The following is a 72,089-nucleotide window of genomic DNA, read 5'->3' on the forward strand; positions in this document are numbered from 1 at the left end:
TGTGCTATAGAGAAAAATAGAGTATTTGACAAAAAACTACCACATTGTGGGTTACCGTCCCACAAAACTACCACATTGAAAAAAGTGACTGATAACTACCAAAAAATTCTAATTTTGTGACTAAAAACTACCACATTTGAAAAATGACCGGTTTAGACGATTTAAACACGTTTATGACATGCGGAACCCACCCGTCAGGGGTGACGTGGCGGCACGGTCAACCTTGTTTATTTTGACCGTTAAGTTGAGCGTTATGACAAGTGGGGCCCACACGGTATTCTTCTTCCTCCTCTCTGTATCTTCCATTGGCATTTTACCAAACACCTCCTGTGCATGGGAGGGAAGCGGGTCAACTCCGGTGATGCGCCCGCCGTGAAGCCGCCCCCGTCGCTCCTGAACGAGGAAGATGGTCCAGAGGACGCCACATCCTCGCGCGCCCAGGACGACAGCAAGGTGCGCGCCTCACCTGCCCGAGGTGCTTCGCCAAGGTGCTCGCACGTGCTGCAGGAGCTGCTCGTCGTGGTGCTCGCGCTGCTGGTGCTCGCGCTGTTGGAAATATGCCCTAGAGGCAATAATAAATGGTTATTATTATATTTCTTTGTTCATGGTAATTGTCTATTATTCATGCTATAATTGTATTGTCCGGAAATCGTAATACATGTGTGAATACATAGACTACAACGTGTCCCTAGTAAGCCTCTAGTTGACTAGCTCGTTGATCAACAGATAGTCAAGGTTTCCTGACTATGGACATTGGATGTCATTGATAACGGGATCACATCATTAGGAGAATGATGTGGTGGACAAGACCCAATCCTAAGCATAGCATAAAAGATCGTGTAGTTTCGTTTGCTAGAGCTTTTCCAATGTCAAGTATCTTTTCCTTAGACCATGAGATCGTGCAACTCCCGGATACCGTAGGAGTGCTTTGGGTGTGCCAAACGTCACAACGTAACTGGGTGACTATAAAGGTGCACTACGGGTATCTCCGAAAGTGTCTGTTGGGTTGGCACGGATCGAGACTGGGATCTGTCACTCCGTGTGACGGAGAGGTATCTCTGGGCCCACTCGGTAATGCATCATCATAATGAGCTCAATGTGACTAAGGCGTTAGTCACGGGATCATGCATTGCGGTACGAGTAAAGAGACTTGCCGGTAACGAGATTGAACAAGGTATTGGGATACCGACGATCGAATCTCGGGCAAGTAACATACCGATTGACAAAGGGAATTGCATACGGGATTGATTGAATCCTCGACACCGTGGTTCATCCGATGAGATCATCGTGGAACATGTGGCAGCCAACATGGGTATCCAGATCCCGCTGTTGGTTATTGACCGGAGAGGCGTCTCGGTCATGTCTGCATGTCTCCCGAACCCGTAGGGTCTACACACTTAAGGTTCGGTGACGCTAGGGTTGTAGAGATATGTGTATGCGGAAACCCGAAAGTTGTTCGGACTCCCGGATGAGATCCCGGACGTCACGAGAGGTTCCGGAATGGTCCGGAGGTGAAGAATTATATATAGGAAGTCAAGTTTCGGCCACCGGGAAAGTTTCGGGGGTTACCGGTATTGTACCGGGACCACCGGAAGGGTCCCGGGGGTCCACCGGGTGGGGCCACCTATCCCGGAGGGCCCCATGGGCTGAAGTGGGAAGGGAACCAGCCCCTAGTGGGCTGGGCGCCCCCCCATGGGCCTCCCCCCATGCGCCTAGGGTTGGGAACCCTAGGGTGGGGGGGTTTCCCACTTGCCTTGGGGGGCAAGGCACCCCTTTCCCCCCTTTGGCCGCCGCCCCCACCCTAGATGGGATCTGGCCGGCGCCCCCCCTCCCAGGGGGCCTATATAAAGGGGGGGAGGGAGGGCAGCAACCGACAGCCTTGGGCGCCTCCCTCCTCCCCTGTTACACCTCTCCGTCTCGCAGAAGCTCGGCGAAGCCCTGCCGAGACCCGCTACATCCACCACCACGCCGTCGTGCTGCTGGATCTCCATCAACCTCTCCTTCCCCCTTGCTGGATCAAGAAGGAGGAGACGTCGCTGCACCGTACGTGTGTTGAACGCGGAGGTGCCGTCCGTTCGGCACTCGGTCATCGGTGATTTGGATCACGGCGAGTACGACTCCGTCATCCACGTTCATTGGAACGCTTCCGCTCGCGATCTACAAGGGTATGTAGATGCACTCCTTTCCCCTCGTTGCTAGTATACTCCATAGATGCATCTTGGTGAGCGTAGGAAAATTTTAAAATTATGCTACGATTCCCAACAGTGGCATCATGAGCCAGGCCTATGCGTAGTTACTATGCACGAGTAGAACACAAAGCAGTTGTGGGCGTTGATGTTGCCAATTCTTCTTGCCGCTACTAGTCTTTTCTTGTTTCGGCGGCATTGTAGGATGAAGCGGCCCGGACCGACCTTACACGTACGCTTACGTGAGACAGGTTCCACTGATTGACATGCACTAGTTGTATAAGGTGGCTAGCGGGTGTCTGTCTCTCCTATTTTAGTCGGAACGGATTCGATGAAAAGGGTCCTTATGAAGGGTAAATAGAAATTGGCAAATCACGTTGTGGTCATATGTAGGTAAGAAAATGTTCTTGCTAGAAACCTACAAACCACGTAAAAACTTGCAACAACAATTAGAGGACGTCTAACTTGTTTTTGCAGCAAGTGCTATGTGATGTGATATGGCCAGAAGATGTGATGAATGATATATGTGATGTATGAGATTGATCATATTCTTGTAATAGGAATCACGACTTGCATGTCGATGAGTATGACAACCGGCAGGAGCCATAGGAGTTGTCTTTATTATTTTGTATGACCTGCGTGTCATTAAATAACGCCATGTAATTTACTTTACTTTGTTGCTAAACGCGTTAGCCATAGAAGTAGAAGTAATCGTTGGCGTGACGACTTCATGAAGACACAATGATGGAGATCATGATGATGGAGATCATGGTGTCATGCCGGTGACGAAGATGATCATGGTGCCCCGAAGATGGAGATCAAAGGAGCATAATGATATTGGCCATATCATGTCACTATTTGATTGCATGTGATGTTTATCATGTTTTTGCATCTTATTTGCTTAGAACGACGGTAGTAAGTAAGATGATCCCTTATAATAATTTCAAGAAAGTGTTCACCCTAACTATGCACCGTTGCGAAGGTTCGTTGTTTCGAAGCACCACGTGATGATCGGGTGTGATAGATTCTAACGTTCGAATACAACGGGTGTTGACGAGCCTAGCATGTACAGACATGGCCTCGGAACACACGCAATACACTTAGGTTGACTTGACGAGCCTAGCATGTACAGACATGGCCTCGGAACACGGAGGACCGAAAGGTCGAGCATGAGTCGTATAGAAGATACAATCAACATGGAGATGTTCACCGATCTTGACTAGTCCGTCTCACGTGATGATCGGACACGGCCTAGTTAAATTCGGATCATGTATCACTTAGATGACTAGAGGGATGTCTATCTGAGTGGGAGTTCATTAAATAATTTGATTAGATGAACTTAATTATCATGAACTTAGTCTAAAATCTTTACACTATGTCTTGTAGATCAAATGGCCAACGTTGTCCTCAATTTCAACGCGTTCCTAGAGAAAACCAAGCTGAAAGATGATGGCAGCAACTATACGGACTGGGTCCGGAACCTGAGGCTCATCCTCATAGTAGCCAAGAAAGATTATGTCTTAGAAGCACCGCTAGGTGATGCACCAATCCCAGAGAACCAAGACGTTATGAACGCTTGGCAATCACGTGCTGATGATTACTCCCTCGTTCAGTGCGGCATGCTTTACAGCTTAGAACCGGGTCTCCAAAAGCGTTTTGAGAAACATGGAGCATATGAGATGTTCGAGGAGCTGAAATTGGTTTTCCAAGCTCATGCCCGGGTCGAGAGATATGATGTCTCCGATAAGTTCTTTAGCTGTAAAATGGAGGAGAACAGTTCTGTTAGTGAGCACATACTCAGAATGTCTGGGTTGCATAACCGCTTGTCTCAGCTGGGAGTTAATCTTCCGGATGACGCGGTCATTGACAGAATCCTTCAGTCGCTTCCACCAAGCTTCAAGAGCTTTGTGATGAACTACAATATGCAGGGGATGGAAAAGACCATTCCTGAGGTATATTCGATGCTGAAATCAGCGGAGGTGGAAATCAGAAAAGAACATCAAGTGTTGATGGTGAATAAAACCACTAAGTTCAAGAAGGGCAAGGGTAAGAAGAACTTCAAGAAGGACGGCAAGGGAGTTGCCGCGCCCGGTAAACCAGTTACTGGGAAGAAGTCAAAGAATGGACCCAAGCCCGAGACTGAGTGCTTTTATTGCAAGGGAAGTGGTCACTGGAAGCGGTGCCCCAAATACTTAGCGGACAAGAAGAAGGCCGGCAACACCAAAGGTATATGTGATATAATGTAATTGATGTGTACCTTACCAGTACTCGTAGTAGCTCCTGGGTATTTGATACTGGTGCGGTTGCTCATATTTGTAACTCAAAACAGGAACTACGGAATAAACGGAGACTGGCGAAGGACGAGGTGACGATGCGCGTCGGGAATGGTTCCAAGGTCGATGTGATCGCCGTCGGCACGCTACCTCTGCATCTACCCACGAGATTAGTTTTAAACCTCAATAATTGTTATTTAGTGCCAGCTTTGAGCATGAACATTGTATCTGGATCTCGTTTAATTCGAGATGGCTACTCATTTAAATCCGAGAATAATGGTTGTTCTATTTATTTGAGAGATATGTTTTATGGTCATGCCCCGCTAGTCAATGGTTTGTTTTTGATGAATCTCGAACGTGATGTTACACATGTTCATAGTGTGAATACCAAAAGATGTAAAGTTGATAACGATAGTCCCACATACTTGTGACACTGCCGCCTTGGTCACATTGGTGTCAAGCGCATGAAGAAGCTCCATGCAGATGGACTTTTGGAGTCTCTTGATTACGAATCATTTGACACGTGCGAACCATGCCTCATGGGTAAGATGACCAAGACTCCGTTCTCCGGAACAATGGAGCGAGCAACCAACTTATTGGAAATCATACATACCGATGTGTGCGGTCCAATGAGTGTTGAGGCTCGCGGAGGATATCGTTATGTTCTCACTCTCACTGATGATTTAAGTAGATATGGGTATGTCTACCTAATGAAACACAAGTCTGAAACCTTTGAAAAGTTCAAGGAATTTCAGAGTGAGGTTGAGAATCAACGTGACAGGAGAATAAAATTCTTACGATCAGATCGTGGTGGAGAATATTTAAGTCATGAGTTTGGTGCACACTTAAGGAAATGTGGAATAGTTTCACAACTCACGCCGCCTGGAACACCTCAGAGAAATGGTGTGTCCGAACGTCGTGATCGCACTCTATTGGATATGGTGCGATCTATGATGTCTCTTACCGATTTACCGCTCTCATTTTGGGGCTATGCTTTAGAGACTGCCGCATTCACTTTAAATAGGGCTCCGTCGAAATCCGTTGAGACGACACCGTATGAATTATGGTTTGGGAAGAAACCTAAGCTGTCGTTTCTAAAAGTTTGGGGATGCGATGCTTATGTCAAGAAACTTCAACCTGAAAAGCTCGAACCCAAATCGGAAAAATGCGTCTTCATAGGATACCCTAAGGAAACTATTGGGTATACCTTCTACCTCAGATCCGAAGGCAAGATCTTCGTTGCCAAGAACGGGTCCTTTCTGGAGAGGGAGTTTCTCTCGAAAGAATTGAGTGGGAGGAAAGTGGAACTTGATGAGGTGATAGTCACCCCTTCCGAACCGGAAAGTAGCGCAGCGCGAGAAAATGTTCCTGTGGTGCCTACACCGACTGGGGAGGAAGTTAATGATGATGATCATGAAGCTTCAGATCAAGTTACTGAACTTCGTAGGTCCACAAGGACACGTTCCGCACCAGAGTGGTATGGCAACCCTGTCCTGGAAATCATGTTGTTAGACAACGGTGAACCTTCGAACTATGAAGAAGCGATGGCGGGCCCGGATTCCGACAAATGGCTAGAAGCCATGAAATCCGAGATAGAATCCATGTATGAAAACAAAGTATGGACTTTGACTGACTTGCTCGATGAGCGGCGAGCCATAGAAAACAAATGGATCTTTAAGAAGAAGACGGACGCAGATGGTAATGTGACCATCTACAAAGCTCGACTTGTCGCTAAGGGTTATCGACAAGTTCAAGGGCTTGACTACGATGAGACTTTCTCACCCGTAGCGAAGCTGAAGTCCGTCCGAATCATGTTAGCAATTGCCGCATACTATGATTATGAGATATGGCAGATGGACGTCAAAACGGCATTCCTTAATGGCTTCCTTAAGGAAGAGTTGTATATGATGCAGCCGGAAGGTTTTGTCGATCCTAAGAATGCTAACAAAGTATGCAAGCTCCAGCGCTCAATCTATGGGCTGGTGCAAGCATCTCGGAGTTGGAACATTCGCTTTGATGAGATGATCAAAGCGTTTGGGTTTACACAGACTTATGGAGAAGCCTGTGTTTACAAGAAAGTGAGTGGGAGCTCTGTAGCATTTCTCTTATTATATGTGGATGACATATTATTGATGGGAAATGATATAGAATTCTTGGAAAGTATAAAGGCCTATTTGAATAAGTGTTTTTCAATGAAGGACCTTGGAGAAGCTGCTTATATATTAGGCATCAAGATCTATAGAGGTAGATCAAAACGCCTCATTGGTCTTTCACAGAGTACATACCTTGACAAGATATTGAAGAAGTTCAGTATGGATCAATCCAAGAAGGGGTTCTTGCCTGTATTGCAAGGTGTGCAATTGAGCACGGCTCAATGCCCGACCACGGCAGAAGATATAGAAAAGATGAGTGTCATCCCCTATGCCTCGGCCATAGGGTCTATTATGTATGCCATGCTGTGTACCAGACCTGATGTGAACCTTGCCGTAAGTTTGGTAGGAAGGTACCAAAGTAATCCCGGCATGGAACACTGGACAGCGGTCAAGAATATCCTGAAGTACCTGAAAAGGACTAAGGATATGTTTCTCGTTTATGGAGGTGACGAAGAGCTCGTCGTAAAGGGTTACGTCGACGCTAGCTTCGACACAGATTTGGATGACTCGAAGTCACAAACCGGATACGTGTATATTTTGAATGGAGGAGCAGTAAGCTGGTGCAGTTGCAAGCAAAGCGTCGTGGCGGGATCTACATGTGAAGCGGAGTACATGGCAGCCTCGGAGGCAGCACAGGAAGCAGTCTGGATGAAGGAGTTCATTACCGACCTAGGGGTGATTCCCAATGCGTCGGGCCCGATGACTCTCTTCTGTGACAACACTGGAGCTATTGCCCTTGCGAAGGAGCCCAGGTTTCACAGGAAGACCAGGCATATCAAGCGTCGCTTCAACTCCATTCGTGAAAGTGTTCAAAATGGAGACATAGATATTTGTAAAGTACATACGGACCTGAATTTAGCAGATCTGTTGACTAAACCTCTCCCTAGAGCAAAACATGATCAACACCAGGACGCAATGGGTGTTCGATTCATCACAATGTAACTAGATTATTGACTCTAGTGCAAGTGGGAGACTGTTGGAAATATGCCCTAGAGGCAATAATAAATGGTTATTATTATATTTCTTTGTTCATGGTAATTGTCTATTATTCATGCTATAATTGTATTGTCCGGAAATCGTAATACATGTGTGAATACATAGACTACAACGTGTCCCTAGTAAGCCTCTAGTTGACTAGCTCGTTGATCAACAGATAGTCATGGTTTCCTGACTATGGACATTGGATGTCATTGATAACGGGATCACATCATTAGGAGAATGATGTGATGGACAAGACCAAATCCTAAGCATAGCATAAAAGATCGTGTAGTTTCGTTTGCTAGAGCTTTTCCAATATCAAGTATCTTTTCCTTAGACCATGAGATCGTGCAACTCCCGGATACCGTAGGAGTGCTTTGGGTGTGCCAAACGTCACAACATAACTGGGTGACTATAAAGGTGCACTACGGGTATCTCCGAAAGTGTCTGTTGGGTTGGCACGGATCGAGACTGGGATTTGTCACTCTGTGTGACGGAGAGGTATCTCTGGGCCCACTCGGTAATGCATCATCATAATGAGCTCAATGTGACTAAGGCGTTAGTCACGGGATCATGCATTGCGGTACGAGTAAAGAGACTTGCCGGTAACGAGATTGAACAAGGTATTGGGATACCGACGATCGAATCTCTGGCAAGTAACATACCGATTGACAAAGGGAATTGCATACGGGATTGATTGAATCCTCGACACCGTGGTTCATCCCATGAGATCATCGTGGAACATGTGGCAGCCAACATGGGTATCCAGATCCCGCTGTTGGTTATTGACCGGAGAGGCGTCTCGGTCATGTCTGCATGTCTCCCGAACCCGTAGGGTCTACACACTTAAGGTTCGGTGACGCTAGGGTTGTAGAGATATGTGTATGCGGAAACCCGAAAGTTGTTCGGAGTCCCGGATGAGATCCCGGACGTCACGAGAGGTTCCGGAATGGTCCAGAGGTGAAGAATTATATATAGGAAGTCAAGTTTCGGCCACCGGGAAAGTTTCGGGGGTTACCGGTATTGTACCGGGACCACCGGAAGGGTCCCGGGGGTCCACCGGGTGGGGCCACCTATCCCAGAGGGCCCCATGGGCTGAAGTGGGAAGGGAACCAGCCCCTAGTTGGCTGGGCGCCCCCCCATGGGCCTTCCCCCATGCGCCTAGGGTTGGGAACCCTAGGGTGGGGGGGTTTCCCACTTGCCTTGGGGGGCAAGGCACCCCTTTCCCCCCTTTGGCCGCCGCCCCCCACCCTAGATGGGATCTGGCCGGCGCCCCCCCCCCTCCCAGGGGCCTATATAAAGGGGGGAGGGCAGCAACCGACAGCCTTGGGCGCCTCCCTCCTCCCCTGTTACACCTCTCCGTCTCGCAGAAGCTCGGCGAAGCCCTGCCGAGACCCGCTACATCCACCACCACGCCGTCGTGCTGCTGGATCTCCATCAACCTCTCCTTCCCCCTTGCTGGATCAAGAAGGAGGAGACGTCTCTGCACCGTACGTGTGTTGAACGCGGAGGTGCCGTCCGTTCGGCACTCGGTCATCGGTGATTTGGATCACGGCGAGTACGACTCCGTCATCCACGTTCATTGGAACGCTTCCGCTCGCGATCTACAAGGGTATGTAGATGCACTCCTTTCCCCTCGTTGCTAGTATACTCCATAGATGCATCTTGGTGAGCGTAGGAAAATTTTAAAATTATGCTACGATTCCCAACACGCGCACTGTGGCCGAGCCTCGTGGAGGGCGGGAGCCTCAATGTCTCGTTCCAGCGGAAGGGGAGGAGGGTGTTCCGGAGCTCTGGCTCACCCGTGGTCATCACAGGAGGCGAGAGGAGGCCGGAGCTGTGGTGCTGCTGCTTGCGGCTGCTGCTACTGCTCCTATGCTGGAGGATGTTGCGGTGGTCTTTTTGGAGGTGGCAGCGAAGGACACGGCTTTGACGGCCGAAACACGGTAGTGGCCACGGCCTTGGCGAGCACCCCGGACACCTCGACCTCCGCCGCGTTGTTGGACGCGGAGGGCATGGGGAACTTGACCGTGGCGTGCACAGAGGCGGAGAGGTGGGCCAGGTCCTTCTCGGCGCGACGCAGGGACCGAACCGCGAATGCGAGCCTGTTGCCGCCTCGGCGCCGGAGTGCGGCCTGCGGCTCGGCGGCGAGGGGATGAGCAGGAGCTCGGCGTGCGCGTCGTGGCGAGCGAGGCCCGTGGTGCCGTTGCTTGCAGCCGCTGCTACTGCTCCTTGCCGCTGACCACGAGCTCCAGCTCGAAGGGAGGCCGGCGAGGGTGGCAGCAGCAGGGCCTAGAGCTCGCAGCACCTCGGCTTCGCGTGCGGCTACGCGGGCTTCTCCTCCGGCACCCTCTGGCATGGAAGGCCACCGGCGTGCAGGGCGGCAAAGGCCACCGGAGCATGAGGGGGCGACTGGGCGCCCACTGAAAGCAGCATAGGATAATGCAGAGGAGGTGTTTGGTAAAATGCCAAAGGAAGATACAGAGAGGAGGAAGAAGAACGGCTGTGGGCCCCACCTGTCATAACGGTCAACTTAACGGTCAAACTAAACAGAGTTGACCGTGCCGCCACGTCACCCCTGACGGGTGGGTCCTGCATATCATAAACGTGTTTAAATCGTCTAAACCGGTCATTTATCAAAAGTGGTAGTTTTTAGTCACAAAATTAGAAATTTTTGGTACTTATCAGTCACTTTTTTGAATGTGGTAGTTTTGTGGGACGGCAACCCCTAATGTGGTAGTTTTTTGTCAAATACTCAGAAAAATAACACTATGCTTATGTAGTTAGATATAGGATTTGCTGCCTAGGGGGTAGTTCTTCCCAAAGATACCCACTGTTCATGTCCCTTCATTTTTATTTACTCTGCATATTAGTTTTGATCCAAGTTAAACTTTATAAAGTTCGACCTAGTTTATAGAAAAAAATATAAACTTTTGCAATAACAATTTAGATGATGTGAAAATATATTCAATGATGATACTAACAGTATTGATTTGGTTTTGTGGGTATTAAACTATTAATAACTTTTTGTATAAACTTGGTCAAAATTTTCAAAGGTTGACTTGAAACAAAGCTAATATGCGGAGTAAACAAAAACGAAGGGAGTACTTATGTTGGGGTTTGTGTCTAACATGTTGTTTACTTTGCTTGCGACGTGTGTTAATTTGTCACCACTTCTTAAGACCAAGGATCGGTGTGAGGGTTCTGAATCTGAGAAGTGAATTTATGTCATAGATCCAACACTAATTATGTATCCTTGTTCAGCTTCTCCTACCTAACAAGAAACACCACCCATGTTTGGTCTCCCGTTTTGACACAACACACAAGTTAACGCTAACAAGGTCATAATGGATGTGTTCGCTAGCTAGGTAATAGGTAATCACAGATACGTATTCCAATCCATGGACAAAAGTCCAGGCGATGATGGAAGGGGAAGAGATGTGAAGCTTGTAAAATGTTGTCATTGCACGAGACAAAAAAAAGACTAAAGTCTCATCTATACTAGCCAGCCCCGTTGATGTTACAAGTGAATAGACAACATGGAATCAATCGTGCCATAAACAATTTGCTCTTTGTGTTTGTCTAGCCATATTAGTTGATACTGAAGTATATGAGACACCAAATAAGCAATAAGCACAAGTATCTGATTCAAACAACAATAAGGTTAGGGGCAGCTACCCCCCTAAGCAGAGATACTGTACTGTATTGATTTTTACTAGGCTAGTCCAAAGTCGGGGGATTAACTATGTAAAATAAACTAGTTTGTCATATACTTCATTGATGCATATACTTTTACTCTTAACACGCGATTTCTTCGATTCAAAGAAATTTCACAGAATTTCCGGAGGATTGGATTCTTAGGAATTATTTATATATAGGTTGTTTCGTTTGCAAATTGGAATCCCTAGCAAATTTCCAAAGGAATCTTTTGCACTCTACTTTGGAAGAAAATCCAACCCACTCAAACTTCTTGCCACAGTTCCATTATTTTCATGTGATCTCAAACAGTCTTTAAAGCAAATTTCCTACCGTTCTACAATCCTATAGTATTGAGTAGGACACAACACTATTATTTTTCTTTTTCTTGTTCTTGTGTTTCGAGAAGTCTATTAATCCAAGAGGCCCTGAATTATATATGATTGTCGCTTGATAGGCCCTCTTTGATTTAAATGATTTTTTGGAGGATTCTACATTAGTGATTTTTCCTACATGGGTTGTTTGATTAGTAGGATTACATATCGTAGGATTTTTCATCCTTAGGATTTATTTTTACTTGATTTCACAGGAACGTATACATGCTCTCCAACATCTTTGAAAGATCGCTATGCTTTTTCTTGCGCACAATCAAACATCATTTCAATCCATAGTACACAACATGGCATGACTCTCTATTTGTTTCTTTTCCTATTCATGCATTTTAACAACCCATGTGATCTGAACCAAAGACGCACAAAAAGCAAGTTCATTTCTCTAAAGTAAACTAAATACTTTATTAGTTGTCAAAAAAGTTTACGTTACTTATTCGCAAAAAAAATTGTCACTTTAACACTCATGTATGCATTTCATGTGAATTCAACATACATTTATTAGACATTCTAAGTTATAAAATCACCTATAATGAAAATGCCCACTTTGGATTCTAGAGATTTCATAGTTTATTTTTTTTACTATTCCCATCCTTAGGGAACTTCTTTTCTATACATGTCCTTTGGATCAAAGGAATGGTGCCACCCAAATTCTTATGGAATGGTTTTCTATGCCTCTATTCCATACATGTGGTAACCATACATGAGTGACAGACATGACTTTGCACCCGTCAGTGATAACAAAAATTACCACTGAAGGGCCTCCCTTGTTCATCAGTGGTAATGACATTCGAAAGCAAAAAAATATACCAATAGTCGGGCCCTGTCGAGCTGACTAGTAGGGTCACGAGGTCTGCCACATTCCTCTCCGTGTACTAACCTGTCACTATACCAATCATGGATATTATATTCAGGTAGTGGAATTTCATCATCTCCCGCACAATATACGTTTGCACACATATGTGTAGGATTCAGACTCTTTTTCTCTTCTTGTGTTCCATCTAGATGATCATTTCTACACTTTTCCTCTGTTTTGCACTTGCAAATATTCCTATGGTTTTTTTGCACCTATGTTCGTGATCCTGAGATCCAACGAGTCCCTAGAAGGGCCCGGAGGAAATAGTTTGGAGAATTATAGGATCTCTAGTCAACAAATTTCCTAATTAATTCTGCTAGAAATACATTTGCTATCATGTCATCGATTAGGCCTCTGTTGTTCAAGCTTGATTTGCTAAGCTACTCTCACTCACCATTTTATCCTTGTTACTTACTCCCTCCGTCCCATTATATATCACTTATTAGTTTTTTATATTTTCCCATGTGTAATGTGTATTCGAAATCGAAACGCAGTAAGCCAATGCATGTAGTAGCACTTATGACCAACAACACCATGAGCCAATGCATGAAGCCTTAATGACATCTCTCAAAACACACCCCCCCACCCATATGCTAGTTTGGAATAATACATTGTATATTGTGGGACAGAGGAAGTAATTCAAAGGCTCTTATATTATGGGACGGACTGACGGAAGGAGTACTATCTAAGCATTGTAGATGGCATGTTACACTGGTTTGGTGACCTAACCTTAGGCTTTGTTTAGCAGAAAGGCTGATTCACTAGCGAGACAATAAAAGGTTCGGGCAATATAAGGTCGGAGGCAATATTATAGCGAATAGCATATTAATGGGTTATTGTGATTTGTAAATTAGTAATGATAGCTTATGCATTGGAACTAGCAATAGTGTTTCGATGATTTTGATGGACTAACCAGTGAGGCTTAGTTTAGCAAAACTATTATGGCAACATGGTAATAACCCATATATGGTTTTTGAAACATACATGTGCTTGTTAATAGCTAGGCTCAAAATTTACTCATGAGCGTCTCACTAATAATTAGCTTTGTTATGTGATCTGATCTACACGTTCTTAATGCCAAGCATGTCATGCTTCAGGAGTTGTGAATTGTTGTTGCACGGATTTTGATGCTTAACTTTATGACTACATTACCAAAGTACTAGTAAAAAAGGTATAGCTTTGTATATGAATTGAATAGGTACTCCGTTTGTAACATATTTATTCATTAAAAAGTCGTTAAAAGCGGGTAGCTAGGATGATAGGATCGTTGCTATCCACACATTAATAACAACGGGTAATACTTCCAAATTTCACATAGTTATTAATATGAGTCAATGGAACATACGATTACAACATATCTTGTGTAGATTGAGATCAGGCAACCATTCGTCAACTGCAACCCAGAAGTCCCAAAGAACAGCCAACTATGTGGGTATTCCCTTAGATCGAGCAACAATATGGATTTACTCTCAGATGTCTTATGTCCGCACACCCTCTTGTTCCAAATGTGCATGCACGTACTCTCACCAAATGCTCGTACTGTTCAATATGATCTCAAATTTAATGCATGTGCTTGATCCTATTTAATTTTTATGTTTGATTCTAAGGTGTGATTGGGCACTCTACTACCCGAGCTGCTGGAAGGGATGGTGAACTTCTTGCGGGACAACGAAGCGGCCCATCTGATTCTGTTCCTCCTAGCTAGCAAGCCATGGAAGAACACCATCAAACTTCCACCCAACACGCTCGGCTATGGGTCGATCACAATTCCCACCTTTGCAGGCAAATCATGCTTCTCGAGAACAAAAACGACTGTACACTATGCACGTTCATCAACAATGGTTCATCTCCGCCCATATCCGCTGACGAGACTATGAGAAAAGACGCCACTTCCCGCAAACCTAACCCAAACGAGATGATTTCCATGCTGACCACGTATGAGGTGGTCGTCAGATGAGGAGGCCATTGTGAAGGCGGTGCCAGGGGACGAGGTGCTTCGATTTGAGGCCTTCCATGAAAAATCTTGGGTCCATGCCATAGCACCACCACCTCGGTGATGTCTCTCATCCCTCTCTCATGTTTGTACAATTCTTTCTCTTGTCTCTAATTTATCTCGACTGGGTGCTAAGGTCCATATTTTTTTACTATATGTTGTTGTTGATTTTGATGTTGGTCACTTCATGATGATTGGATAAGTAGTGTAAATTGGATATTTAATCCTTGAGTTATGCATAAAAATGTACAAATTTGAGTTGCGTGCGTGTTTTATAGCCACTCTACTGCATTAAAGTTAGAATTAGACTCTACTACCAAATGATTTGATGCAGTTTGTACATGGCGGGATGCTATTACATCAATTTTATCAATCAAATCAACTATATTGTTCCCATCATTGATGTGATTACCTGTTCATCGGATAATAAATGTGATCAGCATCATGCATATGTGTAAGGGCAAACATATTAGAAGAGAAGGTTGGATGCATGTCTTGGAGTTTAGCACTCAGGGGGAGATTCACACAAGAGAACTGAAAATCACCTAGAAAGATATGCCAGATGAGCGGAACACTTGATTTAGTTCATTTGAATAAATACAAATATGATAGAGTGGTTGATTGTATTACAAAAGGTGGTTCAGAAATGATAATGACTTACCTTCATCTTAATTTGGTTGATTTTCTTTATTACAATTTCACTTATGAATTTGTACATTTTGCCATGTACACCATCTATTTGTAGTTGTGCTAATCCATTTGGCTTACACACCAACTATATTTCTTGGTCAAGGTATGCGGAGATTTTCATATACACCATTCGCTAGCATGCCTAAGGGTGGTACAAGTTTACCACGTTGTTAGGCTATATAATATTTGATACCCTCATGGTTCCATATGTGTACGTTTTTAATACGATCTCTTTGTATTTCATTTCCTCCAATTTGCAAATTGGGTGATTATGCAATGTAAATTTGAACAAGTAACGATAAACATGATGTGTTTTACCTACCAAGTTATTCGCAAAATGTAGGCTCCACTACAACCGTACTACTTGCCTTGTGAGAAATAATGATAGTGTGTGAAGTATTCCATGGTGTATAGTTTGTGCATCTACTTTCCATTTCATATTAGTGTCACAATTTGCATCTCTAGGCCTAACAACGCCAACGAGTCGAGGAGTTGCCGCATGCAATGAAGTGTGTGAGTTCGTGAGCAATCTCAGCGTGCACAAGCTCACAATTTCTTTATATAGGTGAATTCATTGAAAATATTGATGGGGCTGGCTTGAATTGTTATGTTGTGGTGTTGCGTGACATTAAGAATCGGCAACTCCATTTCCAGTAAGTGTTGTTGCGTCATGAGTAGCTGGAAACTGACGAGGAGGCTCTAAAAGTGCAGCAATTGCTTCCTAGTAGGTTTTGGTGATATATATGGCAACTTGATTAGACGGACCAGTGTTTACAATAAGTACTTTTTAGGATAAGTCCCAAAAGGGAAAAGGTTGGAAGATGGTTGTTGCCCCCCCCCACCCACCCCAAATTTGAAGTCCAAGTGTTGGAAAGGTAAGGAAATTTTTCATAGATTTTAGGGCAGCTCCAACGAGCTGATGCATTTGGTCTGCGCGTGTCGGTTTGGGTCGAAATGGACCAAAATGCCGGCCCAACACGCCGATGCAAACCCAAATATCATCCGCTCGTTGTCCATGTGGATGCATTTCCGACCCAAATGTGTGCCCAATTTGCGTCCACATGGACACGAGACGGAAGCGCCGCACGTCCACTTGGTGTCTACCTCAGTCCCACCTTTCGGCCGCCCAACCACCTCACCGGTCACAATCAATGCGTACCTACCACCTTGGGCCCGCATGGCAGCCAGTGGAAGCATATGGAGTCCATGCTTTTTAAATTGCAAGCATGCGCGGGGGGAGGGGGTGTTGGGGAACGTAGTAATTTCAAAAAAAATCCGACGCACACACAAGATCATGGTGATGCATAGCAACGAGAGGGGAGAGTGTTGTCAATGTACCCTCGTAGACTGAAAGCGGAAGCGTTAGCACAACGTGGTTGATGTAGTCGTATGTCTTCACGATCCGACCGATCAAGTACCGAACGCACGGCACCTCCGAGTTCAGCACACGTTCAGCCCGATGACGTCCCTCGAACTCTGATCCAGCCGAGTGTTGAGGGAGAGTTTCGTCAGCATGACGGCGTGGTGACGATGATGATGTTCTACCGACGCAAGGCTTCGCCTAAGCACCTCTACAGTATTATCGAGGTGGACTATGGTGGAGGGGGGCACCGCACACGGCTAAAAGATCAAACGATCAATTGTTGTGTCTCTAGGGTGCCCCCCTGCCCCCGTATATAAAGGAGCAAGGGGGAGAGGTGCGGCCGGCCAGGAGGGGCGCGCCAGGAGGAGTCCTACTCCCACCGGGAGTAGGACTCCCTCCCCTTTCCTTGTTGGACTAGGAGTGGAGGGGGAAAGAGGAGGGAGAGAGGAAGGAAAGGGGGGCACCGCCCCCCTCTCCTTGTCCTATTCGGACTAGGGGGGAGGGGCGCACGGCCCTGCCCTGGCCGCCTCTCCTCTCTTCCACTAAGGCCCACTATGGCCCATTAAGCCCCCGGGGGGTTCCGGTAACCTCCCGGTACTCCGGTAAAATTCCGATTTCACCCGGAACACTTCCGATATCCAAACATAGGCTTCCAATATATCAATCTTCATGTCTCGACCATTTCGAGACTCCTCGTCATGTCCGTGATCACATCCGGGACTCCGAACAACCTTCGGTACATCAAAACATATAAACTCATAATATAACTGTCATCGAAACTTTAAGCGTGCGGACCCTACGGGTTCGAGAACTATGTAGACATGACCGAGACACGTCTCCGGTCAATAACCAATATCGGAACCTGGATGCTCATATTGGCTCCCACATATTCTATGAAGATCTTTATCGGTCAGACCGCATAACAACATACGTTGTTCCCTTTGTCATCGGTATGTTACTTGCCCGAGATTCGATCGTCGGTATCTCAATACCTAGTTCAATCTCGTTACCGGCAAGTCTCTTTAATCGTTCCATAATACATCATCCCGCAACAAACTCATTAGTTGCAATGCTTGCAAGGCTTAAGTGATGTGCATTACCGAGAGGGCCCAGAGATACCTCTCCGACAATTGGAGTGACAAATCCTAATCTCGAAATACGCCAACCCAACAAGTACCTTCGGAGACACCTGTAGAGCACCTTTATAATCACCCAGTTATGTTGTGACGTTTGGTAGCACACAAAGTGTTCCTCCGGTAAACAGGAGTTGCATAATCTCATAGTCATAGGAACACGTATAAGTCATGAAGAAAGCAATAGCAACATACTAAACGATCGAGTGCTAAGCTAACGGAATAGATCAAGTCAATCACATCATTCTCCTAATGATGTGATCCCGTTAATGAAATGACAACTCATGTCTATGGCTACGAAACATAACCATCTTTGATCAACGAGCTAGTCAAGTTGAGGCATACTAGTGACACTCTGTTTGTCTATGTATTCACACATGTATGTTTCCGGTTAATACAATTCTAGCATGAATAATAAACATTTATCATGATATAAGAAAATAAATAATAACTTTATTATTGCCTCTATGGCATATTTCCTTCAGTCTCCCACTTGCACTAGAGTCAATAATCTAGATTACACAGTAATGATGTAACACCCATGGAGCCTTGGTGCTGATCATCTTTTGCTCGTGGAAGAGGCTTAGTCAACGGGTCTGCAACATTCAGATCCGTATGTATCTTGCAAATTTCTATGTCTCCCACCTGGACTAAATCTCGGATGGAATTGAAGCGTCTCTTGATGTGCTTGGTTCTCTTGTGAAATCTGGATTCCTTCGCCAAGGCAATTGCACCAGTATTGTCACAAAAGATTTTCATTGGACCCGATGCACTAGGTATGACACCTAGATCGGATATGAACTCCTTCATCCAGACTCCTTCATTTGCTGCTTCCGAAGCAGCTACGTATTCCGCTTCACACGTAGATCCCGCCACGACGCTTTGTTTAGAACTGCACCAACTGACAGCTCCACCGTTCAATGTAAACACGTATCCGGTTTGCGATTTAGAATCGTCCGGATCAGTGTCAAAGCTTGCATCAACGTAACCATTTACGATGAGCTCTTTGTCACCTCCATAAACGAGAAACATATCCTTAGTCCTTTTCAAGTATTTCAGGATGTTCTTGACCATTGTCCAGTGATCCACTCCTGGATTACTTTGGTACCTCCGTGCTAGACTTATAGCAAGGCACACATCAGGTCTGGTACACAGCATTGCATACATGATAGAGCCTATGGCTGAAGCATAGGGAACATCTTTCATCTTCTCTCTATCTTCTGCAGTGGTCGGGCATTGAGTCTTACTCAACTTCACACCTTGTAACACGGGCAAGAACCCTTTCTTTGCTTGATCCATTTTGAACTTCTTCAAAACTTTGTCAAGGTATGTGCTTTGTGAAAGTCCAATTAAGCGTCTTGATCTATCTCTATAGATCTTGATGCCCAATATATACGCAGCTTCACCGAGGTCTTTCATTGAAAAACTCTTATTCAAGTATCCCTTTATGCTATCCAGAAATTCTATATCATTTCCAATCAGCAATATGTCATCCACATATAATATCAGAAATGCTACAGAGCTCCCACTCACTTTCTTGTAAATACAGGCTTCTCCAAAAGTCTGTACAAAACCAAATGCTTTGATCACACTATCAAAGCGTTTATTCCAACTCCGAGAGGCTTGCACCAGTCCATAAATGGATCGCTGGAGCTTGCACACTTTTTTAGCTCCCTTTGGATCGACAAAACCTTCCAGTTGCATCATATACAACTCTTCTTCCAGAAATCCGTTCAGGAATGCAGTTTTGACATCCATTTGCCAAATTTCATAATCATAAAATGCGGCAATTGCTAACATGATTCGGACAGACTTAAGCATCGCTACGGGTGAGGTCTCATCGTAGTTAATCCCTTGAACTTGTCGAAAACCTTTTGCAACAAGTCGAGCTTTATAGACAGTAACATTACCGTCAGCGTCAGTCTTCTTCTTGAAGATCCATTTATTCTCAATTGCTTGCCGATCATCGGGCAAGTCAACCAAAGTCCACACTTTGTTCTCATACATGGATCCCATCTCAGATTTCATGGCTTCAAGCCATTTTGCGGAATCTGGGCTCACCATCGCTTCTTCATAGTTCGTAGGTTCGTCATGGTCTAGTAACATAACCTCCAGAACAGGATTACCGTACCACTCTGGTGTGGATCTTACTCTGGTTGACCTACGAGGTTCAGTAATAACTTGATCTGAAGTTCCATGATCATCATCATTAACTTCCTCACTAATTGGTATAGGCGTCGCAGAAACTGGTTTCTGCGATGAACTACTTTCCAATAAGGGAGCAGGTACAATTACCTCATCAAGTTCTACTTTCCTCCCACTCACTTCTTTCGAGAGAAACTCCTTCTCCAGAAAAATTCCGAATTTAGCAACAAAAGTCTTGCCTTCGGATCTGTGATAGAAGGTGTACCCAACAGTCTCCTTTGGGTATCCTATGAAGACACATTTCTCCGATTTGGGTTCGAGCTTATCAGGTTGAAGCTTTTTCACATAAGCATCGCAGCCCCAAACTTTAAGAAACGACAACTTTGGTTTCTTGCCAAACCACAGTTCATAAGGCGTCGTCTCAACGGATTTTGATGGTGCCCTATTTAACGTGAATGCAGCCATCTCTAAAGCATAACCCCAAAACGATAGCGGTAAATCAGTAAGAGACATCATAGATCGCACCATATCTAGTAAAGTACGATTACGACGTTCGGACACACCATTACGCTGTGGTGTTCCCGGTGGCGTGAGTTGTGAAACTATTCCGCATTGTTTCAAATGAAGACCAAACTCATAACTCAAATATTCTCCTCCACGATCAGATCGTAGAAACTTTATTTTCTTGTTACGATGATTTTCAACTTCACTCTGAAATTCTTTGAACTTTTCAAATGTTTCAGACTTATGTTTCATTAAGTAGATATACCCATATCTGCTTAAATCATCTGTGAAGGTGAGAAAATAACGATATCCACCACGAGCCTCAACATTCATCAGACCACATACATCTGTATGTATGATTTCCAACAAATCTGTTGCTCTCTCCATAGTTCCGAAGAACGGCGTTTTAGTCATCTTGCCCATGAGGCACGGTTCGCAAGTACCAAGTGATTCATAATCAAGTGGTTCTAAAAGTCCATCAATATGGAGTTTCTTCATGCGCTTTACACCGATATGACCTAAACGGCAGTGCCACAAATAAGTTGCACTATCATTATCAACTCTGCATCTTTTGGCTTCAATACTATGAATATGTGTATCACCACTATCGAGATTCAACAAAAATGGCCCACTCTTCAAGGGTGCATGACCATAAAAGATATTACTCATATAAATAGAACAACCATTATTCTTTGATTTAAATGAATAACCGTCTCGCATCAAACAAGATCCAGATATAATGTTCATGCTTAACGCTGGCACCAAATAACAATTATTTAGGTCTAAAACTAATCCCGAAGGTAGATGTAGAGGTAGCGTGCCAACCGCGATCACATCGACTTTGGAACCATTTCCCACGCGCATCGTCACCTCGTCCTTAGCCAATCTTCGCTTAATCCGTAGCCCCTGCTTTGAGTTGCAAATATTAGCAACAGAACCAGTATCAAATACCCAGGTGCTACTGCGAGCATTAGTAAGGTACACATCAATCACATATACCTTTGTTCACCTTGCCATCCTTCTTATCCGCCAAATACTTGGGGCAGTTCCGCTTCCAGTGACCAGTCTGCTTGCAGTAGAAGCACTCAGTCTCAGGCTTAGGTCCAGACTTGGGTTTCTTCTCCTGAACAGCAACTTTCTTGTTGTTCTTCTTGAAGTTCCCCTTCTTCTTCCCTTTGCCCTTTTTCTTGAAACTGGTGGTCTTATTGACCATCAACACTTGATGCTCCTTTTTGATTTCTACCTCCGCGGCCTTTAGCATTGCAAAGAGCTCGGGAATCGTCTTATCCATCCCTTGCATGTTATAGTTCATCATGAAGCTCTTGTAGCTTGGTGGCAGTGATTGAAGAATTCTGTCAATGACGCTATCATCCGGAAGATTAACTCCCAGTTGAATCAAGTGATTGTTATACCCAGACATTTTGAGTATATGCTCACTGACAGAACTATTCTCTTCTATCTTGCAGCTGTAGAACTTATTGGAGACTTCATATCTCTCAATCCGGGCATTTGCTTGAAATATTAACTTCAACTCCTGGAACATCTCATATGCTCCATGACGTTCAAAACGTCGTTGAAGACCCGGTTCTAAGCCGTAAAGCATGGCACACTAAACTATCGAGTAGTCATCAGCTTTGCTCTGCCAGACGTTCATAACATCTGGTGTTGCTCCTGCAGCAGGTCTGGCACCCAGCGGTGCTTCTAGGACGTAATTCTTCTGTGCAGCAATGAGGATAATCCTCAAGTTACAGACCCAGTCCGTGTAATTGCTACCATCATCTTTCAACTTTGCTTTCTCAAGGAACGCATTAAAATTCAACAGAACAACAGCACGGGCCATCTATCTACAATCAACATAGACAAGCAAGATACTATCAGGTACTAAGTTCACGATAAATTTAAGTTCAATTAATCATATTACTTAAGAACTCCCACTTAGATAGACATCCCTCTAATCCTCTAAGTGATCACGTGATCCATATCAACTAAAACATGTCCGATCATCACGTGAGATGGAGTAGTTTCAACGGTGAACATCACTATGTTGATCATATCCACTATATGATTCACGCTCGACCTTTCGGTCTCCGTGTTCCGAGGCCATATCTGTTATATGCTAGGCTCGTCAAGCTTAACCTGAGTATTCCGCGTGTGCAACTGTTTTGCACCCGTTGTATTTGAACGTACAGCCTATCACACCCGATCATCACGTGGTGTCTCAACACGAAGAACTTTCGCAACGGTGCATACTCAGGGAGAACACTTATACTTTGATAATTTAGTGAGGGATCATCTTATAATGCTAACCGTCAATCAAAGCAAGATAAGATGCATAAAAGATAAACATCACATGCAATCAATATAAGTGATATGATATGGCCATCATCATCTGTGTGCTTGTGATCTCCATCTCCGAAGCACCGTCATGATCACCATCGTCACCGGCGCGACACCTTGATCTCCATCGTAGCATCATTGTCGTCTCGCCAATCTTTATGCTTCTACGACTATCGCTACCGCTTAGTGATAAAGTAAAGCATTACAGGGCGATTGCATTGCATACAATAAAGCGACAACCATATGGCTCCTGCCAGTTGCCGATAACTCAGTTACAAAGCATTGTCATCTCATACAATAAAATTTAGCATCATGTCTTGACCATATCACATCACAACATGCCCTGCAAAAACAAGTTAGACGTCCTCTACTTTGTTGTTGCAAGTTTTACATGGCTGCTACGGGCTTAGCAAGAACCGTTCTCACCTACGCATCAAAACCACAACGATAGTTTGTCAAGTTGGTGTTGTTTTAACCTTCGCAAGGACCGGGCGTAGCCACACTCGGTTCAACTAAAGTTGGAGAAACTGACACCCGCCAGCCACCTCTGTGCAAAGCACGTCGGAAGAACCAGTCTCACGTAAGCGTACGCGTAATGTCGGTCCGGGCCGCTTCATCCAACAACACCGCCGAACCAAAGTATGACATGCTGGTAAGCAGTATGACTTATATCGCCCACAACTCACTTGTGTTCAACTCGTGCATATAACATCAACGCATAAAACCTGGCTCGGATGCCACTGTTGGGGAACGTAGTAATTTCAAAAAAATTCCTACGCACACGCAAGATCATGGTGATGCATAGCAACGAGAGGGGAGAGTGTTGTCCACGTACCCTCGTAGACCGAAAGCGGAAGCGTTAGCACAACGCGGTTGATGTAGTCGTACGTCTTCACGATCCGACCGATCAAGTACCGAACGCACGGCACCTCTGAGTTCAGCACACGTTCAGCCCGATGACGTCCCTCGAACTCCGATCCAGCCGAGTGTTGAGGGAGAGTTTCGTCAGCACGACGGCGTGGTGACGATGATGATGTTCTACCGACGCAGGGCTTCGCCTAAGCACCGCTACAGTATTATCGAGGTGGACTATGGTGGAGGAGGGCACCGCACACGGCTAAAAGATCAAACGATCAATTGTTGTGTCTCTAGGGTGCCCCCCTGCCCCCGTATATAAAGGAGCAAGGGGAGAGGTGCGGCCGGCCAGGAGGGGCGCGCCAGGAGGAGTCCTACTCCCTCCCCTTTCCTTGTTGGACTAGGAGTGGAGGGGGAAAGAGGAGGGAGAGAGGAAGGAAAGGGGGGCGCCGCCCCCCTCTCCTTGTCCTATTCAGACTAGGGGGGAGGGGAGCACGGCTGAAAGGATCGATATAGTTGACTAGAGGGGGGTGAATAGGCAACTAACAATTTTTAGCTTTTCTTTACCAAATTAAACTTTGCATCAAAGTAGGTTGTCTAGATATGCAACTAAGTGAGCAACCTATATGATGCAATGACAACAAGCACGCAAGCAAGCAAGAGATATAACACAAGTAAACTTGCGAAAGTAAAGGTACGAGATAACCAAGAGTGGAGCCGGTGAAGACGAGGATGTGTTACCGAAGTTCCTTCCTTTTGAGGGGAAGTACGTCTCCGTTGGAGCGGTGTGGAGGCACAATGCTCCCCAAGAAGCCACTAGGGCCACCGTATTCTCCTCACGCCCTCACACAATGCGAGATGTCGTGATTCCACTATTGGTGCCCTTGAAGGCGGCGACCGGACCTTTACAAACAAGGTTGGGGCAATCTCCACAACTTAATTGGAGGCTCCCAACGACACCACAAAGCTTCACGACAATGGACTATGGCTCCGCGGTGACCTCAACCTTCTAGGGTGCTCAAACACCCAAGAGTAACAAGATCCGCTAGGGATAAGTGGGGGGAATCAAATTTCTCTTGGTGGAAGTGTAGATCGGGGCCTTCTCAACCAATCCCGAGCAAATCAACAAGTTTGATTGGCTAGGGAGAGAGATCGGCGAAATGGAGCTTGGAGCAACAATGGAGCTTTTGGGGGAAGAGGTAGGTCAACTATGGGGAAGAAGACCTCTTTATATAGTGGGGAGAACAATCCAACCGTTACCTCCCACAACAGCCCCGCAGAGGGCGGTACTACCGCATAAGACAGCGGTACTACCGCTGAGACCAGCGGTACTACCGCCCCCACGGCGGTACTACCGTGGAGATTGGAGGGCAGGGGAGATATGGACATGGGCGGTACTGCCGCGGTGGTAGGATGGTACTACCGCTTAAGAGCGGTACTGCCGCTCTACTGCCGCTGCGAAGTACCGCACAATCCGACACGAAAAAAGACCTCTCGAGTCGACGCGGTAGGGGCCTGGTACCGTAGCGGTACTACTGCTGAGGACCCACTAGCGGTACTACCGCTGCGGAGCGGTACTGCCGCTTGTGACCCCTAAGCGGTACAACCGCTGGGTACCGCGGTACTACCGCTGGGACCAGACTCAGCCCAAAGAGAGAGGAAAGAAAACTCCAATGAAGCGGAAAGGCTCAGAGGGTGTAAAGAGGATGTGTACGTGTTGATTCCACCCTAACCTTACCAAAGCGGGCCCCCTCTTGATAGTACGGTGACTCCTACGAAACTAATCCACCAAAAGAAGCGAAAGAGCTACACCGTCTTGAATGACACTCCGAGGGGAAAGAAATCGTCTCATGCCAAATGATGAATCTCTGAAATGCTCAAAGCAAACGATTAGTCCGCAAACATGTTGTCATCAATCACCAAAACTACATCTAGAGAGATATGCCTTAACAGCGGCCCTGCCCTGGCCGCCTCTCCTCTCTTCCACTAAGGCCCACTATGGCCCATTAAGCCCCCGGGGGTTCCGGTAACCTCCCGGTACTCCGGTAAAATTCCGATTTCACCCGGAACACTTCCGATATCCAAACATAGGCTTCCAATATATCAATCTTCATGTATCGACCATTTCGAGACTCCTCGTCATGTCCGTGATCACATCTGGGACTCCGAACAACCTTCGGTACATCAAAACATATAAACTCATAATATAACTGTCATCGAAACTTTAAGCGTGCGGACCCTACGGGTTCGAGAACTATGTAGACATGACCGAGACACGTCTCCGGTCAATAACCAATAGCGGAACCTGGATGCTCATATTGGCTCCCACATATTCTACGAAGATCTTTATCGGTCAGACCGCATAACAACATACGTTGTTCCCTTTGTCATCGGTATGTTACTTGCCCGAGATTCGATCGTCGGTATCTCAATACCTAGTTCAATCTCGTTACCGGCAAGTCTCTTTACTCATTCCGTAATACATCATCCCGCAACAAACTCATTAGTTGCAATGCTTGCAAGGCTTAAGTGATGTGCATTACCGAGAGGGCTCAGAGATACCTCTCCGACAATCGGAGTGACAAATCCTAATCTCGAAATGCGCCAACCCAACAAGTACCTTCGGAGACACCTGTAGAGCACCTTTATAATCACCCAGTTACGTTGTGACGTTTGGTAGCACACAAAGTGTTCCTCCGGTAAACGGGAGTTGCATAATCTCATAGTCATAGGAACATGTATAAGTCATGAAGAAAGCAATAGCAACATACTAAACGATCGAGTGCTAAGCTAACGGAATGGGTCAAGTCAATCACATCATTCTCCTAATGATGTGATCCTGTTAATCAAATGACAACTCATGTCTATGGCTAGGAAACATAACCATCTTTGATCAACGAGCTAGTCAAGTAGAGGCATACTAGTGACACTCTGTTTGTCTTTGTATTCACACATGTATTATGTTTCCGGTTAATACAATTCTAGCATGAATAATAAACATTTATCATGATATAAGGAAATAAATAATAACTTTATTATTGCCTCTAGGGCATATTTCCTTCAGGGGGCTCATCCACTTCTTCTTCCTCCCGTCCACATCTAGCCACACATGCCCCCTCGCTGGCAGACAGGAACCATAGCCATGCCGGGCTTCTTTGGCAAAGGAAAGGGAAGGCCAGCTCGTCACGCGGTTCGGTGAGGTGGACGCTAGTGCCAGCGGTGGGCAGGGCTCGTCGGCCACGAGATAGGTTGTGCATCCCGGTGCACTGCGCGCGGTACCACTAGGAGTACCGTGTCCTGCTGCCGTGGGCGGACATCAACCTCCCCCACGGCTAGCACCTCGACCCGCACCGCATTCCGGTGCCAGTCGTGTCGCAGTCCCCGTGCGCGTGCAGAGGAGATCCGCAAACGTCGTGCTCTCCTGACGCCAGAGCAGCGCCATGACCCAGTGTACGCGCTAGACTCCCTCAACTGGGACGTCTGCTTCGCCATTGAGCACGACATGCACTGTCGCGCCGCTGTTAAGAGCGACGACGGCTTTGCACCGCCTTCCCCAATGGTGGCGCTGGACGAGGATGCCAGGCAGTTTACTTGGCCGCCCTCGAGGAGCCCTACCAGCACGCCCTCAAGGAGTCCAAGCAGGAGGAGGACGCCCCTGGCCTGGCCTCGAGGAGGCGTTGCAGCTCTCGGTGGCGGGGGACTGCGTGTACCATCCACCACCATCGCCACCACCAGTGTAGCCCAAGCCCGAACCCACGCCGGGACCACCCGCCGCCACGAAGAGGTACCAGTGGCAGGACATGGTGCAGGAGTGGGTCAGCTTGCCGGCCGTGTGGCTGAGCATGATGGAGGAGCGGGAGGTGGCCTACCTATCCCAGTGGAGGGCCTGTGTGCTGGCGGAGGAGTGGGCCGACGGGGAGCTGCACATGCAGCTAGAGCTAGAGGAGGAGCGCCGGCAATGGTGGGCATGGGAGGAGGAGGAGGAGCGGCGGGAGCGCGAGCAAGAGGAGCGCACGTCGCGCAGCACAGCCGTTGGTGTAGCAGACGGCGCTGGCGACCTACCAGCGGGCATTCCTGTGGGCGGAGCGGCCGGTCTTCTTAGACCTCACCCGCTCAGACTCCGAGGACGGCGCATAGGGCTGCGGGCTACGGCGGCTGGGAGGCGACGTTTTTAAAAGTTTTTACTAATGTTTAATTACGTTTGAAGTGGACTTTGGCGGGGCGGTTTTAAATGTTTAATTATATTTTATTAATTTGCATATTTTTATATTATAATATTTTATGCCTATTTTGTTTTTTTAACCACGAGAACTAATGCGTTGGCTGCGTTGGGTGTATCAGCCGACCCAAATCCAAAACCGGACACGCGCGGTAGCTCGACCAACCCAAACTAATGCGTCGGCCGGTTGGAGTTGCCCTTAGTGATCCAAGAACATGTTAAGTCCGTATGTACGTCGATGCTATCAAAAGGGATCAAGCTTGCTAGGAGATAAGTTTCTTGCAAAGTGCTTAAAGATCAAACTCTAAATCCAGTTAAATTGTACCTCCACCATTTTCCTATTATTCGTCATATTTTACCTAGTTCGGAGACTTTTTTTCATTTATACAGTTCACATTCATTTGGAGCCTTTGACTCCACTTAGAGAGATGGTCGTTGCAAACTCAGATCTACCGTCACCGGAAATCAGATATCAAAAGGCCTCCTCTGCAAGTTGTCGCCATTGCCGAGGAAATGGAGCCATGGCCGTTGGCCGCGGCAAGAGGAGGCGACCCAGAAAGAGTTGATTGGGGCTTCGTCAGCATCGCCCTCACGTACGACACGGGGGCTCTTCCTGCTAAGGAGAACGAACGAGTACTTGGTATAATTAGTTCAATCCTGTCAGCAGCTGATGCACCTGCTGGCCGATATGTGTGGCTTTTGGCTCCTCGTGACATTTGTAACATCCTTGTAAACATTGTTGTGCAATAACGCTCGTGGTTCTCATACTTTATCTTCTTACAAAACGATGAAAGTTTTAGATGTGTTCTAAGTCAAACCTCATTCTGTCTGACCAAGCTTATACAAAAATATGGCAACATCTAAAACACATTATTTGCTTCATTAGATTCCTTATTGTAAAAATAGATATTTTTTTCGAAAAGGGGGACTCCCCGGCCTCTGCATCAGAACGATGCATACGGCCAACATTGTAAAAATAGATATTCTTATATATTTGACATTGCATATCTTATCAGAATTTTCAAATGGGTGTGACTAGATCTTAGTCGACTGTGACTTAACCAAGTTAGTCTCAGTCAAGTGACACGGCATGTAAAAAGGAAGAAAGAAAAATTAGATTTTGCTTCACGTAAGATCTCATTAATATAACATCGACTGATATTCCGTTAAGTCTCAGTCGACTGAGATTTAGCAATCATGTTTTTAAATTTAAAAGTTTGACTTGGACAACCCTAGAACTTCAATTATTTCGGAACGGAGGATGGAGTGGAAAAAAACAGCATTTCCAATGTCTAGCAACGTATTGACAGGCCAAGATACGTAATGCACCGATACCTTCTATGTTACGGCCCAGCCTACAGCCCCTACCGCACCAGCCCACACCAGCGGTCAGGCCCAAGAGAAGAACGGACGAGCCCGCAAGCCCAGCAAGCGGTACGGAGGCCCAGAATGGATGACCTAGCTACTTAAGCCAGCAGGGGGGCCGGACAGAGGCAGAAACGAGACACTGGCGGCGGCGGCTCTCACTCCCGATCCCTTTCTTCCTTGTATCCCATGAACCCTAGATCGAAAAATCTCCAATTCCTCTGTACTCCGCCTGTGATTGAGTTAAATTACCTAGTGGGAGCGTAACATTTGGTATCAGCAGCCTTTCCACCCACCACCTCAACCCTGGCCGGTCGATTTCCTTCGATCATCCAAACCCGTCGCGGCAAGACCATCGCCATGGAGGAGACCAACAAGGCCCTGGCCGATCTGACGGCGGCGATCAGCGGCATATCGTCCCAGATCGGCGAGATCCACCCCATCGTCCTCGAGCTCCAAGGGTGGCGACCAGCCGTCGAGCGCTCGGTAGAGGACCTGCGTTCGGAGGTGGGCGAACTGCGACAGCTGCTCAAGGAGGTGCGGCCGGAAACCGCGCCGGTGCTTGATCCGGCACCAGCGGCGGCTACGGAGCTGGTGCATCCGATTCGTCTCACGGATCTGCCTCCACTCCTTCCGTCGACAACCGCACCGCCGCTCAAGCTTTCCCCGATCGCGGACGCGCGTCTTCCTCAACCCAGCGAGCGCCTCTTGCCTCGCAGTGGTGACGTCCACGGGCCCGTTGGCCACAGCAGGACTCAAGATCACCGGGGGTTGTCGCCGGGGGAACGGACCCCGCGGGCACCTCCGGTCACGGGTATGGCCGATTTCCACCCTTTTGCTGCAGAGAGTTTGTTTATGGGAGAGCGTCAGTTCGGATTCAGCCGATTTCCACCTCCCCCACGTTTTGAATTTCCTCTGTTCGATGGCGATGGTCCACGAGCATGGCGTCTGAAGTGTGAGGCGTATTTCAGAGTCTGTACACTTAGTCCTGACACTTGGGTGAGTTGTGCCGCGATGTATTTCATTGAGGGGGCACTGTCTTGGTTGCAGTCCACTAGGGCGCACCTTATCTATACAGATTGGGGTGCATTTGCAGAGGCAGTGTGTGCACAGTTTGGGAGAGAGGAATTCCAGTCTCTGTTGCGACAATTCAATCGTCTGCAGCAGAGTGGTTCCGTGACTGAATATGCAGAGAAGTTCACCCAGCTCATGCACAATTTAGTGGCCCATCATGAATCGTGGGAGCCATCTTATTTCATTACGCATTTTATTGATGGGTTACAGAAAGATATACGTGCTGCTGTAGTTTTACATCGACCCAAGACTCTCGATACTGCCGTCGATCTTGCTTGTTTACAGGAGGAAGTGCTGGAAGCTATGCGCAAAGAAGATAGGAGGGAGGATCGTCGGCACTCGGCACCGGCTACGTTCCGAGGAGTGCCACGCACAGCCCTTCCTCTGCCACCGCCACCAGCAGCTGCGCCGACCAAGTCAGCGCTACCAATGGAGGGGCGCAGCGCGGATCGTCGCGCACTGGAAGCGGCGCACCCTCAACCAACAGAAGACAAGATTGCAGCCCTCCGTGCGTACCGACGTGCCCGCGGGCTCTGTTTCACCTGTGGCGAGCGCTGGGGGCGCGATCATCGCTATGGGCCGACCGTCCAGCTGCACGTGGTTGAGGAGCTTCTCGCCATGATGCACAGCGAATCGGTGGACATCAGTGAACCAAGCGCGCGTGACGACGCAGTCAGCGATCGGAGCGCGGACTGCTGCGTCATCTCCAAGGAGGCACTCGACGGAGGGGAATCCCCCACCACCATGCGTCTCCACGGCTGGATGCAAGGGCGCGAGGTTTTGATGCTCGTCGACTCTGGCTCGTCCCACAGTTTCATCTGTGAGTCGCTCGCCACACAACTGCAAGGCGTGGTCAAGGCCAAGCATCCTCTGACGGTGCGCGTGGCCAACGGAGGCGTCATGCGATGCGACCAGGAGCTGCCGGCGTGCCCATGGCAAACCCACGGGGTCACCTTCGACACCAACCTTAAGGTGCTTCCGTTGGGTTGCTACGACGTCATCCTTGGCATCGACTGGCTTGCACAGCATAGCCCAATGAAGGTGAATTGGCTCGAGAAGACGATGGACTTTGACTACAAGGGCGACACGGTCCACCTCCAAGGTGCTCGAGCGAATATCAGCCAGTGCCACCAGCTATCAAGCGACGAGCTCACTGAGTTGTTGCAGCGCTCGGGTGTCGCGCGCATGGTTCAGTTGTACGCTGCAGAGCAAGGGGAGCCAATCATCACCGAAGTGCCGGTGCCTGCTGAAGTTGAGGCCCTGATCAGCGAGTTTGGACACCTGTTTGAGGAACCTAAAGGACTACCACCACAGCGCTCTTTCGATCACACAATTCCTCTCCTGCCCGGGGCGAAACCTGTCAACGTGCCCCCATATCGATACAGCCCGGCCCAGAAAGATGAGATTGAGAAACAGGTTGCAGACATGCTTGCCCAAGGTATCATCACGCCCAGCTCCAGCCCCTTTGCTTCACCAGTGCTGCTCGTTCAGAAGAAGGATTTGTCTTGGCGTTTCTGCGTGGACTACCGACAACTCAATGCGGTGACAGTTAAGAACCGCTATCCTCTGCCTGTCATCGACGAGCTACTGGACGAGCTGGCTGGTTCCACGCTGTTCACCAGTCTAGATCTCCGGGCCGGATATCATCAGATTCGTATGAAGCCTGAGGATGAACACAAGACCGCTTTCAAGACCCACCATGGCCACTTTGAGTTCAAGGTTTTGGCGTACGGCCTTACGGGGGGACCGACGACTTTCCAAGGAGGAATGAACATAGTGTTGGCTTCAGTGAACCGCAAGGGGGTACTGGTCTTTATTGACGACATCCTAGTGCATAGCGCCACATTGAAGCAACACTGTGAGCGGCTGAGAGAAGTGTTCCAGCTACTCGACAAGCACCAGCTGAAGATCAAGATGAGCAAGTGCACCTTTGCCAGGCCCAGTCTGCTGTACTTGGGGCATGAAATTAGTGGAGATGGAGTCCGCACTGACCATAAAAACGTTGTTGCAGTAGCAAAATGGCCAACACCAACCACCGTCAAGGAGGTACGCGGTTTCCTCGGTCTCGCAGGGTATTATCGCAAGTTCGTGAGGAACTTTGGCATCACCAGCCGCCCACTAACAGACCTGCTCAAGAAGAACACAGTATTTCGATGGACTGAGTTGGAGGAAACAGCTTTCCAGGAACTTAAAAGAGCACTGATAACTGCTCCAGTGTTAGCACTGCCAGATTTCAAGGTCCAATTTGAACTGGAAACAGATGCGTCGAACAAAGGCATCGGTGCCGTCCTGAAACAAGGCAAACACCCGGTGGCTTTCTTGAGCAAGGCTTTGGGTCCACGTAACAGCGCCTTGTCCACATATGAGAAGGAAGGGCTGGCGATCCTCTTGGCGGTCGAGCATTGGCGGCAGTACTTGCAGAACGACGAGTTCCTGATCCATACTGACCAGCGAAGCTTAGTGCACCTTGAAGACCAACGGTTGGCGACACCTTGGCAGCAAAAGATCATGTCCAAGCTCCTCGGCCTGCGCTACCGCATAGTCTACAAAAGAGGTGTGGACAATCGCGTGGCAGATGCTTTATCCCGACGCCCGGGACCCCCACAAGGAGATCTTGCATCGATCACGGTGACGGTGACGGCTTGGTTAGACTCAGTTCAGCAGGGTTACAATGAAGACCCTATGGCACAAAGGTGGCTGGCTCGTCTAGCTACAGGGGCAACCAACAAGGACGGCTTTACTTTGGACTCGGGTATCATCAAGCAGCATGGACGGGTATGGTTAGGTAACAATGTGACTGTTCAGAAACAAGTGTTGTCAGCCTTGCATGCGAGTGCGATTGGAGGGCACTCTGGTTTCAACGTCACATACAAGCGAGTGCGGCGGCTGTTCACTTGGCCAGGGATGAAACAACACGTCAGACTGTTCGTCGAAGACTGCCAGATTTGCAAGCAAGCCAAGCCGGAACGAGTCAGGTACCCGGGGCTCCTAGAACCCTTACTCGTGCCTACACAAGCCTGGGAGGTCATCACTATGGATTTTGTTGAAGGTTTGCTGCAATCAGCCAGATACAACAACATATTAGTGGTGGTAGACAAGTTCTCGCGACTAGCCCATTTCATTCCATTGTCGCACCCGTTCACTGCATTCCAAGTGGCTCAGGCTTTCGTCAACAACATCTACAAGCTCCACGGATTGCCAGCAGCGATTGTATCCGACCGAGACCCTATCTTCACAAGCATCATGTGGAAGGAGCTGTTCCGTCTGACGCACACTGAACTACGCATGAGCACGGCTCGCCACCCGCAGACGGATGGGCAGTCAGAGCGAGTAAACCAGTGTCTGGAGACTTACTTGAGGTGTTTTGTCCATGCATGCCCAACCAAGTGGTCCCAATGGCTGCCTCTAGCTGAGTTCTGGTACAATACCTCACCACACTCTGCCTTGGGGACGTCCCCTTTCGAGGCTCTGTACGGGCACGCGCCAAGGTTCTTTGGCATCGATGACCCACTTCCTGCGCTGCACCGGATCTAGAGGATTGGCTGCAAGACCGAGCGCAGATGGAGGCCTTGCTTCATCAGCACCTACTTCAAGCGCGGCAACAGATGAAAGACTCTGCAGACAAGAAAAGATCAGTGCGCGTTTTCGCGGTGGATGATTGGGTGTTTCTGAAGATCCAACCCTACATCCAACGGTCGCTGGCCACGAGAGCTAACCAAAAACTTTCCTTCAAATATTTTGGTCCGTTTCAGGTGGTGCAACGGGTCGGCCAAGTCGCCTACAAGCTTCAACTTCCCGCCTCGTGCAGCATTCATCCAGTTTTCCATGTATCTCAACTGCGGCGAGCACTTCCTCCGTCAGAGCAGGCGCTGGAGGAGCTACCAGCTGAAGCAGCACTCAGTCCCGAGCCAGTGGAAGTTCTGGGCACTCGTCTCCACCGCCGTGGCAAGAACCAAGTCCCGCAAGTTCTCATCCGCTGGACTGATCAACCAGCGTCCCTGGCGACATGGGAGGACTGTGACGAGTTGCAACACCATTATCCAGAAGCTCCAGCTTGGGGACAAGCTGGTTCTCAAGAAGGGGAGACTGTTACGGCCCAGCCTACAGCCCCTACCGCACCAGCCCACACCAGCGGTCAAGCCCAAGAGAAGAACGGACGCCCGCAAGCCCAACAAGCGGTACGGAGGCCCAGAATGGACGACCTAGCTACTTAAGCCAGCAGGGGGACCGGACAGAGGCAGAAACGAGACACTGGCGGCGGCGGCTCTCACTCCCGATCCCTTTCTTCCTTGTATCCCATGAACCCTAGATCGAAAAATCTCCAATTCCTCTGTACTCCGCCTGTGATTGAGTTAAATTACCTAGTGGGAGCGTAACATTCTACTCCACCTTAGAAGCCTTCGTTTCATTCCAGAAGAAATGGGGAGAGGAGCCTGATGACGCCGACGAGGCACGTGAAAGCGAGCGGCGGAGAATCTGGGACATTTGCGGTCCAAGGAACGGGAGGTATACTCCTCCTCCGTCGGTAACGGTGCGTGCTTGGTCCGACGACGAGTCACGGCTGCCGTTTTCTTTCATTGAAAACCCTGTGATGCGTGCGTCCACTCTTTCATTGAACCCCCTTAAATCCGGCGGGTGATATGTCGTCATCGGCGCGGTGCTCCGACGATCCCCGTGTCCGCGAAACCGCGTGTACGTGCAGCAGCGCGAGAGACCGGACTCCCGTACGCTCCGGCGGCGACCCCCCCGTCCCGACGGCGACCACGGTGGTTGCGCTCGACGTACGGGGCAGTTTTTACAGTTAAGACTTGAAACTCACCACTCACCTCAGCCAAATCCATGCAAGTAAACTGGAATTTGACGTGAAATCCAGCCACACGATGCGTGATTCTTTTACGTGCATCCCATGAGACTCACCTCTGCCACAGAATCTTCTCTTACTTGCAAGAAAAGAAGATGAGAAGAAAAAATAGAGTGACCGCAACTCAGCAGAAAAGAAGCCTCGCCGTCTGCAGCTGAAGTGGACACGTCTTGAAAAGAAATCCTGGGCTTCTAGATCGACCGACCGGGCGCGCTCTCGTCTTGTCCGTCGGCCTTGACCCGGACTGAGCTGCAGATAAAGAGGAGGAGCTTCACAAAGGACGACCCGACGGAAGAAAACAGAGCCAAAAGCGGCACCGAGCAACCGGTCGAGCAAAGCGCACCGCGTCACATCATCTCGAGCGCGCTCTCTAGCTAGCTACATAAGCAGCGCGGCGGCACTTCCTTGTCCAGGAGGAGAGAGCGCCGATCGCCGGACCACAGGCGGCCACACGACACCAGCACGAGCGAGCCACGGCGCGGTCGACCGAGGCGCGATGGAGGCGCTCGCTGTCGCTGGTGGCAAGCCGCTGTCGGGGGCGCGGGCGCGGCGGATCGCCAGGAGCCGGGAGGAGATGCTGGGCCTCCTTGCTGACTTCGACGGCGGCGACGGCTCCGACCGCGAGCTCTCCTTCTCCGACCTCGTCGACGCCGTCAGGCCGCCGCCCAACGCCGGCCACGCCTCGGTGTCGCTGCCGGCACCAGTCGGGGTCGAAGCAGAGGCGGCCGAGCAGAGGCGGGAGGATGCCCCGCCGTCCAAGAAGCAGCAGCAGGCGGCGGGGAAGGAGAAGAGGAGGCTGCGGAGGCGGCCGAGCGACAACAGGGGCAGCTGCGGAGGAGGCGCGGACGGCAACGGCGTGCTGCTCAACTTCTACGTTCCGGGGCTGCTCACCCGGAGCATGACGGCGCCGCGCCCCGGCCCCGGCCGGGGGCTGATGCCGGCCGCGGGGACCCGGCAGAGCGCGCCGCCGACGGTTGCTGCCGGCAAAACCAGGTGAGGTTTTTCTGTCCTCAACTGGCAGTGCATGAGATCCTTGTGCTTCTCGAGATTCGCACTATGGATACAATGATTAACATCTCGATTCACTACATAATTAGCCGTGCAGTCAAACAGTCAGTTAACCCCACCCCCGAAAAAGAGTATTACCAGTTGCTAATCGTGTCCAGTTATTTTCTACGAGTAGTCGTGAGTGTCGTAGCAGCTGTAGAGTTGCTTTTGGCTAGCTAGTGAAGTCTGACTGGTATGGCTGCACTGAATATCTGCAGCTGCATCGGATTTTTCTTGTGTTCACATGATAATAATAAACACATTTCGCAACCATTATAAATGCTCATTAGTCATGTCATTATTTCCAACCCCACAACCACAAAAAAGCAAATTGCGTGGCCACGAAAATTCTTTCTCCAACAAACGGGTTTTTTTAGGGTAACAAACGGGCTTTATAATAAAATAAAAGGACCAAACACTAATCACTACACTTTTGGTCAAAAAAAAACAATTATCAATATACTACCACTGCAGTAGTACTGTATGCATTTTTCTCAGGATCTCGGTTCTTTGACAATTCCAAGCCCCTCAGTCCTTTAGACCACATGATTAAAGCTTTTGACTTTGGTAGGAAATGGAACAACTCATGAGCAGGAATATGAAAGGAACAGTGAACCCGACAATGTGACCATAGTGCACAGGAAAAACACAGATTACAGATATCTATATGTTGTGAGTTAACCTGACAATATGACCATGGTACACAGAAATACGCAGATTACAGATATTTATATATTGTGAATTAACCTGACAATGTGTCCATAGTGCTCCCAAGCAAAACTGCGTTTTACACCAAATGTTCATTTCAGATGACGATGGGCCATGAGTGTACAAACCTAACTTACCTATGTGCAAATGTTTCAGGATGCAGGCGTCGCTGGACATCGGCTGCTGGCCGGCGCTGTGGGGCAGAGGCCGCGACCACCACCGTAACAAGCCAGTCTGAGAGTCTTCTTCTTCTTCCATGCACATACAGCCGGTGTAGTGGTACCACTACTTGTAGCCTGAGACTTGTTGTGCAGCTAATCCGAGCCTTCTTTTTTCTGCTCACACCTGTAAATTATGCTCTGTTTTTGTAAACGTGGTTTCTGAGTTGGTGTCTTTTCTTAAACTGCGTTGGTGCTGCCGTGTGATCTTTCTCGAAAGGCAGGCAGCCACGGACGGGCTTGTCAGCTGTAGGCTTACTTTGGCACTTTGTGACTTTGCGAGATCCGGCGGTGCCTCACGTTGCCCGTGGCGTGCCGCTGAAGCGATGCATGTGCAGCTCACACAAAAAGGCAGAACCAACCGAAATCTCGGCGGTGCGTACGTACGTGACCTCGCTTTCAGTTTCAGTAGGCGATAGATAAATCGAGGCTGGGTGGCGAGTGTTGAGTGGTGACACAAGACATGAAAACGATTGCTGTGATCGAGCTGAATCTAGTACGGTTGTAGCTTGGCTGGTTTTCTGGCGCGCGGCGGAGGCACGTCTGCGTCCAACCAGATACGATACCACTGCCACTGCCAGTACCGGCCCGCTGAAATCAAGACAAGAGACAACGAGATACTGCTGAAATCTCAAGTCAAGTGGCAGATGGTGTCAAACGATGCCGACTGCACATCATGGCACGTAACACATCCACGGATGCATCCAGTCCACTGGTAAAGCCAATATTGCCCTCGAGGTGGTGGAGCACTTGACAACGACAATCATCACAAACTATGTGAAGAAACAATGAGCCAGCCATATTGCAAACCTGCTACTAAGACCTCTAGTTCACCGTAACGCACGCGCAACAAACTGACTACCGAATTAACCCGACACAGACAAACTACACAAGCAACAAGTCCACGACACCCCGAAGATGGGGGCCAGCAAGCGCGAAACACACACACACACACTACCAGTAGCAGCAACATGGAGCCATCAGAAATAGCCCCCGACTGAGCACGCACGCGATCACAGAAGAACCCAGACCTCGCACGCCCCTACTCCTGGAGGTCGGCGTCGTCCTCGTCCTCGTACAGCTCCTCCTCCTCGTCGGCGGTGGCGTCCTGGTACTGCTGGTACTCGGCGACCAGGTCGTTCATGTTGCTCTCGGCCTCGGTGAACTCCATCTCGTCCATGCCCTCGCCCGTGTACCAGTGGAGGAAGGCCTTGCGCCGGAACATGGCCGTGAACTGCTCGCTCACCCGCCGGAACATCTCCTGGATGGACGTCGAGTTGCCGATGAAGGTGGACGCCATGGACAGGCCCCTGGGCGCGATGTCGCACACGCTCGACTTGACGTTGTTGGGGATCCACTCCACGAAGTAGCTCGAGTTCTTGTTCTGCACGTTGATCATCTGCTCGTCCACCTCCTTGGTGCTCATCTTGCCGCGGAACATGGCCGAGGCCGTCAGGTACCGGCCGTGGCGCGGGTCGGCGGCGCACATCATGTTCTTCGAGTCCCACATCTGCTGGGTCAGCTCCGGGACCGTGAGGGAGCGGTACATCTGGGACCCGCGGGAGGTCAGCGGCGCGAACCCGACCATGAAGAAGTGGAGACGCGGGAACGGGATCAGGTTCACTGCCAGCTTCCGGAGGTCGGAGTTCAGCTGGCCGGGGAACCTCAGGCAGCAGGTCACTCCACTCATGGTGGCTGAGATCAGATGGTTCAAATCTCCAACTGCAGAAAATAACACAAATGGTTAACTGTTAGACACAGCAAGCAACATAATTCTAAGCACAAAGCAAACAGTCTTTATAACTGTGACTGAAAATGTGTTTGTTTTTGTCAGATTAGCATGACAACTAACAGTCATTCTCACAGATCCAACTTAAGCAAAATCTCAACCAAGACACATCTAAATGATAACAGTGTAGTATTTGAAGTAGTGCAATACTGCAGAAGTGCATCCAAATGAATGCCCTGAGCAAATAACTCAAGCACAAGAGTCCATTTAGAGTTTCAGAGCATGTCTAAGAATTAACCAAACTGCTATAAAAGGATAGTCGGGACAAACATTACCCAAAAAGGGAAGCTAATGGACTACATCATGTTACCATTCTTCAGTTGTGACTAGTTAAAATATTCAGAATTAGGAAGATCCACTTGACATCATGCTCACAGTCATCTGTAGAAAGTAACAATACAAAGGTACAGATTTCACTTACAGCTGGGAGTGGTCAGCTTGAGAGTCCTGAAACAGATGTCATAAAGGGCCTCGTTGTCAAGAACCATGCACTCATCTGCATTCTCAACCAACTGATGGACCGAAAGAGTGGCATTGTAAGGCTCAACCACGGTATCAGATACTTTGGGTGAGGGGAAAACAGAGAACGTAAGCATCATGCGGTCAGGGTACTCCTCCCTGATCTTTGATATCAAAAGGGTCCCCATGCCTGATCCAGTACCACCACCAAGAGAGTGGCATACTTGGAAACCTGAAAACATAAAAGATGCTCAAATAATGATTTCAAGTGGACACTGGACAGTGGTAATGCTGAATATAAATAGATAACCACCCTGAATAGATAACAACTATTTAGACACAAATAGATGAAAGCAGCATAGGTACATAATCAGTAGTTATGCTAGATGTCTCACTATCAGAATAATTCACAAGATATGGAAGCAATGAGAGTCATGACAACAATACAGAACAATGAAAGCAGAGACCTAGTACTAACTCTCAATCATCATACACCACGGCATCATCCTTCCTGACAACCATTGCCCTTATTCACAAACAAGTAATCATGGCTATACAAAAAGATTCCATACTAACAGAAGATGCCACGGCATCATCACATAGCATTACTAGCATAATACATATTCTAGCCTAAAACTTCTTATTGTGTGACAACATAATTCAAATCTGTATACCATGAAATAATGCATTCTTATACCCAAACTCAACTTAATAGAAGTAAAGCCTGTCATAAGGATTATAAACTATCGCCAATTTGTGCAAGTTCAGTTACCTTGAAGGCAGTCACAGTTCTCAGCCTCCTTCCTGACAACATCAAGAACAGAATCAATAAGCTCTGCACCCTCAGTGTAGTGACCCTTGGCCCAGTTGTTACCAGCACCAGACTGCCCAAACACAAAGTTGTCAGGGCGGAAGATCTGCCCGTACGGTCCAGTACGAACACTGTCCATGGTGCCCGGCTCAAGATCCATAAGGACAGCACGGGGCACAAAGCGACCACAGGAGGCCTCATTGTAGTAGACGTTGACACGCTCCAGCTGCAGGTCAGAGGTGCCGACATACCGCCCAGTGGGGTCGATGCCATGCTCGTCACACACCACCTCCCAGAACTTGGAACCAATCTGGTTTCCACACTGCCCACCCTGGATGTGCAGGATCTCCCTCATCTTCTCTCTGGAATCATAGATATACAGGGTAAGCAGGACTCACATACTGCAGTAGTGGTACAGCGTGGGAAATGATTGGTACAGCTAGATTTATTCACTCAAAACAAAGCAAGATCTGGCTTGTTTGGCTTTTTCTGAACGCAATCATCAACTATTTGGGGTTTGATCAACGAACCAATCTCTATTACTCTAGTAGCAACATAGTCCGCATGTTCACGTGCAAGCTACGATTTAAAATGACAAGACACAGTTACACAGTAAATTCAGAATTAGAACGGTGCAACCAAGCCAGTAGCTAGCTAGTGCGTACCGACTTTAACACCAGGTTAATGCTCCGAAATCACATCTAAGGAGGATGCGCTCAGAAATCAGGCTTACAGATTCTCTAATGTGAGGAAACCATGGCATGAGCTAGTACCAAATCTGTTCCAAACCTACACGCGTCACCTCCGCCAGATCCCTAAAAGCGCGCCTCAGATCTACTGCTCCAGGGGCAAAATCTGACGGTAAATCCCCACAAAACAGATCCAATCTGCCCCCATACAACTTGAGCACAAGACAAAGCTACCAGATCGACGCATCACACGGCCAAAATCACAGGATATACCCCCCAGATCCGCGCACATTTCCTACTTCCTCGCCCAAAACGACCTCGATTTTCAAATAAATTTGAAAACCAAACACGCAAAAGCACCTACTCACACAACACATCAGATCTACAAGGCATTGGCGGAGGCAAATTCAACAAAGCAGCTCGGAACTTACGGCTGGCGAGCTGGCTCGACGAAGCGCAGTGGGAGTGGGGAGTGTGGCGGCGAGGAGAGAGTGGTTGGGGGCGGGCGGAGGGCGACGGGGCGTCCGGGGGCAGGGAGAAATATATATATAGCCGTAGGAGGGGGACCGCGGGGCAGGGGCTAAATCCGACGGCCGGCGCGCGCCGCTTCAAACGGCCGGCCCGATCGGACGGCCGGCGTTTTCACTTTTTGAATCTCACCGTGGCGAGCGGACGGAGCTGCCCCTGGGATATTTCGCATCGCTGGCCGCCCGCTGTCGGTGTGACTTGCTGCGTTCCTTTCGGTTGGTTTGCGGACGCTGGTACTGACGGGTGGGGTATGGGGGCAGCTGGGCCCGCGCGTCGGTGGGCGTGGGCGGGGATGTGACGGTACGGCGGAGGTAGTTGGGGGTGGGAGCAGGCTGCTGCTGCGCTGGGCAGTGGCCGGTGGCTCGTCGGCAGGGGTTCACACCGCGATCTGGCGGAGATCGTGTGTGTTTGGAGAAAATTTCTCCAACTTTTTCCCCCTTGGGGACTTTGGGCGATTCAATTGAGGGTTGGTACTTGTTACTGGAAGGTTGGAATTTCTCGCATAATGGTGCAACTAAAGGGCTGCCCCAGATGGAAAAAATAAAAACTAGGGATTTGCTAATTCCTACACTACTTGATTTTAACTTCCGTTCTATTCATCTTCAATAATGTCAGTACAATAAACACTAGAAATAATAAAAAAGTACATCTAGATCCGTCGACCACCTAGCAGCGAGTCGAAGTATTTGGCATCGGCGATTTTGCTGATGTTGGAGCCGCCGTACTCACACGTTTCCTTGGCGTTGATCTATAGCTTGACGCAGAAAAACTTGTGCACAAACCGAGGTGCGGTTGGGTAAGAAAGGAAGGCTTCACATATATAGTGTGATGAAGCGCGCTATGTGAAGGATGGAGTTGGGAGAGAGATGGTGAAGTTGAAGACGGTAGAAGTGGAGGAGTCCAAAGAAGAAAGTATGAATGGGGCCCCAGCCGGCGGATGAGAAAGGGAATGAAGCATACCTGTTCGTTCTCAGCGAGGTGGGGAATGGTCTCCTGGATGCCGGCCCCATGAACGGAGGCGATCACGGGCCGCGAAAAAGGCGCTCTCCGACGGTGGAGAGTCGGTCGAGCTACTCAAGCGCCATTTGTTGACTCCTGCGACTTCCCTTGGTGGCGGACGTCACCTTCGGCGCGGGAGCAGGTCCCTTGCTGGTATCGACAACCAGGTCGTCGAAGCTAAATCCGACAGATCTCGGGTAGGGGGTCCCGGGCTGCTGGTCTCGGCTAGATGGTAACAGGAAGTAGAGAGCCACAGTGTTTACCCAAGTTCAGGCCCTCTAGAAGAGGTAAAAACCCTATGTCCTGCTTGTATTGTATTGATTGTGGATGGGGTACAGAGTACAGGTTGATCTATCTCGAGACTGTATGAATGAGTCTAAAAGTCTTTCCTCTACCGACTAAACAACTCGGCTTATATAGGGGCCGTGATGTACCTAGGGTTACACATTTTTAGTTGCATCTAGAGATAAACATGCTAAATATTTGAATACGCCTTGAAGTGTGCGACAAGTCTTCAGAAGATTCCATCTTGAGTACACCAAGGGTCATAGTAAACATGGCCCATTCTTCGGTTGTCGCTGGGTCCTCGGCCCGGCCCATGAATGTCAGGCCGACGTGGTGAGTACCCTCCAATCTAGGACACCGTTAGTAGCCCCTGAACTAGTCTTCACGCCGAAGATGTCGATCTCCTCCTTTGCGCAGCGGTTTCTTCGGTCTCCGGCTTCGTAGGCGAGTTCTTGGTATTCCGACTTTTCTGAGTAGATCCCTGCCTGGATCCGAAGTCTTTTATGCCGAAGTAGATTCCTTACAGGCAAAGTATACTTTCCGTGGACCTTTTGATGACTTCTGTTAATGTCGTGGCCCCACACTTTGACATGCCCAATCAGGGGAGTTGTAGTGGGCCCCGAGTTCCACTTTAAGCGGTATTTTAATTTCTTTCCCTCGATCCACGTACCCACACAAGGCATGACACATGGAAAACATGCAGATTAATCACCCCAGGACTCAAGAGTCCCATCGCGATACGTCCAGTCATCATGGATATAAGACTGGGGAGGAGATAACCTGTGCTTCACCCCTTTAGCTTCCTCTTTGCTTCTGCGCAACTTCTTCGTCCATTGTCGCCGCTAGAGCTCTAATACAATGGCGAACATCCCTAGCTCGTCGCTGCGCCCCAATGGTCCACTCGAGGAGATTGGAAAAGCAGCTCAGTTACCCAAGGGCAACTGAATCGTCTCGCAACTCAATGGTACTCACCCGATCCAGAGTTTGGGCAGTTCCGCCCTAGCCTAGTGGCCATAGATAACGGGGTTCTCAATGAGAATTTCCCCACCCCTCATGGAACAGAGTGCTTCTACTTTTATTCCCTTCCTTCTCCGAGGTCTCGGCTTTCTGATTCACCCCTTCCTCAGGGGTGTTCCAGAGTTTCATGTGATCTAGCTCCACCATCTCATGTCCAATTTTATTCTCCACATATCGGGCTTCGTCACCCTTTGCGAGGTTTTCCTCGGCTGCGAGGCACACTTTGGTCTGTGGCACAAATATTTTTGCTTCATTCCTCGCACCCGAGACGACAGTATTCTTGAAGTTGGAGGAGTCGAGGTGTGCAGGATTGCTGGGGCGGGATATCTCCCAGGTACCCCGAAGGAGGATGCAGAGACGTGGTTGACTGAGTGGTTTTATATTGTCGATGTGACACTTGAGGATCCCTTTCGACAGGGGACTTCCCTCTGTCTCCCTTGCACCATCGAAGAAGTGATACAACTGGCGTCTGAGGAGTTGCTCCCAAGAAGCAGACACCAAGGTGACTAGGCTGGCCGCTCAAGTAGCCTGCCTTGGTCACCACAAGCTCCCCGTCGTCATCGTGATGTCGGTGGCTGTCGGTGTCAAAACCGGTGGATCTCGGGTAGGGGGTCCCGAACTGTGCGTCTAAGGTTGATGGTAAAAGGAGACGGGGGACACGATGTTTACCCAGGTTCGGGCCCTCTCTATGGAGGTAATACCCTACTTCCTGCTTGATTGATCTTGATGAATATGAGTATTACAAGAGTTGATCTACCACGAGATCATGATGGCTAAAACCCTAAAAGTCTAGCCTGTATGATTATGATTGTTCCCTCTACGGACTAAGCCCTCCGGTTTATATAGACACCGGAGGGGACTAGGGTTGTACAGAGTCAGTTACAGAGAAAGGAATCTTCATATCCGAACGCCAAGGAGAGTCCCATCCGGACACGGGTGAGAGTCTTCGGTCTTGTATCTTCACAGCCCAACAGTCCGGCCCATGTCAATAGGCCGGACGCCCGAGGACCCCTTAATCCAGGACTCCCTCAGTAGCCCTCGAACCAGTCTTCCAATGACGATGAGTCCGGAACTCAGGTTGTCTTCGACATTGCAAGGCGGGTTCCTCCTCCGGTTACTTCAAAGTACCTGACTTAAAGAGCAGTATTCGGCTTTCCATTTAATGTCGCGCCCATCGGTCTCCACGCCTTCACAATTTCAGCTTCCACGTGTTGAGTGAATACGAGCGGTCGGGGTATTTTTGCACATATCACCCTGACCATATAAAAAAGGTGTCTATTTAAGGAGATTGAGATCTTCAGATCCATTCCACACCAAGCGGGAAATCCTCAAAGCTTGCTAGGAGAAACCATTCCAACATGGCTAATGCTCCCAGCTCTTCCTCCCGTCCCCACGGCCACGAAAAAGGCGATTGGGAGAGATGTTCCGTCTCCCACGGTCAAATAGAGAAGCTGCAGAGGCAGGGATTTCTTCCCCCCACAGATCTAGTCCCCGTTCGAGCAGGATTGACTTCCTTCGACGGAGGTGTTCAGGCGGAGAATTTCCCCGATCCATCCAGGAGGGAACGAGTGTGCTTCGTTCCCTACTTGCTAAGAGGCGTTGGATTTCCAATCCATTTGTTCCTCCGAGGACTTCTGGAGTATTGCGGCCTCCAACTGCACAATTTCACTCCTGCCTCCATCCTGCATATCGCGGGTTGCGCTGCTCTTTGTGAGCTATTCCTGGGCTGTGAGGCCCATTTTGAATTAGGGAGGAAATTATTTTGCCTCGTCCCTCGTAACCAAGAGGGATCAACATTTGAAGTGGGCGGAGCCGAGGTATGGTGCATCGTCGGGACAGGGTACCTGTCCGGCACGCCGAAGAAGGCATCCGAAGAGTGGCCTTCCGAATGGTTTTATATCGAGGACGTTGCCCTTCCCGACCCAATCCGTATGGGTCTTCCCGAATTTGTAAGCGTTCCGTTGAAGAAGCGCCATAGCTGGCGCCCTCGGAGCCTCGAGGAGGAAGATAGCACGGAAGTCCGTCAATTAATGAGCAAGATAAAGACGCTCGCCCAGTCCGGACTATCAATAGTCGAGGTAATGGCGACTTCCATAGTACGAGGGGTTCAGCCACTCCAATACAGAGGGCTTCCCATGTGGCACTATAACGGGGAAGATGACGCCTCCCGCTGCGGCCGGAAGGGTCCGGATACCCCCACCGCTTTGGCCAAGATATTGGCCGAATTATACAAAGGGGAGAAAGAGGAATTCATTCGTATCAAGCGCCGAGATGGATTTTCCATGTACAATCCTCCTAGCTGGGTGAGTTCTAATCCCACTACTTTACTCAATCCTCCCCCCGAGTTGCTTTCAAAGGACATTAATCCGTCCATTCGTAACAGGAATGGCGGAAGATCACCAAGGGGCTCCACAGCCCCGCCCCACAGCCCGAGGACCACAACCGGGACCTCGACCCCGGATTCGAAGAGGATCCGGACATATTTGTCGAGCTCGAGGACGGGGTGTTCTACCAGGCGAGCTATAACGGCACGGAAGTAGCCATCACCGCCGACTATCCTGGTCTTCTCCCTGCCTTCAGCTCGGCATTTTCAAAAGAGGCATTCAATGCCTTCAGCTCGGCTGATGCATACATCCGAGCTGCTCGAGACGGGCTTGTCAGAGCCACAGACCAACATTTGAAAGATATGTGGGTGAGCTCACGTTGTACAAACCCGATAATTATACACCACTAGCCCCCGAGACTTGAAGGAGTTGATTCAACTGATTTAAGGATCATTGTATAACCAGGTGCTTACGGAGAAGAACAACCTGTTGTCTCAAGAGCTGGAAAAGTGTCGGACCCAGCTAGCTACCGCGACCGCCGAACTAGAGAAATCCAAGACGACATCGCTTGGTAATGTTTCCCTCCATTGAGAAAAAATAGAATTATATACCAGTAATGCTAACCCGGTTGCATGTCTCGTGCCAGGATCGGCAGATCAACTGGAAGATGCGCTAAAAGTCGCGCGAGCGGGTGAACAAGAAGCCAAAAGGCAACGTGCCGCGGGCGAACGTATACTGACACGGGTCAGGGAGGAGAAAAACAAACTCCAGGATTCCAACACCCAGCTGGGCGAAGAACTGAAAGATGTGCGAGCCCAGCTAGCTGACTCCGTGAAGGAAAATAAGAGGCTACGAGGCGGCATATTTGGTATGTGTTCAGACTTATCTCCGTGTTATTGGGCGAGAAAAGGAACTGACAGAGTTATGTCTGTAGGTATGCTGACTGGCCGTCCCGAAGAGGAGATGTCAGGATCTTCGGGCGATCTTCTACAAGAGCTGTCGCAAATGCACGAGCAAGCTTGGCAGGCAATGCAGAGTGTTGCCAAGGCCTTATGGCCATCCGCCTCCCCTCCAGGAAGTATGGAGGAGCTTGTATAGCTATTCAAGGGAGCGCGGCGGCGTTTCCGATTATGGAAGATATCGTCCTGCCGAGAAGGTGCGCGAGAGGCCCGGGCCATGGTGAAAACACGGTATACCAAGCTTGATCCGAACCATATGGCCCGGGTCGGACCTCGAGGGTCAGATGGAAAAGAAATTCCCGTTAGTTTGGTATATGACCAAGTAAAAGTAGCCGCAAAATACTCTCAACAGGATTGTAAGTTAGACGACCTGTTGGACGGCATAGAAGAGGAAATTTTTTAGTCCAAGTGACTATGTACTTTCCTTGACATATTTGTCTCTAGCCGAATTGTAAAACAATTGTCATGGCAGACCTTTTCGCTTCGACCTCTGGACCCGAAGGTGCGGAGTGTTTCCGAATTCCTGAGCGGCAAAGTAAACCGGGATATGCGTGGAAACCAGATGTAGGGGTCATAGTTGCTTGAACAGACAAGTTGTATCCAGCTAGCTATGTTATATTACATTGTAGTTGTAAGAAACATCTTCCAGAGAGAATAGTTCCGTTAAGGGTTCCTTTCCCTGGGTGAGCATGTGTTAAAGTGCATGCCTGAACTGTGATTGAAAAAATCCCAGTATACGTAACATCTGGGGGTTCATAGTGTAATGAGTAAAAAACATCTTTAGTCCGCTGACCGAATATTCCCTTAAGAACGCTAGCTTTCGGCTTCACCCAGTCTGAGGTACACATCCGGGTGACCCGGCAGTAACAATCGCAGAGGTGCTCCCTTTATGCCCTAGCCGAACTAACGGGAATGTAGGGCATAAGCACAGGAGCCAGGCAACCTAGCTTGGCCAAAACTTAAGTCATATCGATGCATACAATGGCGAACAAAAGGTACATACAAGGAAAAGATACATATGTGGTGAGCTTGATGCTCGGAAATTAATAATAATAAGCTTCTATACAAGAAGCCCCCAGGTATAATTGACGATCATATTTGAGAATGTGTACGTCATAGGTGCACGGTTTAGCCACACGAAAGCTTTAAGGCTAAAAAAAAGAAGAAGCGAAAAGAAAGGGATAAATAATGGAAACAAAAGGGATAAGGAGATGAACAAAGAGTGCGGCGCTAGGCATAGAATCTTCGGAGTCTGGCCGCGTTCCATGGGTTCGGCTCTAGGCGACTGTTTGATGCATCACGCAGGCGGTACGCTCATCCCGTGAGAACTTCGTCAATGATGATGGGACCCTCCCACTTGGGCTTGAGTTTGTCCTTTTTCTTCTCCGGCAAGCGTAGAACGAGTTCGCCGACATTATAAGTCTTGGCCCGCACTTCTCTGCTTTGATATCTGCGAGCCTGCTGTTGATAAAATGCGGAACGGGCTTTTGCAACAGCGCGCTCCTCCTCCAGGGCGTCTAAGCTGTCTTGCGATCAAGCTGGCCTCTCTCTATTCATACATGCGCACTCGCGGTGGGTCATGAATAATGTCACAGGGTAACACAGCCTCTGCACCGTACACCATGAAAAAGGGTGTGTATCCGGTAGTGCGGTTGGGCGTGGTCCGCAGCCCCCAGAGTACGGAGTCGAGCTCCTCAACCCAGTGCTTGTCTGATTCTTTCAAGGACCTCACTAGTCTGGGCTTAATGGCGCTCATAATAAGACCATTGGCTCGTTCGACTTGACCGTTTGTTTGTGGGTGATAGACGGAGGCGTAATCGAGCTTAATGCCCAGATTAGCACACCAGGTTTTCACCTCATCGGCTTTGAAATTGCAGCCGTTATCGGTGATGATGCTGTGTGGAACACCATAATGGTGCACAACACCGGATATGAAGTCTATCACGGGCCCGGCTTCGGCCGTTTTAACTGGTTTGGCCTCTATCCACTTAGTGAATTTATCCACCATGACCAGCAGATATTTTTTCTTATGGCTTCCTCCTTTAAGGGGTCTGACCATATCAAGCCCCCAGACCGCGAAATGCCAAGTAATGGGGATTGTTTGTAGAGCGATGGGTGGCATATGGCTTTGGTTGGCGAAAAGCTGGCATCCGGCGCATCGTTGGACAAGGTCTTGTGCATCTGCTCGGGCCGTCGGCCAATAGAAACATGTACGGAAGGCCTTGCTTACAAGGGCCCGAGCTGCAGCATGGTGGCCACCGAGACCGGCATGAATTTCAGCCAAGAGCTCCCGCCCCTCTTCCTCGAAGATACATCTTTGAAGTACTCCGGTAGCGCTTTTCTTGTAGAGTTCTCCGTTATGAATCTTGTAGGCTTTCGAGCGCCGGACAATGCGGCGAGCCTCATTCTGATCCTCAGGGAGTTCTCGCCTATCAAGGTAGGCCAAGAATGGTTCGGTCCATGGGGCAATGACTGCCATGATAAGATGGGCCGACGGTGTTATTTCGGTGGCTGAGCCCCCGATGATATCGGTATGTTCGGAATCTGGGGTTATAGTCGGATCCGGACTGGTGTTGCCGCTCTCCCCTTGCCACACCACGGATGGCTTGAAGAGCCTTTCCAGAAAGATGTTAGGTGGGTCGGGGTCGCGCTTGGCACCGATGCGAGCAAGGACATCCGCCGCTTGATTACTTTCTCGAGCCACATGATGAAACTCGAGCCCCTCGAACCGGGCCGACATTTTGAGAACGGCGTTACGATAAGCCGCCATCTTTGGATCTTTGGCATCAAAATCTCCATTTATTTGAGATATTGCGAGGTTTGAAACCCCACGCACTTCCAGGCGTTGAATGCCCATGGAGACAGCCATCCGAAGGCCATGCAATAAGGCCTCGTATTCGGCTGCATTGTTGGAGTCTGTGTATAATATCTAGAGTACGTACTGAACTGTATCTCCAGTGGGGGATGTTAGGGCAACGCCCACTCTAAGCCTGCCAGCATTTTGGAGCCGTCGAAGTGCATGACCTAGTTGGAATATGTGCCGTACTCTTTAGGGAGTTCGACCTCTGTCCATTCGGCGACGAAGTTGGCCAGTACTTGAGATTTAATAGCCCGACGCGGTCTGTATGTTATGTCAAATGGGAGGAGCTCAATGGCCCACTTGGCGATCCGGCCCGTGGCATCGCGGTTGTTTATTATGTCATTGAGTGGTACTTCGGAGGCCACAGTGATTGAGCACTCTTGAAAGTAGTGCCGTAGCTTCCGGGATGCCATGAAGACCGCGTATGCTATTTTTTGGTAATGAGGGTACCGGGATTTGCATGGTGTGAGGACAGTGGATACGTAGTATACCGTCTTCTGAAGCGGGAACTTGTGTCCGTCCTCCTCTCGTTCGACGACGAGCACCACACTCACGACCTGGTGCGTTGCCGATATGTATAATAACATGGGTTCGCCGACGTTCGGTGCGGCCAGGATTGGATTGCTCGCTAAAAGAGCCTTTATTTCTTCCAGTCCAGCGGTTGCTGCGTCCGTCCACTCGAAGTGATCGGTGCGTCGGAGAAGGCGATAAAGTGGCAGTGCTTTTTCTCCTAGTCTGGAGATAAAGCGGCCTAAAGCTGCCACACATTCGGCTAGTTTTTGGACTTGTTTAGGGTCTGTTGGTGTAGCCAACTGTGACAAAGCTTGGATTTTGGCTGGGTTTGCCTCAATTCCTCTATTGGAAACAATGAAGCCCGGTAGTTTTCCAGCGGGAACGCCGAAAACACACTTTTCCGGATTGAGCTTGATGTCATTGTCATATGCACGGAGGTTGTCGAATGTAAGACGTAGATCGTCTATTAATGACTCGACGTGCCTAGTTTTGATGACGACGTCATCCACATATGTTTCAACTGTCTTGCCGATCTGTTTCTCCAGGCATGTTTGAATCATGCGTTGGTATGTAGCGCCGGCGTTTTTGAGTCCGAAGGGCATAGTGTTGAAGCAGAAAGGCCCATATGGGGTAATAAATGCTGTTGCGGCTTGGTCGGACTCTTTCATTTTGATTTGATGGTATCCGGAGTATGTGTCGAGGAAATACAGTGAGTCGTGTCCGGCCGTAGCATCGATAATCTGATCGATGCGAGGGAGGGGAAATGGATCCTTAGGGCAAGCCTTGTTGAGGTCTTTGAAGTCGACGCATAGGCACCAGGATTTATCCTTCTTTGGCACCATCACCAGGTTTGCTAGCCAGTCCGGGTGTTTTATTTCTCTGATGAATCCAGCCTCGATTAACTTGGCTAGTTCCTCCCCCATGGCTTGTCGTTTGGGTTCGGAAAAGCGTCGCAGTGTTTGCTTGACCGGTTTATATCCCTTCAAGATGTTGAGGCTGTGTTCGGCTAACCTGCGTGGGATTCCCGGCATATCGGAAGGGTGCCAAGCGAATATGTCCCAGTTTTCGCGCAGGAACTCTCGTAGCGCGGCATCAACCGTTGGGTCCATCTATGCCCCAATGGATGCTGTCTTCTTGGGGTCTGTCGGGTGGACTTGGAATTTGACTATTTCATCTGCTGGTTTAAAGGAGGTGGATTTGGGTCGCTTGTCCAAGATTACGCCATCTTTATCCACCGTGGAGCGCAGTGCAGTTGACTCTTCGGCTACGAGGGCTTCAGACAATGCCTCGAGGGCTAGGGATGCGATTTTGTTTTCGACGCGGAGTGCTATGTCCGGATCACTAGCGAGGGTGATAATACCATTGGGCCCGGGCATTTTGAGCTTCATGTACCCGTAATGAGGTATAGCTTGGAAGCGTGTAAACGCATCTCGCCCCAATAGGGCGTGATATCCACTGTTGAAAGGGGCCACTTGGAAGGTTATCTCTTCAGACTGATAATTCTCCGGCGTGACGAATACCACGTCGAGTGTGATTTTTCCCATGCATCGAGCCTCTCGAGTGGGAATGATTCCTCAGAAGGTCGTGTTGCTTTGCTCAATGCGGCTCCTATCTATTTCCATTTTGTTGAGAGTGTCCTCGTAAATGAGGTTTAGTCCGCTGCCGTCGTCCATGAGCACTTTGGTAAGCCGAAAGCCATCCACGATTGGACTGAGGACCAAGGCGGCTGGTGCCCGGACTGTCCTGAATTTTGGTTCGTCGCCGGCATTGAAAGTTATGGCCGTGTCGTCCCAGGGGTTTATCGCTGCAACTTGGCAGACTTCAGCGAAGCTGCGGAGTGCCCTTTTGCGCCTATTGTTTGAGGCGAAAGTCTCGAAGACCGTCAATACTCTGAGGTCGTTGCCTTCTGGGGGGGGGGCGGCTCTGCGGTATTTTTGGTGAGAAAATCCTCGCCGCTCTTGGCCACTTGCCGGAGTATCCAACATGCTCTAAGGCTGTGTGTTGGTACGGTATCCGGTGTTGTGTGTATTTTGCATGGCCTATCGAGCCATCCCTCCAGAACGATTCTGCGCCCCGTAGTGGACTTAGATTTCTTTACTATTTGATCGGGCACCCTATGAGGGTGCATCCTTTTAGCCCGGACGAGGGTTTGAGTGGAAACTGGTTGCTCCCAGGGGGCTGCCTGTGTTTTCCAGGCGCTTTCCATTACGCAGTACTTCTGTACTATGGTTGCCAAGTCAGCGAAGTGCGATACGCGACAGCGATTAATGGCATTGAGGATTCCCTAATTCGTGAAATTGTTGCAGAATAGTGATATTGCGTCTTCGTCGCGGCAATCTGTAATCTTGTCTTTAACAAGGAGGAATCTAGCCCAGAAGTGATGGACCGTTTCCTGAGACTGCTGTCGCGTGTACATGAGATCGCGTGTATCTGGGTGGGTGGGCGGATTTAAGTCCGAACCCTGACCCAATTTAGGATCCGGAGTTTGAGAAACTTCCGAACTTAATAGTTCGGGCTCCGGGATCTCGACTGGTTTTTCAGGCCCGTCGTCCGATTCTAGGTTCGGAGGGCAGGGCGTGCTGTTCCGAGAACGGGTGTCCGGCTCTTCAGGCTCGGAAATCCGGACATAGTTCATCCTCAATATAGAGGGAGAGTTCTTGTTTCGCTCCTCGATTACCGCTACCTGATGGGTGATCGGTGGAGATTTGATTTCTCTCTGATCGGGTTTAAGCCCAATCCAATCGTAGTCTATAGCGACCCCCAGGGCGGCGTTGCGATCAAGGAGTTCGTTTAAAGACGACAACTCCGCCGGATCCATCCGTTTGGAGTGCTCGGAGTCAACACATAGGCGATTTTCAATGACTCGAGAGGTCATCGTCGGCTTAAAAGCCGAACGGGCGGTCATGACAAAGCCGCCCACCCGGAGGGTTTGGCCTGGAGCCAGGGCTCCTCCGGAGGTGATACTATCCTTGACAATGAGGCGAGCCATTAATCCTATCTTTGACGTCACAACGGAACTCTCAATGAAAGCACCAATGTCGGTGTCAAAACCGGCGGATCTCGGGTAGGGGGTCCCGAACTGTGCGTCTAAGGTTGATGGTAACAGGAGACGGGGGACACGATGTTTACCCAGGTTCGGGCCCTCTCTATGGAAGTAATACCCTACTTCCTGCTTGATTGATCTTGATGAATATGAGTATTACAAGAGTTGATCTACCACGAGATCGTGATGGCTAAAACCCTAAAAGTCTAGCATGTATGATTATGATTGTTCCCTCTACGGACTAAGCCCTCCAGTTTATATAGACACCGGAGGGGACTAGGGTTGTACAGAGTCGGTTACAGAGAAAGGAATCTTCATATCCAAATGCCAAGCTTGCCTTCCACGCCAAGGAGAGTCCCATCCGGACACGGGTGAGAGTCTTCGGTCTTGTATCTTCACAGCCCACTAGTCCGGCCCATGTCAACAGGCCGGACGCCCGGGGACCCCTTAATCCAGGACTCCCTCGGTGGCTATTGGCCAAGGAGTCCAGCCCCTTCAGTAGCGGATCCATCTGTTATGGAGGTACAAGGGGTCTGATGACGTGAACTGAGCTATTAAGAAGGGCTTCGTGAACCGTCAGGCCTTGGCGATTACACTGGAGGCCATTTACAAAGGGGGGAAAGAAGATCTAGTCAAGGAGCCAATGTTTGATGGCTTTTCCTACCACAAACCTATCGAGGTGGTAAGTCCATTTACGCAATTCTTTAATTCATCCGAGCAGGGTTTTTATCTTCCTGACAGTCATTTAACATATCCAAGCAGAACTGGAGGCGATGGGTCGAGACAGTGAGTTCCCCCGCTCCGCAACCAGAAACCCAAGTGCGCGACGACGATCGACTTCGCCGAGGACTCCGAGGTGGCCCTCATCTTTAAAGATGGGTTTTTTATCATAAAAGTGTTGATGAGGCCAAGATGGCCATCATCATTGACCGCCTGGGGGGCCGACCCACTTCTAATGTGGATGTGATCCCCCATCCTTCTACATGGAAGCGGTCAATTAGTGTTACTGCTCTGGCTGCAAGCACCTTCGCACCTTCTAGCAATGGTCGTCGGTTGAAGCATTAGAAGAGTACATCGGCCCCCAAGGGGCTCGGCCAAGAGGAACCCTGGGCCGACCATTGGCCAGGCCACCGTCCAAGAGGACGCGGTACATGAACCACCTTCTTCTAGCGCGTAAGTGCCACTTTCCCCATAATCTTTTAAACAGTACTAGAAAAAAGGCTGTTAGTGGCGCACCTATTTTGGCTATTAATGGCGCACTATAGGTGCACCACTATTATCACGCCACTACTAATAAATAGTAATGGTGCACGCCTGGTGCGCCACTGTTAATCTACATAACAGTGGAGCACCACCTGTTGCGCCATTACTATCCTAGACACTACTGGCGCAGCTAAAGTGCGCCATTACTAGGCCCAAAGTGCGCCACTGCTGTTACTCCAAGGGGCCATGTGTACCTTGTGCTCTGGGTTACTAATGGCGCACTTTTAGATAATGCGCCACTGGTGTGTTTATTTCTGTGCGCCACTAAAGTGCAATATGGTGCGCCACTACTATGAACATTAGGAATTATTATTTTTGCTTTTCTGATATTTGCACAGGTTACAAAATACATTACAGCACAGAATATAAACAGAACAACATATAAACAGCAGATTTATCGAATACAATAGAAGATTAGTCTCCGAATACAATTCATCATATGAGTCTCCGAATTCAAAATACCGAACAAAGTTAGAACATTACAAGTCTCGAGACCGCGAGTAGCGAGTTTGTCTTCACATTACAAGTCGATATCTAAACTACCATCACATAGAAGAGGGTTGCGGTCACGATGAGCATCATCGCGATGAAACTGATCTTCATCTGGTTCCTCCTTCGCTCCCTCCTCTCTCCCGCTAGATAGCGCGCGTATCTAGCTTCCCCCTCCGCCCTAGTGGTGTACCCTTTGTAACTGTTACCGCTGAAACGGTGAACCTGTCTCCGACACTCCTCCTAGTTGTCGTAGACTCCGGGAACCTCACCCTTGTACACGACATACGATGGCATCTCTATGCACTAGACAAACAAAACATTAGTAGCAATTCACAGATAATATATAGGCAATATATAAGTATGCAACAAAAGGATCGGAAGAGAAAAGCAACACATTAATAGCACGATTCATGGTCCTACTAATAAATAGCATCGATTACATATAAGTTGAACGACTGTCCAAACTAAAGAGACATACAAGTTCATTAAAGTTTAATTACAACATGAGCTAATCGATATTTCAGAACTACATAGCATCAATACTTTCGACTCGACTTAGGGACCAGAGCGTGGATGAAGCCGCCGTCTTTCGTGATGGTCAAGAATGTGTGGTCGTTGTCAGCCTGCATTTGTAGCGTTGTTTCTATTTCACTGTTGGACGGTTGATATTTGAGGTAGAACTGCCCCGAGGTACGAAGGACATCTTGATAGATGATTTCCGCAAACTCCGGCTGGATGCGAAAGAATTCTTGTCTGATGTCCTCGTCCTGGATTGCCGACAAGCTTGCGGCCCATTCTTTGAGATTATTTGGTAGCATAAGGTGATTATGGTCCCGTACGATCGCCCGCATGTGATGGAGGGCGTAGTAGGCATCCTTCTGACTGCCAGGCGGCTGCATGACGCAGGGGAACGTCGTTACGTGGGTGAACACATGCTTGCCGTACCTACAAATTGGCCTCCTGAAGGTGCCTCCAGATTTGGCGTAGCTGAGGAGAGCATCATCAAGAACTTTCTTCATATTTGTGTAGTCTTTCTTCGACTGACGGTCCGAGTCAAAATACGTGGCCATGGAATATTTCAGGCTTAAGAGGATGAGTGTGCAATGTGTGTCACTGTACAAAACACGGAATGTTAGAAAAAAAAGAACGATCGAAATCTAAGAAATCATATGTTACGGGGCGGTGAGGGGATGACTTACTCGGAAAAGTAAGGCACGAGGAAGTTATCCTTATCTGGGTTTGCCAGAATGACGCCTTCGAGGTATGAACTCGCGACTTGCCGGTCCCCAGCGCTGCCCAAGATCTTGGCATGCATGTAGAAGGGGTCGACTATCACGATGTCCTGGGTCTTGTCTCTAATGATCCGCATCTCCATACTGAGCGAAAATAGCCGAATGAAGGTGTAGTGCAGCGGATAAAGGTTAAACATAGCGAACATGTCATCAAACCGCAGGACGATCATACGCCCGATGGTGCTATCGACAAAGCCCTTGCCCTCTGGCACCTTGGCCACGAAAACCGGGTATGCCACATCATTCTCGGAGAGACACCGCTTCTCCATAGAAAGAACACAGTCATGCAGACTCCGCATAGCACCGGTTGTAGCATTGAGCAGATTAGTCGGTAGCATCGGCCTACCCGCCACATGCACCCTCCTCGAGATATCTTTGGTATTGGTGGCCCGTCCTGAGCACGGATCGTACTCGGTGCCGGCTGGCTCGCACCCTTGTTATTTTTTCTTTTCCGTCCCTTCTGCTTCTTCTGCTGTAATGGGATCGAGTTCTGCTCAGAGACCACCTTCTTGAGTGTGTTGGGGCTGATAATATTTCGCACCTCGACTATTTGAGTCTCGGTGAAGGCGGCAGCTAGAGGCGTCTTCTGAGAACTGAACGCCAGACGACGCCTGTTGCAATTGGGTTTCTCCGCGGTACCAGCTAGATCGCGATCGTCTTTTGCAGGGTTGGGTTCTTGAGAAGGAGGCCCCAAGAATTTGTCACCGTACCCATGTTCGTTGATGTACTTATCGACGTTGGAAAATGTACCGTCGTCGTCGTCCGGATCCTGTGCCATATGCATGTCCGGATCAGCTGACGGCGGTAGCGTTGCGGCGGTCTTGCCATGGCTTGGCGCCGGCACGACTGGCGGTGTTGTCTGTGGGGTGGTATCCCCCGCCCCCAAACGAATCTGGCTCTTCGACCAAAGCATGGACCAGTTTAAGCAGGCGCTGAGGGTCATCACATCATCTTCGTCGGCCCCAGGGGGTCGATACGGAGGTAACAAGTCGTTGCAGCCCCGCAGCACCCGAACCAGTTGAACCCTATACACGGTGGGTGGCATCGGATTACCGTGGAACACGCGGTTGCCCGGTTCAGCGATTTTGGCCCTTGCGACATCGATCAACTCGCCGTCCACGAAGTGCAGGAGAGTGCATGGAACGTTGGCGGCGCCCTGCGAAAACATGTAGGGCGTCAGGGATGCCCGGTCAAAGGCAAGGAGATGAAGTCATCGGCCGAGGCTTAGTTACTGTGATGGCGTTGAGCTCGGCTAATGTCGAGGCACCGCCAACGGCGGGCGTGCAAGTGACGGAGGGGTCGCTTGCTGCCGAGGTGCCGGCCGGCGTGTTCTTCCCACACCCGGGTGCATTAAGCTCCAATGCCGGCGCCGACGCCGGAGACACCAATGCCGCCTCCGCCGGAGACACCAATGCTGGCGCGTTGTGCGAGTTGCTGCCCGTGAAGCTGGGAATCGGGGGCGGCCCCTGTTGGCCACCCACAATCCACCCCCACAGCCCCTCAAGCAAGGAAGGCATAATGGTGGTGATCGTTGCTCCCACTTGGTCTCGCACTTGCTCTTGGACTATCTCCGGAATCCGCGCCACTTGTGCCTTGAGTTCTTTAACCTCGCGCTCCTGGCTTTCCGAGCTGGTCTTTCTCTCCTTTCGCCCAGCCTTATAGTATTCCAACCATTTCGTGGACAAGCCTTTGCCGGCCACACGACCAACTGACGACGGCTTACTGAACTTATCCTTGTGTTTCATTACGTTCAACGCCCTACTTAAAGTGGTGTCCCAAGGGGCAGACGGCGAGCTCTGAGACCCCATGCTACTGCTTTCAGTTTCCTACGGAAGGAACGTGAACCATTTAGAAATTTGGCTTCATTAATGAGAATGCAACCATATGGAGCTAATTATGCGGGGGTGTATTCCTTACCAGAACAAGCTCAAGCGCCTTCACCTTCGGATCCGTGGTAATCTCCTTTGTTACCGGGTCCACCTTGTACCGGGCCCTGACATAGTTCCTGGTCTCCTTTTCATGGTATTTATCGAAGAGGGGCGGTAGGCCTTGCTCGGCACGCTCCGCGTCCTCCTTGTCCCATTTAGGTTCCGCCACTCTGTAACCGCCGGGACTGAGTTTGTGGACCCCTAAGTTCAAGTCCCGCATATCTTTCCCCCACTGACTTGATTCCGCGGATGCGTTGCTCTCGCACTTGATCTTGAACTCCGGGTAGTCAGCTTCGCTGATCGAAGGATTTGTCTCCTTGATCTTCCCATAACTATCACCACTTAGAATCCTTCTCTTCACCGCGGCTCTCCAAGTAGCCAGGGCCGTGCTCATCTTCGTGAGGGCAGCACTGTTCACTTTATTCCCTGAGAGGCGTGTGTTTGCAAGTCACCGGGGAACTTGTATCGTTCATGCAGCTTCGTGAAGAGGAGGTTGTGCAAATTCCCTCGGTCACGATGCCTTAGTTTCTCGGTGTTGATCGAGATGGTGGTCTGGAGAATGCACCCGAGTTGTCCCGCGTACCCACTGACTAATTCTTTGGGCGCCGTTGGATGCCCACTGGAGGACACTTCAGTAAATTCCTCCTTGATGGTGCCGAGCACGTTCGGGCGCCGGTCCTTCCGTTGCCTCTTCGGTTGGCTGCCATCTGTGCGTTCGCTGCCATCATCAGTGGTGGCATCCCCGGCGGCACCATCAGTGGTGTCATCCCCGACGCCACTAGGGGTTATGTAGTCGGGATCGGTGTCTTCCGTGGCGTCCTCATAGCGGTGAGGTTCTTCCTCCATCTCCTGGGACAGCTCCCAGAATGGCTTGCCCGAACCGCCGGCCTCATCGTTGTCGGCCATGTTCGCTCTAAATAGGAAAAAAGGCTACTAGAGTTATTGGATGAGATCAGGGTAGTATCTATTCTTCTATCCTATATATTTTCACATTACAGGTTATAAACACCCCTTTACCCAAAAGATTGTTCCAAAACTCCCCTTTATATATCCACTGCCTACTGAATTAGCTCACTCACTGCTGCCAATTAGTAATCAACTCTCTGGTTTCAACTCCACCAAACTAAGTGCACTATTGCTCTTGCTGCAGGAAGAAAAAATAGTTTGCATTTCAACTTAAGGGAAAACTATAAAAGCCACTTAGAAATATTTGCTTTGTAGAAATAACATTGTCTATAAATGTTGATTAATTTTTGTTTCGGTTGAGAATCGGGCACCTTCTAGGTCAAGAAAATTGGGCATGACCTTTGCTAATTTTCTTGACCTAGGAGTGCCCCATTCTCAACCGAAACGGAAATTAATCAACATTTCAGGAGAAAGGGTAACTATTTATCCCTGCACAAAATATTGAACTGAAGGAGCCTCAGTTCAGTTGTGGCGCCCCTGCAATTTTGGGGAACTTGCAGCAGATAGACATTTTTCTTTGCATCAATCATACAGATAACATACCTAATACAACGAACATTATGCAAACCACAGCATTATGGCATCAATGCCCTATGGCATCTCCGAAGTCTGACATGCATTGTAGATTTCATGATTCATCACAACATTATGCAAACCATAGAAGCAACATTGAGAAACCAGATACAGCCGAGATTCTCGCAAACACATACACCATCATTCACTAATAATTCCCACTGAATGATCACACTATGCAACGAACAAACTACATGAACAGGCTAGGCCGAAAAATTATGGCCGGAGATGAAGAATCAGCTGGTTGCATCTCAATTCCAACAACCACGGCGGGACACCAACCGCATCCTAATGCGGCGAATCAAACCTATGCGCAGGAGCAGCGCCCTCCGTGGCATCATCACGAACGTTGCGCATGACGGTAACAGACCTGGAGATCTAGAGGGGCGAGGGGAGGGGGGAGCTTACACTTGAGGATGCGGGCGGCGGGGTAGCCGCACGAGGAGCAGGTGCTCTTCTGGAGGTGGAAGCTGCGGCGGCCGCAGCGGATGCAAAGCTTGTGGGTCTTGTTCCAGCGCTTGTCGAAACTGCCGGTACCCTTCGTCTGCAAAAACAAAACCACGGCGAGAACAGAGGGTCAGCGTCTCAGCGACAGGCAACGGCGGAGCGCCGGCGCCGGCGGGGAGGGGGGCTAGGGTTGGGTGGCGGGGACGTCTTTACCATATTTTGAGCAATAATAGTTACCTCAATCGGAGCCCTAGAGGGCGGCGCGGATCCGGAAGAAGCGCGGCGGCCGTAGCGGATCTGGCCACCGCCTGACCTACTGCTCGATTGGGGGCAGAGAAGGCGAGGGAGGGGGTGGGTGGGGGCGGCGGAGCCCGGGAGCGAGGTCGCCGGTGGGTGGGGGCAGCAGCGGTGTGGAGTCACGGCCAGGACGTGGGGTGCCGCGGCGCCGGACCGGAGGCGGCATCCATGGCGAGAGGGGGCGAGAGGCGACGGGCGAGATGCAGATTGGGGAGAAGGACGACCGGCTGGGTCGTCTTGGATATTTTATTGGGGGGAGGGTTAGCAATGGCGCACCTTTTAGGGGTGCGCCATAAAAATTGGTATATCAACGGCGCACCATTTAGGGGTGCGTCGTAAACACCGTGATAGCAATGGCGCACCTTCTCCTGGTGCGCCATTACTAACTTTTATTTTTATTTTTTTGGATTTTTAGTTGCATGTAATAATTTAAGATTTGAGATAAAAGAAAAGGAAAATGCAAATGGAGTGATAAAACCATTGTGCAAAGATTTAGAATTAGATGACATGGTTGAAATCAAGTGACATGAAATAACAGTCATCAAAGATTGAGCTTGCCACTGACACACACACGCGGCCGACACGTCGTGATTCGATCTTCGCTATCTTTTCACAATCTTCTTGCCCTTCTTTCTCGCGGTTGAATAATTTAGCCCCGGAACCCCTTGAGTTCTTCTCTTGAATGGACGTCCTTTAGGTAGGGTGGTCCTGCTTCTTCTTGTGGTGTATGGTACTTCATCGTCGTTGTCATCTTCCATCTTCGGGTCGCCGTACTTTTCGAAGTCTTGCTCATTGGCGACTCCATCCATTCCGATGATGTTCCTTTTGCCTCTCCTCACAACAACACGACTGGGCTTTGACGGGTCGGTAATGAAGAAGCATTGGTCCACTTGGCAAGCCAGTACCCATGGCTCATTTTTCGTGGTGACGTTTGTGCTCGCGGTCTTGTATTTGGCTTCGGTTATAACCATGGTGGTGAAATACCGGTCTTCTTTTAGGACGCTCTTGGCCCATCTGACACGGAACATCGGGACCTTCTCTCTAGTGTAGCTCAGCTCCCAGATCTCCTCGGTCCTTCCGTAGTATCTGTCCTTGTCGTTACCGGTGTAGGATTCCATCGTTACCCTGGAGTTCTGATAATCGCTCTTCATGTCCTTTTCCTCGGTGTAGAATGTGTAGCCATTGATATCGTACGCCTCATAGGTCATCAGGTTGTGCTCGGCGCCCTGTGACAAGGCGAATATGAGTTTTTCTTCCGCGGAAGAATCCTCATGTAAAGGGTACGATAGAAGCTTGTCCTTGAACCAACGCGTGAAACATGAGTTGTGCTCTTTGATTATATCTCCGCCCGTCCTCTGTTGGCCTCGGTCATTGTACGTCTTCTCAATAAAGGTTTTGTGCTCTACCACCCAAGGACCGACCACGTCTATGTGTTGTAGCGCGACTAGGTTTGCTCTTTCAAAGTCGGCAAGTCAACCCTTGAAGTCGACATGCATTTCGCGGTGACCCTCGCGGTGACCCCATCCAGCGAGCCTGCCGAGGTGCCTGTTGACAGGAAGACCAACGGGGTTCTCGATGCCTAGATAATTCGTGCAATAGGAGATTCACTCTTCGGTCAGAAAGCCCATTGATTGCAAGTCTACCCTTGCTTTCGGCCCATCTTTGGTCCTCTCTGGCATGTTGAGCAGGGTACCAAGCAGACTCTCGCACACGTTCTTCGTGATATGCATGCCATCAAGGCTGTGAGGCACACGGAGGATCTTCCAGCACGGCAAGTCCCAGAAAATAGACCTCGTTTTCCATACCTTCAGCAGCGGCTCTGGCGCCTTTCGCTTCTTTCCCGGCGGTGGGCACTCTTTCCAATTTTTCAACAGCTCGTCTATTTCCTCGCCGCTCCTCGTACGTGGGGGGTCTTCGGGGTTCGGTTTCACCATCGAACAGATCCTTGCGTTTTCTCCATGCGTCATCGTCGCGAAGCCACCTTCGATGTCCCATGAACACGGTTTTCAAAGACCCGGGATCTCTATCTAGCTGGCGATACGTTGTGTCATCCATGCACCTGACCCATGCACAAAATCCGTGGACCACCTGCCCCGCGACATATCCGTAACCGAGATAGTCGTGCACCGTCGTGAGCAGTGCGGCTCTCATAGGGAAATATTCTTTCGCTGCGGCGTCCCACGTATTGGCTGGCGTTTTCCACAACGTGTCTAGCTCCTCTTTTAGCAGCCCCAGATACAAATTGATGTCGTTCCCTGGTTGTTTCGGCCCTTCAATTAGCATACTCATGTGAATGTACTTCCTCTTCATGCACATCCAGGGGGGAAGGCCGTACATCCACACAAACACAGGCCAGGTGCTATGTGTGCTTCTTTGGCTGCCAAACGGATTGACTCCATCGGTGCTCGCGCCCAGCATGATGTTCCTTGGATCGTCCCCAAATTCTGGGTGTTCGAAGTTCAACGCTTGCCACTGGCTCGCATCCTTAGGGTGACTCGGCATCTTGTCTTTTTTATTTATCTCCGGATCATTTCCGTCATCTTCTCGCTCCTTCTCCTCCCTATCCGCGTGCCAACGCAGGAGCTTTGCTTGCTTAGGGTCCGCGAAATACCGCTGCAGACGAGTAGTGATCGGAAAGTACCACACCACTTTTTGAGGAGCTTTCTTCCTCTTCTTCTATCAAGTGACGCCGCACACCGGACATATGGTAGACTCCGCGTGCTCATCCCGATAAATGATGCAATTGTTCATGCACACATGGTATTTCACGTGCGGTAAATCCAGAGGACACACGATTTTCTTCGCCTCCTCGAAACTGGTCGGGCACTTGTTCCCCTTGGGAAGACGTTCGTGCCAGAATGACATGTTCTCGTCGAAGCATGCGTCGGTCATTTTGTGTTTTACCTTCATCTCCAGAGCCATGAGCGTTACTTTCAGGCGGGTATCCTCGGGCCTGCATCCTTCATACAATGGAGTAACCACGTCTATCTCCAGTTGATCCGGCTTGGCTTTCTCTCGGGCGGCAGCTCTTGCGTTACCCGTCTGCTTGAGAAGCAGCTCTTGAAAATGAGGGTCCTGCACCCAGCCCATCGATGGTCCATCGTCGTCTGCTCTGGCATCTTCATCTTCATGATCATGCCCTTCGTCTTGATCTTCCTCATCATCATGTCCGGCATCTTCTACATGATGACTGTGTCCTGCATCTACTTCGTGATCATATCCTAGAGATTCTTCGTCTTCTCGCCCGCCCTCGCCGCTATTGTCTTGCTGCCCTTCCTTATTTCTTGCCCGGCCCCCATGGACGACTTCATAATCATCTTCATCACCTTGCCACCGATAGCCATCCATGAAACCACGCACGAGCAGGTGGTCCCGCACCTATCTGGAATCCGGGTCCATAAGGCTCTTCAGCTTGCATCTTCGACACAGACATCTTATCTCCGTCTCGTTCTTTTGAAGCATCTCGGCCTTCGCGGAGCTCAAAAACCTATTCACGATGCCTTTGGTCATTGTGCGGACAATGGTCGCTTGCGGGGTAGAGCAAAACGATATTTTAGAACCAAAAAAAAATTGGCATGACTTTGCCTAAAAATAGGACCAAAAAGAATGCATAGTGCCAAATTCTCGCCGAAACGGAAATGAATCAACATTCCGGCAAAATATTGGCAACTATCGCATTTCAAATACCGGTACCTACAAACACAAACATATGCAACACCACAAACATACATAGATCTAGGCCATAAAAAGTGTGTACGTTGGAGGGAGAAAAAAGTAGATCTAGAACATAAAGAAAGCTTTCCCCTTACTTACCTATCAAAAAAGGAAATTTAACCACTTAATTTGGGTGAATCTGTGGTGCAAATGAGGTGAGGAGGAGGAGGCAGCCGAGACCAAGCTTGGTAGAGGTGGAGAGAATGAAGTGGGGAAAGTGAGTGTGGTAGGTGGCTGTCAAAAATATCTAGCTGCTCTCAGGTTACCAATGGCGCACCTCCTAAGAATGCGCCATTGGTAACCAGGGTTACTAATGGCGCACCTGGTGTGTGGTGTGCCATTACTAGTTTTGAAAAAAAATTGAAAAAAAATTGTTAGTAGTGGCGCACCGTGGGTGTGGTGCGCCATTACTAGTTAAAACTAGTAATGGCGCACTATCCCCTGGTGCGCCACTGCTAAGTCTGGGAAGGGTGTGGGGCCAGGACAAAACTAGTAATGGCGCACCACACACCAGTTGCGCCATTAGTAATATGGCCATTAATGGCGCACCTATATCTGGTGCGCCACTGCTATATAGCAGTGGCGCACCACATACATGGTGCGCTATTAATGTCCATATTAGCTATAGCCGTTTTTCTAGTAGTGAAAGCTTCCTCATCTCATTTATTTTATGAGGTTTTGCCTATTAACTTGCAGGGGGCCCCTCCTTTTGATGCGCTGGCTGCCAAGGTCTCAGGCACACATGCCTCCGTCCCCGAGGCGGCTTCCCAACAGCCACGACCCTCCGAGGAACCTCACGGAGCTCCTCAACCAGAGTCTTCGCCGGTGCATTCCGCAATCGCCTCCGTGGCTCAAAGCATGTTGCATCATCGAATGAGGAGGCCTTCACTTGTCAACCCTATTTTTAATGACCATGAATTCAACGCACTCCAGCTACTTCATTGTACGTGTGTTGCCTCCTACTGGTTCGACAAACCTTGGTTCTTAATCGAGGGAAATACTTTCTACTGTTGTGCTACATCACCCTTTCTCGTCAAGGAAATCCAACAACTCCTACGGGAGTAGCAACTGGCATGCATGCATCCTGCATCAAGAGTCAGTTTTCCAACAAAGCCCATATCCGCCGCGTGGGGTTGCCCCGGTAATTAAGATTGCAATAATCAGACAAAAGCATTGAGCGTTTAATGACTACACCTCTTGAATACCCAAGGATAGGATCTGTGTAACCGTACTAAACCTTTCTGTCATTGGTGTTCAGAATAACACTTCACGGTCTCCTTGCCCTTGCCTCTCCGTGACTCCCTCTCCATGATCCTGGGTATCTACAGGGATGAAGAACGCAAACGAGACAAGTGACAACTATGAAGCAATTTTATACTACACATACGAGACGTTAAATCAAAGTACTTCCGTCGATCCCTCCAACAAATGCGGGTTGCAAGGCCCTTGCCTCAACCCATGACCTTACCAAACTACTCACACGTGAAGATTAAATCACATGAAGAACTCATCAAAGAACACATCATGAAGTTTGATTTGATTGTTAATATGTCTTACAATGGATGTCGTGTGTGATACACGATTACAAGTATGGCAAGATGGTTGAGAACTATGGTGGTGGTGAAGGTTGTGGCTATGGAGATGGGAAATAGCGGCGGTTAGGGTTAATGGAGATGGCTATGGTGAAGACGACTGGCTTGTTCTGTGATGTTCTGTTGCTCATTTGGCGTCGGGCCCTTTATAAAGGTTGTTCAGGTGGATCAGGCGCCTCCGTTGGCGGTCCATACGACCACCCATACGAGCGCGCGTGATCATATGGAATGTCGTCTTCTGCTCGGGTGCCTCTGCTGTGCCTCCCACTTGATCTTCTCTATCTCCACTTTACTCCTTTCCATGTATTGGGTTGGTTTCGTCCATAAATAGCTCATTTCCCATGGAGATAAAATAAAGATAAGATATTTGGAATCCTTTGCATTTATTAGTCATTAGTAGCAATATCAGAGCAAATATCTCGGTTGTAATGAAATATTTTGGTTTAAACTCAGGTTAGAGGATTGTAAAAATAGCATTCACTAGTACCCCCCACTCTTAATACTTAGCCCTATACCAACCCTCCGTTGCCACCCGCTTTAACACTTCACCCTATCCAACCATGTGCCACCGCCCACCTCTTCGTCCTTGCCTCCCCATTGTTGGATGTATGCTACCTCATGGCGCGCCCTCCCCGTCGATGCGTTGTGTAGTAGGTGCCCGTGGTGGCGTGTCGTTGGCCCGTGTGTGTAGATTCCATCGCATGCCCGTGGTGCGGGCGTGTGTTTCCAGGTCTCTTGGCTCACCATGAGCGGTAATTGACACTGGCATCGTTGCCATGTTCTTCGGCCGAGGCAACGTCCCTGATGGTGAGCTTGATTACACTCGTAATTTTTGGGTTGTCTAGACTAGTTTTTTTATGATTCTGAATATATTGTTTGCGATAAAAATTGTGTTATCCATCGTATTGCAAAATGGCTATATATCTTTATATTGCAAATTGTTAATTTTTTTGCTAAATTGTTATTGTGATAAGAGTGACATAAAGGTTGTGTTGCAATTGTTGTATGATAAATGTCATCGATGATGAGATTTCAAAAAGAAACATGTTCAAATTTCATTGTGTTGTATGTTCAAATCTCATACTTCTATATGTTCAAATCTCATCTGAAGTGGACAGACTTTTGTAACAAATATTTTTCTTTCGCACTACACAAAAAGGTCAAATTGTTGGTATTGTGCAACGAGGAACATGGAAAAAACCAAAATGGTCGGCTCTGCTCTGATTTGCGCCACCTCTTGCCTTTTGGAAAATCCCTGGGAGGGTGTGCGTGCATGTTATATTTTGTTACCTTGAATGTTGGGTGGGTGTTGATGCTAGGCTACTTCATATAATTGTTGTTGTCTTCTGTTTGAGCTTAGCTGAATTATACTTTCCTTCTTTTTGCAATCAGGGAAACATGTTTCACCTCGTCGCCATTGTGACCTTTCTGTGTATTGTATAGAACACTTATTTTCGAAGAGTGTTTTGTACAGGGCGACAGAAATGTCGCGCCGATGGCGTTTCCCGACTTATGTCACGCTATAAAAAAATGAGTTTCTTTAATTTAAAAAATATATTTGAGCAGTCACTACCCATAGGACATGGGAGATCTAGGGATGAGGAGAAGAGTGGAACCAATGGTGCGACAACGACAACAAGGAGACAAACAAAGGGTAACAATCTTGTAAGTTAAAATGTACCACCGCGATGATAATGATATAGAATTGTTTGTGTGTGGGGCTGCCTTATGCAAAGTATGAGATAGTTTCTATTTGTAACCCATGAAATACAATGTAACAGGTTTTGTATATGTGCATATGAGATGGATTAATGAAAATATGTATATGTAATGTTGTGATTTGTATATCTGTGAAGTTGTGGCTGCACTGCTAGCCGTAGTACTAGACTACTAGCAGTGCCTCCCTTTGCTTCCATAGAGAATAAACATCACCGACCGACCTCTAGACTAATGTGTTGGGTTCTACGGTAGGGTGCGTCGACTGCAAATTAAAATTTTCGTACGCGCGGAACAACATGAACATGTTACGGGAGATGGATCACAGATCGTTACCACTAGACGCGCAGTGCCGTGCAGCGGAAGAAGAGTTGGGGCAGCGCGTCCGCGTGGTTCGTCTCCTCCTCGTCCAATCTCCCTCGAACAGCCGGTCGTGGGATCCCTCGTACAGGTTCGCCGGAGCGGCGCAGGTGCACCGCCTCTAACGGTATCCGCGCGTGCAGGAGGAACACCGTGCGGCGGACTGCTAGGTCCGATCACACAGTCAGCGGCGAGTGGAGGTGGCTATTCGCAACACATGCAAACCCTAGTGACAGTGCCAAAGCGATCAACCCATGAGTGTGCGACACCCCCACTTTATATAGGCATCCGTCGCTCAACACTTGGGCCTCGCACGGACCCTTAAGCCCAAAATCTGTTCGGCCAGGATCCGAGTCCGAGTAGGATCACACCTGACTCGTGAAGTCCGATCCGGCCTCACAGGTTCCTTCCCTTAAGTGCGCGACCCCTTAGGTTCAAGTCGGCTTGGTCGCAGGTCGGATCACCTCTGACCGCTCGGCTGGTGGCGGCCTCTAGCAAGGCGTGCCAACCACCAAGTAGACAATGAAGCCGGTTGGCGAACCTGTACATCACACTTCCATTCCTTTTGACACACGATATATGTTGTCGGGCTCAAGGCGAGTCTGTCATGCTTGTGATAGCCCGACATCTTTCTCATTTCAGTGATGCCAACCACAAACCAGCTTATCTCATAATCCTTGTCGCATGGCCATGCTTATCCTGGTCGGATCATACGAGGGGCCCAGAGTATATCTCTCCTGATTGGAGGGGCAAATCCCATCTTGCTCGACCATGTCTCGCAGCATGGGTCTGGACAAGCCCGAAACCTACCTTTGTAACTACCCACTCACGGAGTAGCGTTTGGTTGGACCAAAGCAAGTTTGTCACCATCCCGAGTACATGCACCAGCTCAGGTCTTAGGACATAGAACGTATGTTGTGCTAGAGACTCACAAATGACATATCGTTGTGTCTCATAGTTGGGTCTGTCCGACTCGGACCTTATCTTGACTCAGATCCGACTATGTTAAATCTGACCAGATCCTTCCGAGTCCATATTACCCGGTTAGCATCCAATGCTCCATGACTAGTGAGACCAAGCCATCGACCGTGTCATATGCTAGTCTAGTCGGTTGCGCGTCCACACAGCCCTTCGACTAGGGACGTTTTAGGACAGTCATCATACAATGCATAGTCCCACAAACAAGTCATGTACATGCTGATACACATCATTGATAATGTCCAAGGACTATCTTTATTCATAAGCACATAGGAAATATCATCATACATGATTGCCTCTAGGGCATATCTCCAACAGTCTCCCACTTGCACTAGAGTCAATCAAATAGACATTGAATGCCCATAGCTCTAACGTGCCCCTCATGCTTGGGTTGTGGAAGCGGCTTAGTCAATGGATCCGCAACATTTGCATCCGTGTGAATTTTGCATAACTCTATATCACCATTCTTTACGATCTTTCGTATCAGGTGATATTTCCGATCTATGTATCTGAGCTTGTGGTGATTCCTCGGCTCCTTGGCTTGTGCGATGGCACCTGAATTATCACAATAAAGGTCCAACGGTTTTATCGAGGCTGGAAAAATACCAAGATCATCCAGAAAGTTTCGGATCCAAACACCTTCCTTTGCGGCTTCACAAGCTGCAATGTATTCGGCTTCTGTGGTAGAATCGGCCGCCGTATCTTGCTTGGAACTCATCCAGCTTACTGCTCCTCCATTCATGACGTACACGAATCCGGACTGTGATCGACAATCATCTCCGTCGGTCTGGAAACTAGCGTCGACGTAACCCCTTACGACGAGCTCTTCCTCACCTCCATAAACTAGGAACATCTCTTTAGTCCTTTTCAGGTACTTCAAAATAGTCTTTACCGCTGCCCAGTGACTCTCACCGGGGTTAGCCTGGTATCTGCTTGTTAGGCTTATTGCAAAAGCAACATCAGGCCTTGTACATATCATGGCATACATGATGGATCCGATTGCCGAGGCATACAGAATCCGACTCATCCTACTTTGCTCATCAGAAGTCGAAGGACTCCGAGTCTCGCTTAGACTTATACCATGTGAGAGTGGCAAGAACCCTTTCTTCACCTCACTCATGTTGAACCGCTTCAACACTTTATCTATGTACGTGCTCTGGCTCAAGCCGAGCAGCCTCCTCGATCTATCTCTATAGATCTTGATGCCTAAAATGTAAACTGCCTCACTAAGGTCCTTCATTGAAAACTTGCCATTCAATGATTCCTTGACCGAGTTCAGCATCGAAACATCATTTCCGATCAGTAGTATGTCATCCACATACAAGATCAAAAACACTATCGAGCTCCCACTTAACTTCTTGTATAAACAAGCATCCTCTTCGTTTTTGATGAAACCGAGACCAGTGACGACCTCATCAAAACGAATATTCCAGCTCCGAGATGCTTGCCTCAACCCATAAATGGATCTCTTGAGCTTGCATACCTTAATAGCGCTAGTCGTCGGATCGACAAAACCCTCGGGCTGTATCATATACACATCCTCGGTTAAATTTCCGTGAAGGAAAGCCGTCTTGACATCCATCTACCATATCTCGTAATCGAAATATGCAGCTATAGCTAGTACGATCCTCACCGACTTCAGCATCGCTACCGGCGAGTAAGTCTCGTCATAGTCAATTCCTTGAACTTGTCCATAACCCTTAGCGACAAGCCGAGCTTTGTGGATCTGAACATTTCCATCCACATCGGTTTTCTTCTTAAAGACCCATTTGTAACCAATGGCTGTTACGCCAGGCGGCGGATCAACCAAGTCCCAGACTTGATTCTCATCCATGGACTTTAACTCGGATCTCATGGCCTCCAGCCATGCCTCGGAATCTGGGCTCACCATCGCTTCTGCATACATGGCCGGCTCGTCGCTTTCTAGCAACAATACATCACACACTTTGCGCAATCTTTCCGACCTCCGTGGTTCCAGTGCTGCTTCCACTAAGGGTTCCCTGACTGACTCCGGTATGATCTCATCACCAGCCGACCCGTTCCCGAGTGGTCCTCGAATTTCTTTGAGTCGGATCGTCCTCCCACTAGCCTCTCGACTGAGAAACTCTTTCTCAAGGAAAACCCCGTTCCAAGCAACAAACACTTTGTTCTCTTCCCGGTTGTAGAAGCTATATCCCAAGGTTTCCCTCGGATATCCCATGAATATGGATTTATCCGACTTGGGTGTAAGCTTGTGTGACATAAGTCGCTTGACAAATGCTTCACAACCCCAAATCTTTAGAAAAGACAAACTGGGACTCTTCCCGGTCCACATCTCATGTGGTGTCTTGTCTACGGACTTTGATGGTACCCTATTAAGTGTGAAAGTTGCAGTTTCTAGAGCGTATCCCCATAATGACAAGGGTAAATCTGATTTGCTCATCATAGACCAGATCATGTCCAACAAGGTCCTATTCCCCCGTTCCGACATGCCGTTTCTCTGTGGCGTACCCAGAGGTGTGAGCTGAGGTACTATACCTCGGCTTTTCAGATGATCATCAAACTCCTGGCTCATGTACTCACCTCCATGATCAGATCGTAGAAGCTTTATAGTCTTGCTGAGCTGATTCTCAACCTCGTTCTGAAGCTCTTTGAACTTTTCAAAAGTTTCCGACTTATGCCTCATCAAATAGATATATCCATATCTACTCAGGTCGTCGGTAAAAGTCATGAAGTACTGATACCCACCTCTAGCAGTTGTGCTCGTTGGTCCACACACATCACTGTGTATCAGTTCCAACCGCTCGGACGCCCTCTCGCAACTCTTTGCGAAAGGAGATTTAGTCATCTTGCCAAGCAAGCATGATTCGCATGTCTCGAACGACCCAAAGTCGGACGAAGTTAGGAGCCCATCATCATGGAGCTTCTTCATGCGTTTTAGACTAATGTGTCCAAGCCGACAATGCCAGAAGTATGTCGGATTTATCTCATTAGGCTTATGCCTCTTGACATTCACATTATAGACCGGTTCCCGTTCCAGATTCAATATAAATAGTCCATCAACAATGGGTGCATAGCCGTGGAACATACCATTCAAATAAAACGAGCAACCATTGTCCTTTAAATTGAAATCATAACCCTGACTCATCAAGCATGAGGTAGAAATAATGTTC

The 72,089-nt window shown here is 48.9% G+C and overlaps 3 protein-coding genes across 3 annotated transcripts; 2 read left to right on the forward strand and 1 right to left on the reverse strand.

Moving 5' to 3' along the window:
• Positions 1–29,495: 29,495 nt before the first annotated feature.
• Positions 29,496–33,294, forward strand: LOC120972754 (uncharacterized). Its single transcript, XM_073506354.1, has 2 exons — positions 29,496–32,984; positions 33,274–33,294. Exons 1-2 carry the CDS (start codon positions 29,496–29,498, stop codon positions 33,292–33,294), a joined length of 3,510 nt encoding a protein of 1,169 aa, XP_073362455.1.
• Positions 33,295–35,302: 2,008 nt separating this feature from the next.
• LOC109752104 (uncharacterized) lies at positions 35,303–37,228 on the forward strand. Its single transcript, XM_020310969.4, has 2 exons — positions 35,303–36,063; positions 36,982–37,228. The coding sequence occupies exons 1-2, from the start codon at positions 35,567–35,569 to the stop codon at positions 37,061–37,063; spliced, it is 579 nt and encodes a 192-aa protein (XP_020166558.1). The 5' UTR covers positions 35,303–35,566; the 3' UTR covers positions 37,064–37,228.
• A 593-nt stretch (positions 37,229–37,821) lies between these two features.
• On the reverse strand, positions 37,822–41,452 carry LOC109752102 (tubulin beta-5 chain). Its single transcript, XM_020310967.4, has 4 exons — positions 41,223–41,452; positions 40,064–40,464; positions 39,254–39,523; positions 37,822–38,765 (listed from the first exon to the last, which is right to left on the reverse strand). Exons 2-4 carry the CDS (start codon positions 40,455–40,457, stop codon positions 38,086–38,088), a joined length of 1,344 nt encoding a protein of 447 aa, XP_020166556.1. The 5' UTR covers positions 40,458–40,464; positions 41,223–41,452; the 3' UTR covers positions 37,822–38,085.
• Positions 41,453–72,089: the final 30,637 nt, after the last annotated feature.

The sequence above is a fragment of the Aegilops tauschii genome, chromosome 1, assembly GCF_002575655.3.
Source record: "Aegilops tauschii subsp. strangulata cultivar AL8/78 chromosome 1, Aet v6.0, whole genome shotgun sequence".
Classification (NCBI taxonomy): domain Eukaryota; kingdom Viridiplantae; phylum Streptophyta; class Magnoliopsida; order Poales; family Poaceae; genus Aegilops; species Aegilops tauschii.

What these genes read in the sequence shown, in the direction of transcription:
- LOC120972754 (XM_073506354.1), top strand. Translation starts at nt 29,496, where the DNA reads ATGGAGGAGACCAACAAGGCCCTGGCCGATCTGACGGCGGCGATCAGC. An exon ending in TCATCAAGCAGCATGGACGG is followed by an intron (nt 32,985 to 33,273) that starts GTATGGTTAGGT and finishes TGCTGCAATCAG; the next exon opens with CCAGATACAACAACATATTA.
- LOC109752104 (XM_020310969.4), top strand. Translation starts at nt 35,567, where the DNA reads ATGGAGGCGCTCGCTGTCGCTGGTGGCAAGCCGCTGTCGGGGGCGCGG. An exon ending in GTTGCTGCCGGCAAAACCAG is followed by an intron (nt 36,064 to 36,981) that starts GTGAGGTTTTTC and finishes CAAATGTTTCAG; the next exon opens with GATGCAGGCGTCGCTGGACA.
- LOC109752102 (XM_020310967.4), bottom strand. Translation starts at nt 40,457, where the DNA reads ATGAGGGAGATCCTGCACATCCAGGGTGGGCAGTGTGGAAACCAGATT. An exon ending in GAACTGTGACTGCCTTCAAG is followed by an intron (nt 39,524 to 40,063) that starts GTAACTGAACTT and finishes TTATGTTTTCAG; the next exon opens with GTTTCCAAGTATGCCACTCT. An exon ending in CAAGCTGACCACTCCCAGCT is followed by an intron (nt 38,766 to 39,253) that starts GTAAGTGAAATC and finishes TATTTTCTGCAG; the next exon opens with TTGGAGATTTGAACCATCTG.